The sequence below is a fragment of the Metopolophium dirhodum genome, chromosome 1, assembly GCF_019925205.1.
Source record: "Metopolophium dirhodum isolate CAU chromosome 1, ASM1992520v1, whole genome shotgun sequence".
NCBI lineage: Eukaryota > Metazoa > Arthropoda > Insecta > Hemiptera > Aphididae > Metopolophium > Metopolophium dirhodum.
Window position 1 is genome coordinate 3,219,261 of NC_083560.1, and position 72,089 is coordinate 3,291,349.

A 72,089-nucleotide genomic window follows, 5' to 3' on the forward strand; every position below is an offset into this window, starting at 1 on the left:
GCGACGCATTAATCATATATATTCGAAAGCCAGAAAAATTCTCCATAAGTCGTCCATAGTTCAAAATAGTACACGGCTTTCGGTGACATAGTAATATGCGTCAGACCAGGCCAGTGGACCGTTTTTTTGTAGAGCCGCTTGTACAGGCAAACGCGCTGTTTATAATTTTTCCGACCGTGTTCTGGAAGGTGGCGACGCACTAAGCCTATATATTTGGAAAACCAGGCGAGAGTTCACTATAAGTCGTCCATAGTTCGAAAGTGTACACGGCTTTCGGGGACATATTTATATGCGTTAGACCCGCAAGGAGGACCGTATTTTTGTAGAGCCGCGGAACAGGCAAACGTATCGTTTATAATTGTTGCGACCGTGTCCGGGAAAGTGGCGACGTATAAGGTGTATATATTCGGAAAGCCAGGAAAATTTGCTATAAGTCCTTTATAGTTCATAAGTGTACACAGCTTTCGGTGACATAGTGATATGCGTTAGACCAGGCCAGGGGATCGTTATTTTGTAGATCTGCTTGTACAGGCAAACGCGCCGTTTATAATTTTTCCGACCGTGTTCCGGAAGGTGGCGACGCATTAAGCCTATATATTCAGACAACCAGGCAAGTTCCCTATAAGTCGTCCACAGTTCAAAAGTGTACAAGGCTTCGGGGACATATTAATATGCGTTAGACCCGGCAAGGGGACCGTATTTTTGTAGAGCTGAGGGACAGGCAAACGTATCGTCCATAATTTTTGCCGATTGGAGCCGGAAGGTGGCGACGTATTAGGTCTATATATTCGCAAAGCCAGGCAAGTTCTCTATAAGTCGTCCATAGTTTGAAAGTGTACACGGCTTTCGGTGACAAAGTAATAACGTCAGACCAGGCCAGGGGAACTTTTTTTTGTAGAGCCACGGTACAGGCAAACATATCGTTTATAATTGTTCCGACCGTGTTCTGGAAGGTGGTGACGCATTAAGCCTATATATTTGGAAAACCAGGCAAGTTCTCTATAACGTCGTCCATAGTTCAAAAGTGTACACGGCTTTCGGGTACATATTAATATGCGTTAGACCCGGCAAGGGGACCGTATTTTTATAGAGCCGCGGAACAGGCAAACGTATCGTTTATAATTGTTGCGACCGTGTTCCGGAAGGTGGCGACGTAAAAGGTGTATATATTCGGAATGCCAGGAAAATGTTCTATAAGTCGATTATAGTTCATAAGTGTACGCGGCTTTCGGTGACATATTAATATTCGTTAGACCCGGCAAGGGGACCGTATTTTTGTAGAGCTGCTTGTACAGGCAAACGTGCAGTTTATAATTTTTCCGAACGTGTTCCGGAAGGTGGCGACGCAATAAGCTTATATATTTGGAAAACCAGGCAAGTTCTCTATAAGTCGTCCATAGTTCAAAAGTGTACACGGCTTTCGGGTACATATTAATATGCGTTAGACCCGGCAAGGGGACCGTATTTTTATAGAGCCGCGGAACAGGCAAACGTATCGTTTATAATTGTTGCGACCGTGTCCGGGAAAGTGGCGACGTATAAGGTGTATATATTCGGAAAGCTAGGAAAATTTGCTATAAGTCCTTTATAGTTCATAAGTGTACACGGCTTTCGGTGACTTAGTGATATGCGTTAGACCAGGCCAGGGGATCGTTATTTTGTAGATCTGCTTGTACAGGCAAACGCGCCGTTTATAATTTTTCCGACCGTGTTTCGGAAGGTGGCGACGCTTTAAGCCTTTATATTCGGAAAACCAGGCAAGTTCTCTATAAGTCGTCCAAAGTTCAAAAGTGTACACGGCTTTTGGGGACATAGTAATATGCGTCAGACGAGCCCAGGGGATCGTTATTTTGTAGATCTGATTGTACAAGCATACGTGCAGTTTATAATATTTCCGACCGTGTTCCGGAAGGTGGCGACGCATTAAGCATATATATTAGGAAAGCCAGGAAAATTCTCCATAAGTCGTCCATAGTTCAAAATAAGACACGTCTTTCGGTGACATAGTAATAACGTCAGACCAGGCCATGGGAACTTTTTTTTAATAGAACCGCAGTACAGGCAAACGTATCGTTAATAATTTTTCCGACCGTGTTCTGGAAGGTGGCGACGTATTAGGTCTATATATTCGGAAAGCCAGGAAATTGTTCTATACGTCGTTTATAGTTCAAAAGTGTACACGGCTTTCGGTGACATAGTAATATGCGTCAGACCAGGCCAGGGGACCTTTTTTTTTTTTGTAGAGCTGCTTGTACAGGCAAACGTATCGTCGATAATATTTGCCGATTGGAGCCGGAAGGTGGCGACGCATTAAGCCTATACATTCGGAAAACCAGGCAAGTTCTCTATAAGTCGTCCATAGTTCAAAAGTGTACAAGGCTTCGGGTACATAGTTATATGCGTCAGATCAGCCCAGTGGACCTTTTTTTTGTTGATCTGATTGTACAGGCAAACGTGCAGTTTATAATTTTTCCGAACGTGTTCCGGAAGGTGGCGACAAATTAAACATATATATTCGAAAGCCAGAAAAATTCTCCATAAGTCGTCCATAGTTCAAAATAGTACACGGTTTTCGGGGACATATTAATATGCGTTAGACCCGGCCAGGGGACCGTATTTTTGTAGAACCGCAGTACAGGCAAACGTATCGTTTATAATTTTTCCCACCGTGTTCTGGAAGGTGGTGACGTACTAGGTCTATATATTCGGAAAGCCAGGAAAATGTTCTATAAGTCGTTTATAGTTCAAAAGTGTACACGGCTTTCGGTGACATAGTAACATGCGTCAGACCAGGCCAGGGGACCGTTATTTTGTAGATCTGCTTCTACAGGCAAACGCGCCGATTATAATTTTTCCGACCGTGTTCTGGAAGGTGGCGACGCACTAAGCCTATATATTTGGAAAACCAGGCGAGTTCTCTATAAGTCGTCCATAGTTCGAAAGTGTACACGGCTTTCGGGGACATATTTATATGCGTTAGACCCGCAAGGGGAACGTATTTTTGTAGAGCCGTGGAACAGGCAAACGTATCGTTTATAATTGTTGCGACCGTGTCCGGGAAAGTGGCGACGTATAAGGTGTATATATTCGGAAAGCCAGGAAAATTTGCTATAAGTCCTTTATAGTTCATAAGTGTACACGGCTTTCGGTGACATAGTGATATGCGTTAGACCAGGCCAGGGGATCGTTATTTTGTAGATCTGCTTGTACAGGCAAACGCGCCGTTTATAATTTTTCCGACCGTGTTCCGGAAGGTGGCGACGCATTAAGCCTATATATTCAGACAACCAGGCAAGTTCCCTATAAGTCTTCCACAGTTCAAAAGTGTACAAGGCTTCGGGGACATATTAATATGCGTTAGACCCGGCAAGGGGACCGTATTTTTGTAGAGCTGAGGGACAGGCAAACGTATCGTCCATAATTTTTGCCGATTTGAGCCGGAAGGTGGCGACGTATTAGGTCTATATATTCGGAAAGCCAGGCAAGTTCTCTATAAGTCGTCCATAGTTCGAAAGTGTACACGGCTTTCGGTGACAAAGTAATAACGTCAGACCAGGCCAGGGGAACTTTTTTTTGTAGAGCCACGGTACAGGCAAACATATCGTTTATAATTGTTCCGACCGTGTTCTGGAAGGTGGTGACGCATTAAGCCTATATATTTGGAAAACCAGGCAAGTTCTCTATAAGTCGTCCATAGTTCGAAAGTGTACAAGGCTTTCGGTGACATAGTAATATGCGTCAGACGAGCCCAGGTGACCGTTTTTTTGTAGAGCTGCTTGTACAGGCATACGTGCAGTTTATAATTTGTCCGACCGTGTTCCGGAAGGTGTCGACGCATTAAGCCTATATATTCGAAAGCCAGAAACATTCTCCATAAGTCGTCCATAGTTCAAAAATGTACACAGCTTTCGGTGACATAGTAATATGCGTCAGACCAGGCCAGGGGACCTTTTTTTTTGTAGAGCCACGGGACAGGCAAACGTATCATCCATAATTTTTGCCGATTGGAGCCGGAAGGTGGCGACGTATTAGGTCTATATATTCGGAAAGCCAGGAAAGTTTGCTATAAGTCGTTTATAGTTCATAAGTGTACACGGCTTTCGGTGACATAGTAATATGCGTCAGACCAGGCCAGTGGACCTTTTTTTTGTAGATCTGCTTGTACAGGCAAAGGCGCTGTTTATAATTTTTCCGAACGTGTTCCGGAAGGTGGCGACGCATTAATCATATATATTCGAAAGCCAGAAAAATTCTCCATAAGTCGTCCATAGTTCAAAATAGTACACGGCTTTCGGTGACATAGTAATATGCGTCAGACCAGGCCAGTGGACCGTTTTTTTTGTAGAGTCGCTTGTACAGGCAAACGCGCTGTTTATAATTTTTCCGACCGTGTTCTGGAAGGTGGCGACGCACTAAGCCTATATATTTGGAAAACCAGGCGAGTTCTCTATAAGTCGTCCATAGTTCGAAAGTGTACACGGCTTTCGGGGACATATTTATATGCGTTAGACCCGCAAGAGGACCGTATTTTTGTAGAGCCGCGGAACAGGCAAACGTATCGTTTATAATTGTTGCGACCGTGTCCGGGAAAGTGGCGACGTATAAGGTGTATATATTCGGAATGCCAGGAAAATGTTCTATAAGTCCTTTATAGTTCATAAGTGTACACGGCTTTCGGTGACATAGTGATATGCGTTAGACCAGGCCAGGGGATCGTTATTTTGTAGATCTGCTTGTACAGGCAAACGCGCCGTTTATAATTTTTCCGACCGTGTTCCGGAAGGTGGCGACGCATTAAGCCTATATATTCAGACAACCAGGCAAGTTCCCTATAAGTCGTCCACAGTTCAAAAGTGTACAAGGCTTCGGGGACATATTAATATGCGTTAGACCCGGCAAGGGGACCGTATTTTTGTAGAGCTGAGGGACAGGCAAACGTATCGTCCATAATTTTTGCCGATTGGAGCCGGAAGGTGGCGACGTATTAGGTCTATATATTCGGAAAGCCAGGCAAGTTCTCTATAAGTCGTCCATAGTTTGAAAGTGTACACGGCTTTCGGTGACAAAGTAATAACGTCAGACCAGGCCAGGGGAACTTTTTTTTGTAGAGCCACGGTACAGGCAAACATATCGTTTATAATTGTTCCGGCCGTGTTCTGGAAGGTGGTGACGCATTAAGCCTATATATTTGGAAAACCAGGCAAGTTCTCTATAAGTCGTCCATAGTTCGAAAGTGTACAAGGCTTTCGGGGACATATTTATATGCGTTAGACCCGGCCAGGGGACCGTATTTTTGTAGAGCCGCGGTACAGGCAAACGTATCGTTTATAATTGTTCCGACCGTGTTCCGGAAGGTGGCGACGTAAAAGGTGTATATATTCGGAAAGCCAGGAAAATGTTCTATAAGTCGATTATAGTTCATAAGTGTACACGGCTTTCAGAGACATAGTAATATGCGTTAGACCCGGCAAGGGGACCGTATTTTTGTAGAGCTGCTTGTACAGGCAAACGTGCAGTTTATAATTTTTCCGAACGTGTTCCGGAAGGTGGCGACGCAATAAGCCTATATATTTGGAAAACCAGGCAAGTTCTCTATAAGTCGTCCATAGTTCAAAAGTGTACACGGCTTTCGGGTACATATTAATATGCGTTAGACCCAGCAAGGGGACCGTATTTTTGTAGAGCCGCGGAACAGGCAAACGTATCGTTTATAATTGTTGCGATCGTGTCCGGTAGGTGGCGACGCATTAAGCCTATATATTCAGACAACCAGGCAAGTTCCCTATAAGTAGTCCATAGTTCAAAAGTGTACAAGGCTTCGGGGACATATTAATATGCGTTAGACCCGGCAAGGGGACCGTATTTTTGTAGAGCTGAGGGACAGGCAAACGTATCGTCCATAATTTTTGCCGATTGGAGCCGGAAGGTGGCGACGTATTAGGTCTATATATTCGGAAAGCCAGGCAAGTTCTCTATAAGTCGTCCATAGTTCGAAAGTGTACACGGCTTTCGGTGACAAAGTAATAACGTCAGACCAGGCCAGGGGAACTTTTTTTTGTAGAGCCACGGTACAGGCAAACATATCGTTTATAATTGTTCCGACCGTTTTCTGGAAGGTGGCGACGCATTAAGCCTATATATTTGGAAAACCAGGCAAGTTCTCTATAAGTCGTCCATAGTTCAAAAGTGTACACGGCTTTCGGGTACATATTAATATGCGTTAGACCCGGCAAGGGGACCGTATTTTTATAGAGCCGCGGAACAGGCAAACGTATCGTTTATAATTGTTGCGACCGTGTTCCGGAAGGTGGCGACGTAAAAGGTGTATATATTCGGAATGCCAGGAAAATGTTCTATAAGTCGATTATAGTTCATAACTGTACGCGGCTTTCGGGGACATATTAATATTCGTTAGACCCGGCAAGGGGACCGTATTTTTGTAGAGCTGCTTGTACAGGCAAACGTGCAGTTTATAATTTTTCCGAACGTGTTCCGGAAGGTGGCGACGCAATAAGCTTATATATTTGGAAAACCAGGCAAGTTCTCTATAAGTCGTCCATAGTTCAAAAGTGTACACGGCTTTCGGGTACATATTAATATGCGTTAGACCCGGCAAGGGGACCGTATTTTTATAGAGCCGCGGAACAGGCAAACGTATCGTTTATAATTGTTGCGACCGTGTCCGGGAAAGTGGCGACGTATAAGGTGTATATATTCGGAAAGCTAGGAAAATTTGCTATAAGTCCTTTATAGTTCATAAGTGTAGACGGCTTTCGGTGACTTAGTGATATGCGTTAGACCAGGCCAGGGGATCGTTATTTTGTAGATCTGCTTGTACAGGCAAACGCGCCGTTTATAATTTTTCCGACCGTGTTCCGGAAGGTGGCGACGCTTTAAGCCTTTATATTCGGAAAACCAGGCAAGTTCTCTATAAGTCGTCCAAAGTTCAAAAGTGTACACGGCTTTGGGGACATAGTAATATGCGTCAGACGAGCCCAGGGGATCGTTATTTTGTAGATCTGATTGTACAGGCATACGTGCAGTTTATAATATTTCCGACCGTGTTCCGGAAGGTGGCGACGCATTAAGCATATATATTAGGAAAGCCAGGAAAATTCTCCATAAGTCGTCCATAGTTCAAAATAAGACACGTCTTTCAGTGACATAGTAATAACGTCAGACCAGGCCATGGGAACTTTTTTTTAATAGAACCGCAGTACAGGCAAACGTATCGTTAATAATTTTTCCGACCGTGTTCTGGAAGGTGGCGACGTATTAGGTCTATATATTCGGAAAGCCAGGAAATTGTTCTATACGTCGTTTATAGTTCAAAAGTGTACACGGCTTTCGGTGACATAGTAATATGCGTCAGACCAGGCCAGGGGACCTTTTTTTTTTTGTAGAGCTGCTTGTACAGGCAAACGTATCGTCGATAATATTTGCCGATTGGAGCCGGAAGGTGGCGACGCATTAAGCCTATACATTCGGAAAACCAGGCAAGTTCTCTATAAGTCGTCCATAGTTCAAAAGTGTACAAGGCTTCGGGTACATAGTTATATGCGTCAGATCAGCCCAGTGGACCTTTTTTTTGTTGATCTGATTGTACAGGCAAACGTGCAGTTTATAATTTTTCCGAACGTGTTCCGGAAGGTGGCGACAAATTAAACATATATATTCGAAAGCCAGAAAAATTCTCCATAAGTCGTCCATAGTTCAAAATAGTACACGGTTTTCGGGGACATATTAATATGCGTTAGACCCGGCCAGGGGACCGTATTTTTGTAGAACCGCAGTACAGGCAAACGTATCGTTTATAATTTTTCCCACCGTGTTCTGGAAGGTGGTGACGTACTAGGTCTATATATTCGGAAAGCCAGGAAAATGTTCTATAAGTCGTTTATAGTTCAAAAGTGTACACGGCTTTCTGTGACATAGTAACATGCGTCAGACCAGGCCAGGGGACCGTTATTTTGTAGATCTGCTTCTACAGGCAAACGCGCCGATTATAATTTTTCCGACCGTGTTCTGGAAGGTGGCGACGCACTAAGCCTATATATTTGGAAAACCAGGCGAGTTCTCTATAAGTCGTCCATAGTTCGAAAGTGTACACGGCTTTCGGGGACATATTTATATGCGTTAGACCCCTAAGGGGACCGTATTTTTGTAGAGCCGCGGAACAGGCAAACGTATCGTTTATAATTGTTGCGACCGTGTCCGGGAAAGTGGCGACGTATAAGGTGTATATATTCGGAAAGCCAGGAAAATTTGCTATAAGTCCTTTATAGTTCATAAGTGTACACGGCTTTCGGTGACATAGTGATATGCGTTAGACCAGGCCAGGGGATCGTTATTTTGTAGATCTGCTTGTACAGGCAAACGCGCCGTTTATAATTTTTCCGACCGTGTTCCGGAAGGTGGCGACGCATTAAGCCTATATATTCAGACAACCAGGCAAGTTCCCTATAAGTCTTCCACAGTTCAAAAGTGTACAAGGCTTCGGGGACATATTAATATGCGTTAGACCCGGCAAGGGGACCGTATTTTTGTAGAGCTGAGGGACAGGCAAACGTATCGTCCATAATTTTTGCCGATTGGAGCCGGAAGGTGGCGACGTATTAGGTCTATATATTCGGAAAGCCAGGCAAGTTCTCTATAAGTCGTCCATAGTTCGAAAGTGTACACGGCTTTCGGTGACAAAGTAATAACGTCAGACCAGGCCAGGGGAACTTTTTTTTGTAGAGCCACGGTACAGGCAAACATATCGTTTATAATTGTTCCGACCGTGTTCTGGAAGGTGGTGACGCATTAAGCCTATATATTTGGAAAACCAGGCAAGTTCTCTATAAGTCGTCCATAGTTCGAAAGTGTACAAGGCTTTCGGGGACATATTTATATGCGTTAGACCCGGCCAGGGGACCGTATTTTTGTAGAGCCGCGGTACAGGCAAACGTATCGTTTATAATTGTTCCGACCGTGTTCCGGAAGGTGGCGACGTAAAAGGTGTATATATTCGGAAAGCCAGGAAAATGTTCTATAAGTCGATTATAGTTCATAAGTGTACACGGCTTTCAGAGACATAGTAATATGCGTCAGACCCGGCAAGGGGACCGTATTTTTGTAGAGCTGCTTGTACAGGCAAACGTGCAGTTTATAATTTTTCCGAACGTGTTCCGGAAGGTGGCGACGCAATAAGCCTATAAATTTGGAAAACCAGGCAAGTTCTCTATAAGTCGTCCATAGTTCAAAAGTGTACACGGCTTTCGGGTACATATTAATATGCGTTAGACCCGGCAAGGGGACCGTATTTTTGTAGAGCCGCGGAACAGGCAAACGTATCGTTTATAATTGTTGCGACCGTGTCCGGGAAAGTAGCGACGTATAAAGTGTATATATTCGGAAAGCCAGGAAAATTTGCTATAAGTCCTTTATAGTTCATAAGTGTACACGGCTTTCGGTGACATAGTAATATGCGTTAGACCAGGCCAGAGGATCGTTATTTTGTAGATCTGCTTGTACGGGCAAACGCGCTGTTTATAATTTTTCCGACCGTGTTCCGGTAGGTGGCGACGCATTAAGCCTATATATTCAGACAACCAGGCAAGTTCCCTATAAGTAGTCCATAGTTCAAAAGTGTACAAGGCTTCGGGGACATATTAATATGCGTTAGACCCGGCAAGGGGACCGTATTTTTGTAGAGCTGAGGGACAGGCAAACGTATCGTCCATAATTTTTGCCGATTGGAGCCGGAAGGTGGCGACGTATTAGGTCTATATATTTGGAAAGCCAGGCAAGTTCTCTATAAGTCGTCCATAGTTCGAAAGTGTACACGGCTTTCGGTGACAAAGTAATAACGTCAGACCAGGCCAGGGGAACTTTTTTTTGTAGAGCCACGGTACAGGCAAACATATCGTTTATAATTGTTCCGACCGTGTTCTGGAAGGTGGCGACGCATTAAGCCTATATATTTGGAAAACCAGGCAAGTTCTCTATAAGTCGTCCATAGTTCAAAAGTGTACAAGGCTTCGGGAACATAGTTATATGCGTTAGACCCGGCCAGGGGACCGTATTTTTGTAGAGCCGTGGAACAGGCAAACGTATCGTCCATAATTTTGGCCAATTGGAGTCAGAAGGTGGCGACCCATTAAGCCTATACATTCGGAAAACCAGGCAAGTTCTCTATAAGTCGTCAATAGTTCAAAAGTGTACAAGGCTTCGGGAACATAGTTATATGCGTCAGATCAGGCCAGAGGACCTTTTTTTTTTGTAGAACTGCAATACAGGCAAACGTATCGTTTATAATTGTTCCGACCGTGTTCCGGAAGGTGGCGACGTAAAAGGTGTATATATTCGGAATGCCAGGAAAATGTTCTATAAGTCGATTATAGTTCATAAGTGTACGCGGCTTTCGGGGACATATTAATATTCGTTAGACCCGGCAAGGGGACCGTATTTTTGTAGAGCTGCTTGTACAGGCAAACGTGCAGTTTATAATTTTTCCGAACGTGTTCCGGAAGGTGGTGACGCAATAAGCTTATATATTTGGAAAACCAGGCAAGTTCTCTATAAGTCGTCCATAGTTCAAAAGTGTACACGGCTTTCGGGTACATATTAATATGCGGTAGACCCGGCAAGGGGACCGTATTTTTATAGAGCCGCGGAACAGGCAAACGTATCGTTTATAATTGTTGCGACCGTGTCCGGGAAAGTGGCGACGTATAAGGTGTATATATTCGGAAAGCCAGGAAAATTTGCTATAAGTCCTTTATAGTTCATAAGTGTACACGGCTTTCGGTGACTTAGTGATATGCGTTAGACCAGGCCAGGGGATCGTTATTTTGTAGATCTGCTTGTACAGGCAGACGCGCCGTTTATAATTTTTCCGACCGTGTTCCGGAAGGTGGCGACGCATTAAGCATATATATTTGGAAAACCAGGCAAGTTCTCTATAAGTCGTCCATAGTTCGAAAGTGTACACGGCTTTCGGTGACAAAGTAATAACGTCAGACCAGGCCAGGGGAACTTTTTTTTGTAGAGCTGAGGGACAGGCAAACGTATCGTCCATAATTTTTGCCGATTGGAGCCGGAAGGTGGCGACGTATTAGGTCTATATATTCGGAAAGCCAGGAAAGTTCTCTATAAGTCGTTTATAGTTCAAAAGTGTACACGGCTTTCGGGGACATATTAATATGCGTTAGCCCCGGCAAGGGGACCGTATTTTTGTAGAGCTGCTTGTACAGGCAAACGTGCAGTTTATAATTTTTCCGAACGTGTTCCGGAAGGTGTCGACGCATTAAGCCTATATATTCGGAGAACCAGGAAAGTTCTCTATAAGTCGTTTATAGTTCAAAAGTGTACACGGCTTTCGGGGACATATTAATATGCGTTAGACCCGGCAAGGGGACCGTATTTTTGTAGAGCTGCTTGTACAGGCAAACGTGCAGTTTATAATTTTTCCGAACGTGTTCCGGAAGGTGTCGACGCATTAAGCCTATATATTCAGAGAACCAGGCAAGTTCTCTATAAGTCGTCCATAGTTCATAAGTGTACACAACTTTCGGGGACATAGTGATATGTGTCAGACGAGCCCAGGGGATCGTTATTTTGTAGATCTGCGTGTACAGGCAAACGTATCGTTTATAATTGTTCCGACCGTGTTCCGGAAAGTGGCGACGTATAAGGTGTGTATATACGAAAAGCCAGGAAAACTTGCTATAAGTCGTTTATAGTTCATAAGTGTACACGGCTTTCGGTGACATAGTAATATGCGTCAGACCAGGCCAGTGGACCATTTTTTTATAGAGCCGCTTGTACAGGCAAACGCGCCGTTTATAATTTTTCCGACCGTGTTCCGGAAGGGGGCGACGCATTAAGCCTATACATTCGGAAAACCAGGCAAGTTCTCTATAAGTCGTCCATAGTTCAAAAGTGTACAAGGCTTCGGGAACGTAGTTATATGCGTCAGATCAGCCCAGGTGACCGTTTTTTTGTAGAGCTGCTTGTACAGGCATACGTGCAGTTTATAATTTGTCCGACCGTGTTCCGGAAGGTGTCGACGCATTAAGCCTATATATTCGAAAGCCAGAAAAATTCTCCATAAGTCGTCCATAGTTCAAAAATGTACACAGCTTTCGGTGACATAGTAATATGCGTCAGACCAGGCCAGGGGACCTTTTTTTTTGTAGAGCCGCGGGACAGGCCAACGTATCATCCACAATTTTTGCCGATTGGAGCCGGAAGGTGGCGACGTATTAGGTCTATATATTCGGAAAGCCAGGAAAGTTTGCTATAAGTCGTTTATAGTTCATAAGTGTAAACGGCTTTCGGTGACATAGTAATATGCGTCAGACCAGGCCAGTGGACCTTTTTTTTGTAGATCTGCTTGTACAGGCAAAGGCGCTGTTTATAATTTTTCCGAACGTGTTCCGGAAGGTGGCGACGCATTAAACATATTTATTCGAAAGCCAGAAATATTCTTCATAAGTCGTCCATAGTTCAAAATAGTACACGGCTTTCGGTGACATAGTTATATGCGTCAGACCAGGCCAGTGGACCGTTTTTTTGTAGAGCCGCTTGTACAGGCAAACGCGCTGTTTATAATTTTTCCGAACGTGTTCCGGAAGGTGGCGACGCATTAAACATATTTATTCGAAAGCCAGAAATATTCTTCATAAGTCGTCCATAGTTCAAAATAGTACACGGCTTTCGGTGACATAGTAATATGCGTCAGACCAGGCCAGTGGACCTTTTTTTTGTAGAGCCACGGTACAGGCAAACATATCGTTTATAATTGTTCCGACCGTGTTCTGGAAGGTGGTGACGCATTAAGCCTATATATTTGGAAAACCAGGCAAGTTCTCTATACGTCGTCCATAGTTCGAAAGTGTACAAGGCTTTCGGGGACATATTTATATGCGTTAGACCCGGCCAGGGGACCGTATTTTTGTAGAGCCGCGGTACAGGCAAACGTATCGTTTATAATTGTTCCGACCGTGTTCCGGAAGGTGGCGACGTAAAAGGTGTATATATTCGGAAAGCCAGGAAAATGTTCTATAAGTCGATTATAGTTCATAAGTGTACACGGCTTTCAGAGACATAGTAATATGCGTCAGACCCGGCAAGGGGACCGTATTTTTGTAGAGCTGCTTGTACAGGCAAACGTGCAGTTTATAATTTTTCCGAACGTGTTCCGGAAGGTGGCGACGCAATAAGCCTATAAATTTGGAAAACCAGGCAAGTTCTCTATAAGTCGTCCATAGTTCAAAAGTGTACACGGCTTTCGGGTACATATTAATATGCGTTAGACCCGGCAAGGGGACCGTATTTTTGTAGAGCCGCGGAACAGGCAAACGTATCGTTTATAATTGTTGCGACCGTGTCCGGGAAAGTAGCGACGTATAAAATGTATATATTCGGAAAGCCAGGAAAATTTGCTATAAGTCCTTTATAGTTCATAAGTGTACACGGCTTTCGGTGACATAGTAATATGCGTTAGACCAGGCCAGAGGATCGTTATTTTGTAGATCTGCTTGTACGGGCAAACGCGCTGTTTATAATTTTTCCGACCGTGTTCCGGTAGGTGGCGACGCATTAAGCCTATATATTCAGACAACCAGGCAAGTTCCCTATAAGTAGTCCATAGTTCAAAAGTGTACAAGGCTTCGGGGACATATTAATATGCGTTAGACCCGGCAAGGGGACCGTATTTTTGTAGAGCTGAGGGACAGGCAAACGTATCGTCCATAATTTTTGCCGATTGGAGCCGGAAGGTGGCGACGTATTAGGTCTATATATTTGGAAAGCCAGGCAAGTTCTCTATAAGTCGTCCATAGTTCGAAAGTGTACACGGCTTTCGGTGACAAAGTAATAACGTCAGACCAGGCCAGGGGAACTTTTTTTTGTAGAGCCACGGTACAGGCAAACATATCGTTTATAATTGTTCCGACCGTGTTCTGGAAGGTGGCGACGCATTAAGCCTATATATTTGGAAAACCAGGCAAGTTCTCTATAAGTCGTCCATAGTTCAAAAGTGTACAAGGCTTCGGGAACATAGTTATATGCGTTAGACCCGGCCAGGGGACCGTATTTTTGTAGAGCCGTGGAACAGGCAAACGTATCGTCCATAATTTTGGCCAATTGGAGTCAGAAGGTGGCGACCCATTAAGCCTATACATTCGGAAAACCAGGCAAGTTCTCTATAAGTCGTCAATAGTTCAAAAGTGTACAAGGCTTCGGGAACATAGTTATATGCGTCAGATCAGGCCAGAGGACCTTTTTTTTTGTAGAACTGCAATACAGGCAAACGTATCGTTTATAATTGTTCCGACCGTGTTCCGGAAGGTGGCGACGTAAAAAGTGTATATATTCGGAATGCCAGGAAAATGTTCTATAAGTCGATTATAGTCCATAAGTGTACGCGGCTTTCGGGGACATATTAATATTCGTTAGACCCGGCAAGGGGACCGTATTTTTGTAGAGCTGCTTGTACAGGCAAACGTGCAGTTTATAATTTTTCCGAACGTGTTCCGGAAGGTGGCGACGCAATAAGCTTATATATTTGGAAAACCAGGCAAGTTCTCTATAAGTCGTCCATAGTTCAAAAGTGTACACGGCTTTCGGGTACATATTAATATGCGTTAGACCCGGCAAGGGGACCGTATTTTTATAGAGCCGCGGAACAGGCAAACGTATCGTTTATAATTGTTGCGACCGTGTCCGGGAAAGTGGCGACGTATAAGGTGTATATATTCGGAAAGCCAGGAAAATTTGCTATAAGTCCTTTATAGTTCATAAGTGTACACGACTTTCGGTGACTTAGTGATATGCGTTAGACCAGGCCAGGGGATCGTTATTTTGTAGATCTGCTTGTACAGGCAGACGCGCCGTTTATAATTTTTCCGACCGTGTTCCGGAAGGTGGCGACGCATTAAGCATATATATTTGGAAAACCAGGCAAGTTCCTTATAAGTCGTCCATAGTTCGAAAGTGTACACGGCTTTCGGTGACAAAGTAATAACGTCAGACCAGGCCAGGGGAACTTTTTTTTGTAGAGCTGAGGGACAGGCAAACGTATCGTCCATAATTTTTGCCGATTGGAGCCGGAAGGTGGCGACGTATTAGGTCTATATATTCGGAAAGCCAGGAAAGTTCTCTATAAGTCGTTTATAGTTCAAAAGTGTACACGGCTTTCGGGGACATATTAATATGCGTTAGCCCCGGCAAGGGGACCGTATTTTTGTAGAGCTGCTTGTACAGGCAAACGTGCAGTTTATAATTTTTCCGAACGTGTTCCGGAAGGTGTCGACGCATTAAGCCTATATATTCGGAGAACCAGGAAAGTTCTCTATAAGTCGTTTATAGTTCGAAAGTGTACACGGCTGTCGGTGACAAAGTAATAACGTCAGACCAGGCCAGGGGAACTTTTTTTTGTAGAGCCACGGTACAGGCAAACATATCGTTTATAATTGTTCCGACCGTGTTCTGGAAGGTGGCGACGCATTAAGCCTATATATTTGGAAAACCAGGCAAGTTCTCTATAAGTCGTCCATAGTTCAAAAGTGTACAAGGCTTCGGGAACATAGTTATATGCGTTAGACCCGGCCAGGGGACCGTATTTTTGTAGAGCCGTGGAACAGGCAAACGTATCGTCCATAATTTTGGCCAATTGGAGTCAGAAGGTGGCGACCCATTAAGCCTATACATTCGGAAAACCAGGCAAGTTCTCTATAAGTCGTCAATAGTTCAAAAGTGTACAAGGCTTCGGGAACATAGTTATATGCGTCAGATCAGGCCAGAGGACCTTTTTTTTTGTAGAACTGCAATACAGGCAAACGTATCGTTTATAATTGTTCCGACCGTGTTCCGGAAGGTGGCGACGTAAAAAGTGTATATATTCGGAATGCCAGGAAAATGTTCTATAAGTCGATTATAGTCCATAAGTGTACGCGGCTTTCGGGGACATATTAATATTCGTTAGACCCGGCAAGGGGACCGTATTTTTGTAGAGCTGCTTGTACAGGCAAACGTGCAGTTTATAATTTTTCCGAACGTGTTCCGGAAGGTGGCGACGCAATAAGCTTATATATTTGGAAAACCAGGCAAGTTCTCTATAAGTCGTCCATAGTTCAAAAGTGTACACGGCTTTCGGGTACATATTAATATGCGTTAGACCCGGCAAGGGGACCGTATTTTTATAGAGCCGCGGAACAGGCAAACGTATCGTTTATAATTGTTGCGACCGTGTCCGGGAAAGTGGCGACGTATAAGGTGTATATATTCGGAAAGCCAGGAAAATTTGCTATAAGTCCTTTATAGTTCATAAGTGTACACGACTTTCGGTGACTTAGTGATATGCGTTAGACCAGGCCAGGGGATCGTTATTTTGTAGATCTGCTTGTACAGGCAGACGCGCCGTTTATAATTTTTCCGACCGTGTTCCGGAAGGTGGCGACGCATTAAGCATATATATTTGGAAAACCAGGCAAGTTCCTTATAAGTCGTCCATAGTTCGAAAGTGTACACGGCTTTCGGTGACAAAGTAATAACGTCAGACCAGGCCAGGGGAACTTTTTTTTGTAGAGCTGAGGGACAGGCAAACGTATCGTCCATAATTTTTGCCGATTGGAGCCGGAAGGTGGCGACGTATTAGGTCTATATATTCGGAAAGCCAGGAAAGTTCTCTATAAGTCGTTTATAGTTCAAAAGTGTACACGGCTTTCGGGGACATATTAATATGCGTTAGCCCCGGCAAGGGGACCGTATTTTTGTAGAGCTGCTTGTACAGGCAAACGTGCAGTTTATAATTTTTCCGAACGTGTTCCGGAAGGTGTCGACGCATTAAGCCTATATATTCGGAGAACCAGGAAAGTTCTCTATAAGTCGTTTATAGTTCAAAAGTGTACACGGCTTTCGGGGACATATTAATATGCGTTAGACCCGGCAAGGGGACCGTATTTTTGTAGAGCTGCTTGTACAGGCAAACGTGCAGTTTATAATTTTTCCGAACGTGTTCCGGAAGGTGTCGACGCATTAAGCCTATATATTCGGAGAACCAGGCAAGTTCTCTATAAGTCGTCCATAGTTCATAAGTGTACACAACTTTCGGGGACATAGTGATATGTGTCAGACGAGCCCAGGGGATCGTTATTTTGTAGATCTGCGTGTACAGGCAAACGTATCGTTTATAATTGTTCCGACCGTGTTCCGGAAAGTGGCGACGTATAAGGTGTGTATATACGAAAAGCCAGGAAAACTTGCTATAAGTCGTTTATAGTTCATAAGTGTACACGGCTTTCGGTGACATAGTAATATGCGTCAGACCAGGCCAGTGGACCATTTTTTTGTAGAGCCGCTTGTACAGGCAAAGGCGCTGTTTATAATTTTTCCGAACGTGTTCCGGAAGGTGGCGACGCATTAAACATATATATTCGAAAGCCAGAAAAATTCTCCATAAGTCGTCCATAGTTCAAAATAGTACACGGCTTTCGGGGACATATTAATATGCGTTAGACCCGGCCAGGGGACCGTATTTTTGTAGAACCGCAGTACAGGCAAACGTGCAGTTTATAATTTTTCCGACCGTGTTCTGGAAGATGGCGACGTATTAGGTCTATATATTCGGAGAACCAGGCAAGTTCTCTATAAGTCTTCCATAGTTCAAAAGTGAACAAGGCTTCGGGGACATAGTTATATGCGTCAGATCAGCCCAGGAGATCGTTATTTTGTAGATCTGCTTGTACAGGCAAACGCGCCGTTTAAAATTTGTCCGACCGTGTTCCGGAAGGTGTCGACGCATTAAGCCTATATATTCGGAGAACCAGGCAAGTTCTCTATAAGTCGTCCATAGTTCATAAGTGTACACAACTTTCGGGGACATAGTGATATGTGTCAGACGAGCCCAGGGGATCGTTATTTTGTAGATCTGCGTGTACAGGCAAACGTATCGTTTAAAATTGGTCTGACCGTGTTCCGGAAAGTGGCGACGTATAAGGTGTGTATATACGAAAAGCCAGGAAAACTTGCTATAAGTCGTTTATAGTTCATAAGTGTACACGGCTTTCGGTGACATAGTAATATGCGTCAGACCAGGCCAGTGGACCTTTTTTTTGTAGAGCCGCTTGTACAGGCAAAGGCGCTGTTTATAATTTTTCCGAACGTGTTACGGAAGGTGGCGACGCATTAAACATATATATTCGAAAGCCAGAAAAATTCTCCATAAGTCGTCCATAGTACAAAATAGTACACGGCTTTCGGGGACATGTTAATATGCGTTAGACCCGGCAAGGGGACCGTATTTTTGTAGAGCCGCGGGACAGGCAAACGTATCGTCCATAATTTTAGCCGATTGGAGCCGGAAGGTGGCGACGTATTAGGTCTATATATTCGGAAAGCCGGGAAAGTTCTCTATAAGTCGTTTTTAGTTCATAAGTGTACACAACTTTCGGGGACATAGTGATATGCGTAGTCAGACGAGCCCAGGGGATCGTTATTTTGTAGATCTGCTTGTACAGGCAACCGTATCGTTTATAATTGTGCCGACCGTGTTCCGGAAAGTGGCGACGTATAAGGTGTATATATACGGAAAGCCAGGAAAACTTGCTATAAGTCGTTTATAGTTCAAAAGTGTACACGGCTTTCGGTGACATAGTAATATGCGTCAGACCAGGCCAGGGGATCGTTATTTTGTAGATCTGCTTGTACAGGCAAACGCGCCGTTTATAATTTTTCCGACCGTGTTCCGGAAGGGGGCGACGCATTAAGCCTATACATTCGGAAAACCAGGCAAGTTCTCTATAAGTCGTCCATAGTTCAAAAGTGTACAAGGCTTCGGGAACGTAGTTATATGCGTCAGATCAGCCCAGGTGACCGTTTTTTTGTAGAGCTGCTTGTACAGGCATACGTGCAGTTTATAATTTGTCCGACCGTGTTCCGGAAGGTGTCGACGCATTAAGCCTATATATTCGAAAGCCAGAAAAATTCTCCATAAGTCGTCCATAGTTCAAAAATGTACACAGCTTTCGGTGACATAGTAATATGCGTCAGACCAGGCCAGGGGACCTTTTTTTTTGTAGAGCCGCGGGACAGGCCAACGTATCATCCACAATTTTTGCCGATTGGAGCCGGAAGGTGGCGACGTATTAGGTCTATATATTCGGAAAGCCAGGAAAGTTTGCTATAAGTCGTTTATAGTTCATAAGTGTAAACGGCTTTCGGTGACATAGTAATATGCGTCAGACCAGGCCAGTGGACCTTTTTTTTGTAGATCTGCTTGTACAGGCAAAGGCGCTGTTTATAATTTTTCCGAACGTGTTCCGGAAGGTGGCGACGCATTAAACATATTTATTCGAAAGCCAGAAATATTCTTCATAAGTCGTCCATAGTTCAAAATAGTACACGGCTTTCGGTGACATAGTTATATGCGTCAGACCAGGCCAGTGGACCGTTTTTTTGTAGAGCCGCTTGTACAGGCAAACGCGCTGTTTATAATTTTTCCGACCGTGTTCCGGAAGGTGGCGACGCTTTAAGCCTTTAAATTCGGAAAACAAGGCAAGTTCTCTATAAGTCGTCCAAAGTTCAAAAGTGTACACGGCTTTTGGGGACATAGTAATATGCGTCAGACGAGCCCAGGGGATCGTTATTTTGTTGATCTGATTGTACAGGCATACGTGCAGTTTATAATTTTTCCGACCGTGTTCCGGAAGGTGGCGACGCATTAAGCATATATATTAGGAAAGCCAGGAAAATTCTCCATAAGTCGTCCATAGTTCAAAATAAGACACGTCTTTCGGTGACATAGTTATAACGTCAGACCAGGCCGTAGGAACTTTTTTTTGTAGAACCGCAGTACATGCCTGTATCGTTAATAATTTTTCCGATCGTGTTTTGGAAGGTGGCGACGTATTAGGTCTATATATTCGGAAAGCCAGGAAAATGTTCTATAAGTCGTTTATAGTTCAAAAGTGTACACGGCTTTCGGTGACATAGTAACATGCGTCAGACCAGGGCAGGGCACCTTTTTTTTGTAGAGCCACGGTACAGGCAAACATATCGTTTATAATTGTTCCGACCGTGTTCTGGAAGGTGGCGACGCATTAAGCCTATATATTTGGAAAACCAGGCAGGTTCTCTATAAGTCGTCCATAGTTCGAAAGTGTACACGGCTTTCGGGGACATATTAATATGCGTTAGACCCGGCCAGGGGACCGTATTTTTGTAGAACCGCAGTACAGGCAAACGTGCAGTTTATAATTTTTCCGACCGTGTTCTGGAAGGTGGCGACGTATTAGGTCTATATATTCGGAAAGCCAGGAAAATGTTCTATAAGCCGTTTATAGTTCATAAGTGTACACAGCTTTCGGGGACATATTAATATGCGTTAGACCCGGCCAGGGGACCTTATTTTTGTAGAGCCGTGGAACAGGCAAACGTATCGTCCATAATTTATGCCGATTGGAGCCGGAAGGTGGCGATGTATAAGGTGTATATATACGGAAAGCCAGGAAAATTTGCTATAAGTCGTTTATAGTTCATAAGTGTACACGGCTTTCGGTGACATAGTAATATGCGTCAGACCAGGCCAGTGGACCTTTTTTTTGTAGAGCCGCTTGTACAGGCAAAGGCGCTGTTTATAATTTTTCCGAACGTGTTACGGAAGGTAACGACGCATTAAACATATATATTCGAAAGCCAGAAAAATTCTCCATAAGTCGTCCATAGTACAAAATAGTACACGGCTTTCGGGGACATATTAATATGCGTTAGACCCGGCCAGGGGACCGTATTTTTGTAGATTTGCTTGTACAGGCAAACGCGCCGTTTATAATTTTTCCGACCGCGTTCCGGAAGGTGGCGACGCATTAAGCCTATATATTCGGAAAACCAGGCAAGTTCTCTATAAGTCGTCCATAGTACAAAAGTGTACAAGGCTTCGGGGACATAGTTATATGCGTCAGATCAGCCCAGGTGACCGTTTTTTTGTAGAGCTGCTTGTACAGGCATACGGGCAGTTTATAATTTGTCCGACCGTGTTCCGGAAGGTGTCGACGCATTAAGCCTATATATTCGGAGAACCATGCAAGTTCTCTATAAGTCGTCCATAGTTCAAAAGTGTACAAGGCTTCGGGGACATATTTATATGCGTCAGATCAGCCCAGGTGACCGTTTTTTTGTAGAGCCTTGGAACAGGCAAACGTATCGTCCATAATTTATGCCGATTGGAGCCGGAAGGTGGCGACGCATTAAGCCTATACATTCGGAAAACCAGACAAGTTCTCTATAAGTCGTCCATAGTTCAAAAGTGTACAAGGCTTCGGGAACGTAGTTATATGCGTCAGATCAGCCCAGGTGACCGTTTTTTTGTAGAGCTGCTTGTACAGGCATACGTGCAGTTTATAATTTGTCCGACCGTGTTCCGGAAGGTGTCGACGCATTAAGCCTATATATTTGAAAGCCAGAAAAATTCTCCATAAGTCGTCCATAGTTCAAAAATGTACACAGCTTTCGGTGACATAGTAATATGCGTCAGACCAGGCCAGGGGACCTTTTTTTTTGTAGAGCCGCGGGACAGGCCAACGTATCATCCATAATTTTTGCCGATTGGAGCCGGAAGGTGGCGACGTATTAGGTCTATATATTCGGAAAGCTAGGAAAGTTTGCTATAAGTCGTTTATAGTTCATAAGTGTACACGGCTTTCGGTGACATAGTAATATGCGTCAGACCAGGCCAGTGGACCTTTTTTTTGTAGATCTGCTTGTACAGGCAAAGGCGCTGTTTATAATTTTTCCGAACGTGTTCCGGAAGGTGGCGACGCATTAAACATATTTATTCGAAAGCCAGAAATATTCTCCATAAGTCGTCCATAGTTCAAAATAGTACACGGCTTTCGGTGACATAGTAATATGCGTCAGACCAGGCCAGTGGACCGTTTTTTTGTAGAGCCGCTTGTACAGGCAAACGCGCTGTTTATAATTTTTCCGACCGTATTCCGGAAGGTGGCGACGCTTTAAGCCTTTAAATTCGGAAAACAAGGCAAGTTCTCTATAAGTCGTCCAAAGTTCAAAAGTGTACACGGCTTTTGGGGACATAGTAATATGCGTCAGACGAGCCCAGGGGATCGTTATTTTGTTGATCTGATTGTACAGGCATACGTGCAGTTTATAATTTTTCCGACCGTGTTCCGGAAGGTGGCGACGCATTAAGCATATATATTAGGAAAGCCAGGAAAATTCTCCATAAGTCGTCCATAGTTCAAAATAAGACACGTCTTTCGGTGACATAGTTATAACGTCAGACCAGGCCGTAGGAACTTTTTTTTGTAGAACTGCAGTACAGGTAAACGTATCGTTAATAATTTTTCCGATCGTGTTTTGGAAGGTGGCGACGTATTAGGTCTATATATTCGGAAAGCCAGGAAAATGTTCTATAAGTCGTTTATAGTTTAAAAGTGTACACGGCTTTCGGTGACATAGTAACATGCGTCAGACCAGGCCAGGGGACCGTTATTTTGTAGATCTGCTTGTACAGGCAAACGCGCCGATTATAATTTTTCCGACCGTGTTTCGGAAGGTGGCGACGCATTAAGCCTATATATTCGGAAAACAAGGCAAGTTCTCTATAAGTCATCCATAGTACAAAAGTGTACACGGCTTTCGGTGACATAGTAATATGCGTCAGACCAGGCCAGTGGACCTTTTTTTTGTAGAGCCGCTTGTACAGGCAAAGGCGCTGTTTATAATTTTTCCGAACGTGTTACGGAAGGTGGCGACGCATTAAACATATATATTCGAAAGCCAGAAAAATTCTCCATAAGTCGTCCATAGTACAAAATAGTACACGGCTTTCGGGGACATATTAATATGCATTAGACCCGGCCAGGGGACCGTATTTTTGTAGATCTGCTTGTACAGGCAAACGCGCCGTTTATAATTTTTCCGACCGTGTTCCGGAAGGTGGCGACGCATTAAGCCTATATATTCGGAAAACCAGGCAAGTTCTCTATAAGTCGTCCATAGTACAAAAGTGTACAAGGCTTCGGGGACATAGTTATATGCGTCAGATCAGCCCAGGTGACCGTTTTTTTGTAGAGCTGCTTGTACAGGCATACGGGCAGTTTATAATTTGTCCGACCGTGTTCCGGAAGGTGTCGACGCATTAAGCCTATATATTCGGAGAACCAGGCAAGTTCTCTATAAGTCGTCCATAGTTCAAAAGTGTACAAGGCTTCGGGGACATATTTATATGCGTCAGATCAGCCCAGGTGACCGTTTTTTTGTAGAGCCGTGGAACAGGCAAACGTATCGTCCATAATTTATGCCGATTGGAGCCGGAAGGTGGCGACGCATTAAGCCTTTACATTCGGAAAACCAGGCAAGTTCTCTATAAGTCGTCCATAGTTCAAAAGTGTACAAGGCTTCGGGAACGTAGTTATATGCGTCAGATCAGCCCAGGTGACCGTTTTTTTGTAGAGCTGCTTGTACAGGCATACGTGCAGTTTATAATTTGTCCGACCGTGTTCCGGAAGGTGTCGACGCATTAAGCCTATATATTCGAAAGCCAGAAAAATTCTCCATAAGTCGTCCATAGTTCAAAAATGTACACAGCTTTCGGTGACATAGTAATATGCGTCAGACCAGGCCAGGGGACCTTTTTTTTTGTAGAGCCGCGGGACAGGCCAACGTATCATCCATAATTTTTGCCGATTGGAGCCGGAAGGTGGCGACGTATTAGGTCTATATATTCGGAAAGCCAGGAAAGTTTGCTATAAGTCGTTTATAGTTCATAAGTGTACACGGCTTTCGGTGACATAGTAATATGCGTCAGACCAGGCCAGTGGACCTTTTTTTTGTAGATCTGCTTGTACAGGCAAAGGCGCTGTTTATAATTTTTCCGAACGTGTTCCGGAAGGTGGCGACGCATTAAACATATTTATTCGAAAGCCAGAAATATTCTCCATAAGTCTTCCATAGTTCAAAATAGTACACGGCTTTCGGTGACATAGTAATATGCGTCAGACCAGGCCAGTGGACCGTTTTTTTGTAGAGCCGCTTGTACAAGCAAACGCGCTGTTTATAATTTTTCCGACCGGGTTCCGGAAGGTGGCGACGCTTTAAGCCTTTAAATTCGGAAAACAAGGCAAGTTCTCTATAAGTCGTCCATAGTTCAAAAGTGTACAAGGCTTCGGGGACATAGTTATATGCGTCAGATCAGCCCAGGTGACCGTTTTTTTGTAGAGCTGCTTGTACAGGCAAACGCGTCGTTTAAAATTTGTCTGACCGTGTTCCGGAAGGTGTCGACGCATTAAGCCTATATATTCGGAGAACCAGGCAAGTTCTCTATAAGTCTTCCATAGTTCAAAAGTGTACAAGGCTTCGGGGACATAGTTATATGCGTCAGATCAGCCCAGGAGATCGTTATTTTGTAGATCTGCTTGTACAGGCAAACGCGCCGTTTAAAATTTGTCCGACCGTGTTCCGGAAGGTGTCGACGCATTGAGCCTATATATTTGGAGAACCAGGCAAGTTCTCTATAAGTCGTCCATAGTTCATAAGTGTACACAACTTTCGGGGACATAGTGATATGTGTCAGACGAGCCCAGGGGATCGTTATTTTGTAGATCTGCGTGTACAGGCAAACGTATCGTTTATAATTGTTCCGACCGTGTTCCGGAAGGTGGCGACGTATTAGGTCTATATATTCGGAAAGCCAGGAAAGTTTGCTATAAGTCGTTTATAGTTCAAAATAAGACACGTCTTTCAGTGACATAATTATAACGTCAGACCAGGCCGTAGGAACTTTTTTTTGTAGAACTGCAGTACAGGCAAACGTATCGTTAATAATTTTTTCGATCGTGTTTTGGAAGGTGGCGACGTATTAGGTCTATATATTCGGAAAGCCAGGAAAATGTTCTATAAGTCGTTTATAGTTCAAAAGTGTACACGGCTTTCGGTGACATAGTAACATGCGTCAGACCAGGCCAGGGGACCGTTATTTTGTAGATCTGCTTGTACAGGCAAACGCGCCGATTATAATTTTTCCGACCGTGTTTCGGAAGGTGGCGACGCTTTAAGCCTATATATTCGGAAAACAAGGCAAGTTCTCTATAAGTCATCCATAGTACAAAAGTGTACAAGGCTTCGGGAATATAATTATATGCGTCAGACCAGGGCAGGGCACCTTTTTTTTGTAGAGCCACGGTACAGGCAAACATATCGTTTATAATTGTTCCGACCGTGTTCTGGAAGGTGGCGACGCATTAAGCCTATATATTTGGAAAACCAGGCAAGTTCTCTATAAGTCGTCCATAGTTCGAAAGTGTACACGGCTTTCGGGGACATATTTATATGCGTTATACCCGGCCAGGGGACCGTATTTTTGTAGAGCTGCGGAACAGGCAAACGTATCGTTTATAATTGTTCCGACCGTTTTCCGGAAAGTGGCGACGTATAAGGTGTATCTATTCGAAAGCCAGAAAAATTCTCCATAAGTCGTCCATAGTTCAAAAGTGTACACGACTTTCGGTGACATATTAATATGCGTTAGACCCGGCCAGGGGACCGTATTTTTGTAGAGCCGTGGAACAGGCAAACGTATCGTCCATAATTTATGCCGATTGGAGCCGGAAGGTGGCGATGTATAAGGTGTATATATACGGAAAGCCAGGAAAATTTGCTATAAGTCGTTTATAGTTCTAAATAGTACACGGCTTTCGGGGACATATTAATATGCGTTAGACCCGGTCAGGGGACCGTATTTTTGTAGATCTGCTTGTACAGGCAAACGCGCCGTTTATAATGTTTCCGACCGTGTTCCGGAAGGTGGCGACGCATTAAGCCTATATATTCGGAAAACCAGGCAAGTTCTCTATAAGTCGTCCATAGTACAAAAGTGTACAAGGCTTCGGGGACATAGTTATATGCGTCAGATCAGCCCAGGTGACCGTTTTTTTGTAGAGCTGCTTGTACAGGCATACGTGCAGTTTATAATTTGTCCGACCGTGTTCCGGAAGGTGTCGACGCATTAAGCCTATATATTCGAAAGCCAGAAAAATTCTCCATAAGTCGTCCATAGTTCAAAAATGTACACAGCTTTCGGTGACATAGTAATATGCGTCAGACCAGGCCAGGGGACCTTTTTTTTTGTAGAGCCGCGGGACAGGCCAACGTATCATCCATAATTTTTGCCGATTGGAGCCGGAAGGTGGCGACGTATTAGGTCTATATATTCGGAAAGCCAGGAAAGTTTGCTATAAGTCGTTTATAGTTCATAAGTGTACACGGCTTTCGGTGACATAGTAATATGCGTCAGACCAGGCCAGTGGACCTTTTTTTTGTAGATCTGCTTGTACAGGCAAAGGCGCTGTTTATAATTTTTCCGAACGTGTTCCGGAAGGTGGCGACGCATTAAACATATTTATTCGAAAGCCAGAAATATTCTCCATAAGTCTTCCATAGTTCAAAATAGTACACGGCTTTCGGTGACATAGTAATATGCGTCAGACCAGGCCAGTGGACCGTTTTTTTGTAGAGCCGCTTGTACAAGCAAACGCGCTGTTTATAATTTTTCCGACCGGGTTCCGGAAGGTGGCGACGCTTTAAGCCTTTAAATTCGGAAAACAAGGCAAGTTCTCTATAAGTCGTCCATAGTTCAAAAGTGTACAAGGCTTCGGGGACATAGTTATATGCGTCAGATCAGCCCAGGTGACCGTTTTTTTGTAGAGCTGCTTGTACAGGCAAACGCGTCGTTTAAAATTTGTCTGACCGTGTTCCGGAAGGTGTCGACGCATTAAGCCTATATATTCGGAGAACCAGGCAAGTTCTCTATAAGTCTTCCATAGTTCAAAAGTGTACAAGGCTTCGGGGACATAGTTATATGCGTCAGATCAGCCCAGGAGATCGTTATTTTGTAGATCTGCTTGTACAGGCAAACGCGCCGTTTAAAATTTGTCCGACCGTGTTCCGGAAGGTGTCGACGCATTGAGCCTATATATTTGGAGAACCAGGCAAGTTCTCTATAAGTCGTCCATAGTTCATAAGTGTACACAACTTTCGGGGACATAGTGATATGTGTCAGACGAGCCCAGGGGATCGTTATTTTGTAGATCTGCGTGTACAGGCAAACGTATCGTTTATAATTGTTCCGACCGTGTTCCGGAAGGTGGCGACGTATTAGGTCTATATATTCGGAAAGCCAGGAAAGTTTGCTATAAGTCGTTTATAGTTCAAAATAAGACACGTCTTTCAGTGACATAATTATAACGTCAGACCAGGCCGTAGGAACTTTTTTTTGTAGAACTGCAGTACAGGCAAACGTATCGTTAATAATTTTTTCGATCGTGTTTTGGAAGGTGGCGACGTATTAGGTCTATATATTCGGAAAGCCAGGAAAATGTTCTATAAGTCGTTTATAGTTCAAAAGTGTACACGGCTTTCGGTGACATAGTAACATGCGTCAGACCAGGCCAGGGGACCGTTATTTTGTAGATCTGCTTGTACAGGCAAACGCGCCGATTATAATTTTTCCGACCGTGTTTCGGAAGGTGGCGACGCTTTAAGCCTATATATTCGGAAAACAAGGCAAGTTCTCTATAAGTCATCCATAGTACAAAAGTGTACAAGGCTTCGGGAATATAATTATATGCGTCAGACCAGGGCAGGGCACCTTTTTTTTGTAGAGCCACGGTACAGGCAAACATATCGTTTATAATTGTTCCGACCGTGTTCTGGAAGGTGGCGACGCATTAAGCCTATATATTTGGAAAACCAGGCAAGTTCTCTATAAGTCGTCCATAGTTCGAAAGTGTACACGGCTTTCGGGGACATATTTATATGCGTTATACCCGGCCAGGGGACCGTATTTTTGTAGAGCTGCGGAACAGGCAAACGTATCGTTTATAATTGTTCCGACCGTTTTCCGGAAAGTGGCGACGTATAAGGTGTATATATTCGAAAGCCAGAAAAATTCTCCATAAGTCGTCCATAGTTCAAAAGTGTACACGACTTTCGGTGACATATTAATATGCGTTAGACCCGGCCAGGGGACCGTATTTTTGTAGAGCCGTGGAACAGGCAAACGTATCGTCCATAATTTATGCCGATTGGAGCCGGAAGGTGGCGATGTATAAGGTGTATATATACGGAAAGCCAGGAAAATTTGCTATAAGTCGTTTATAGTTCTAAATAGTACACGGCTTTCGGGGACATATTAATATGCGTTAGACCCGGTCAGGGGACCGTATTTTTGTAGATCTGCTTGTACAGGCAAACGCGCCGTTTATAATGTTTCCGACCGTGTTCCGGAAGGTGGCGACGCATTAAGCCTATATATTCGGAAAACCAGGCAAGTTCTCTATAAGTCGTCCATAGTACAAAAGTGTACAAGGCTTCGGGGACATAGTTATATGCGTCAGATCAGCCCAGGTGACCGTTTTTTTGTAGAGCTGCTTGTACAGGCATACGGGCAGTTTATAATTTGTCCGACCGTGTTCCGGAAGGTGTCGACGCATTAAGCCTATATATTCGGAGAACCAGGCAAGTTCTCTATAAGTCGTCCATAGTTCAAAAGTGTACAAGGCTTCGGGGACATATTTATATGCGTCAGATCAGCCCATGTGACCGTATTTTTGTAGAGCCGCGGGACAGGCAAAAGTATCGTCCATAATTTTTGCCGATTGGAGCCTCAAGGTGGCGACGTATTAGGTCTATATATTCGGAAAGCCAGGAAAGTTTGCTATAAGTCGTTTATAGTTCATAAGTGTACACGGCTTTCGGTGACATAGTAATATGCGTCAGACCAGTACAGTGGACCTTTTTTTTGTAGATCCGCTTGTACAGGCAATGGCGCTGTTTATAATTTTTCCGACCGTGTTCCGGAAGGTGTCGACGCATTAAACCTATATATTCGGAGAACCAGGCAAGTTCTCTATAAGTCGTCCATAGTTCAAAAGTGTACAAGGCTTCGGGAATATAGTTATATGCGTCAGATCAGCCCAGGTGACCGTTTTTTTGTAGAGCTGCTTGTACAGGCAATGGCGCTGTTTATAATTTTTCCGAACGTGTTCCGGAAGGTGGCGACGCATTAAACATATATATTCGAAAGCCAGAAAAATTCTCCATAAGTCGTCCATAGTTCAAAAGTGTACACGGCTTTCGGTGACATAGTAATATGCGTCAGACCAGGCCAGGGCACCTTTTTTTTTGTAGAACTGCAATACAGGCAAACGTATCATTTATTATTTTTCCGACCTTGTTCCGGAAAGTGGCGACGTATTAGGTCTATATATTCGGTAAGCCAGGAAAGTTCTCTATAAGTCGTTTATAGTTCATAAGTGTACACGGCTTTCGGGGACATAGTTGAACGGGCCGGGAGCGTATAGTAATAATACGCGTGCCCGGTCACCAATTTATATTGTGCCCCACTAACACCTAGGTCTTAAAAGTGTGGAGAAGTAGCTGGGTGTGTAATGGGGTAATAGCTCAAACAATAGTGGTCGGAATTGCCGGGCAAATACTGTTGAGCTATGTAGTGCGTGTTGTGTTAAATGTGTATTTGTGTATTTGTATGTGGTGTGTTTACAATAATTAAAAACTCACAAGAAGGTAACTAAGTTGAAATAATGGTAACAAAAATGATTTGAATGGTAATAAAATATAATATAATGAATAACACGGCCCTTATGACCAAACAGAATAAACAATATTAATTAATATATATATGTACGTCTCTTATAGACGAATAAAATTACAATATTAATATATTAGGGTGTGGCCCTTTTGGCCCAACAAAAGTATAATTAATAATGTATGGCCCTTCTGGCACAATAATAAATATAATAATAATGTATGGCCCTTCTGGCACAATAATAAATATAATAATAATGTATGGCCCTTCTGGCACAATAATAAATATAATATGTAGCCCTTCTGGCTCAATAATAAATAATAACAAAAATAACAATAATAACTCACAGTTTTGTGGAGCTCAGACTGGCCAGCTGGTCCTACATCTAGTAATAATAATTAACGATAAAATATAATACAAAAGGATATCACGGTGACACGGTTGATAACCCGCGAGTATTGCACAGCAAAGTATAATATATTATGTATATGCAAAATATATATATATGTGATTTTAGGTACACGTAAAAAAGAACAATATAATAATAAAATAAATTAGACTTAGCCCTTATGGCTCACAAATAATAAATATAATTCACACTTAAGCACTTTTTGCTAATAAGTAATAATCACATACAAAAAAACTGTTTAATACTTCAATATAATTAATAATAATGGTCCTGACTCTACGGCTTACGGTACAGAACAACAATATAATCGGCGGCCGTGCTAATATATTCCAGCAGACGCACGGCGGCGGCGTACGATAACACGGTGTAATCTACATATTATATAACTCACACGATACATCTACAAATTCAATAATAACTAAAACAAAAATAAACAATACGAATAGTGATATGTGTGAGACCAGCTGTTCCTCCCGTGACCGATTTTTCTTAATTACCTAATCTATAAAACTGTTGCGGCGGCAACATTCTCCCCCCGTTGAAAATCCTGGTTTTCAACTGAGCTGTTGTCCTTTTCAGTCGGTAGTCGACATAATTTGATTACTGGCCGACGCATGAGCGTTCCGTTTGCTGTTCTTATGGTGACAACCCGGACTACACCATCAGAGCCAGGATGCAATTCCATAACCAATCCTAACTTCCATCTGGCTGGAGGCATACAATCATCTTTGATAATAACGACATCGTTCTTTGCTAGCTGTGCGCTCTTGCTTGTCCACTTGCCACGAATTTGAGTCTGTGGTAGATACTCTCTCGACCACCGCTTCCAAAAGGTCTGCATCAAATTTTGCACTAGTTGCCATCTACGTAGACCATTGGGCTCTTCCTTAGATATGTCTGGTTCATCTGGTAACAACATAGCTCCTCCAATCAAGAAGTGAGATGGAGTAAGGACTGCCAAGTCAGAAGGATCACTATTTAGTGGAGTCATCGGTCTGGAATTGAGACAAGCCTCGATTTGGCACAAGAGAGTTCGCATTTCTGTATTCGTAAGCTTGTGATCAGATATAACTCTCTTCATGTGGTGTTTCATACTCTTCACGGCACTCTCCCATATACCACCAAAATGTGGAGCAGAAGGCGGGTTGAAATGCCACTCAATACCTTCTTTCTCAAGATCAACACTGGCTTTTTTCATCATTGAAATTAACTCCTTTTGAGCCCCAACAAAGTTTGTGCCATTGTCACTAAAAACCTTAGCACATTTTCCTCTTCTAGCCATAAAACAACGAAATGTCGCCATGAAAGACTTACTTGAAAGATCGTCAGCCAACTCCAAATGTATGGCCTTCGTTGAGAAGCAAACAAATATAGCAATCCAAGCCTTCTTAGCAGCTACACGCCTCAAACCACTGCGAATATATATGGGTCCAGCAAAATCTACACCTGTGACAGTGAAAGGTCTAGTACACTGAACTCGGTCTCTTGGGAGTGGTGCCATAATTGGATGATTGAAACGTGGACGTGCCTTTGTACATTTGACACAATGCCATACCACTGATCTCGCGGTTACTCGACCTAGCAGTGGCCAGTAAAGACGTCTAACTTCAGATAACATGAGCTGAGGTCCTCCATGAAGTAGCTCGAGATGGTATGCTTCAAATATTAGCCTGGTTATTTTATGACTAGCAGGCAATACTATAGGGTGTTTTTGTCCATCGGCTATGTCTGAATTCTCGAGTCTTCCACCAACAAGTATTAACCCATCGCGCAGGAAGGGATTCAAACTACGCAACTTGCTATTTCTTGGTACTTCTAGTCCCCTTTCTAGTGACGAGATCTCTTTACTGAAACACTCAGCTTGGACCATTCTTAAAATTGATTTCCTCGCTTCGTCCAAATCTGATATTGTTAGGGATTGAGGCCCATTGATTTTCTTACGCATGTACTTCGAATAGACCGTTAACCAAGCAACTCCTCGTAGCATACAATTCCATTCAGAGTAGTGTTCTAATATACTATTCAACGGTTTGATCACTAATAGCACTAGCTTCACTTTGCGTACTTCGGGTAGCTCATCATCATGGGTTATCGGATTCAAGATCCAATCCTTCTCATCACTTTCCAACCAGGTAGGTCCGTTCCACCACAATCTTGCCGCTAACAGTTCCCGTGGTCTTAAACCTCTTGAAGGGATATCTGCTGGGTTTTCCTGCGTGCCTATATGGTTCCACTGGCTGACCTCTGTAATATCCATAATTTGAGCTACTCGATTGGCAACATAGATTTTTAGCCGGCTGCTTTGGCTATTCAACCACCCTAAAACTATAGTTGAATCCGTCCATAGTTTGAACTGATGAATATTGATTTGCCATGAATCAGCGACCCGTTGAGCCAATTCAGTTAATAACAAGGCACCATTCAATTCAAGTCGGGGTATTGTATTTCCTTTTAACGGGGCCACTCGAGTTTTTGCACAAAGAAGTCTGGAATGCCATTTTCCATCGCTGCTCTGAGAACGAATGTAGATACAGGCCGCATACGCTTCTTCGGATGCGTCACAAAACCCGTGTACATCTATGATATCAGTTCGTTCAGGTATAGCCTTTCTGGGAATGGATAAATATTTCAGTCGCTCCAGATCTTCGTAAAATTTACCCCATCTTTCCTGTATATTTAACGGAAGCCTTGCATCCCAATCTATCTTCATGGACCAGAGCTGTTGTAGAAATATTTTTCCCTTCACTAGAACCGGTGACAGGAAACCGAGTGGATCAAAAATTCTGTTTAGGTCTGAGAGTATAGCTCTTTTTGTCAATGTACCTTCCATGGATCTTGATACGATTTCAAATTGAAATAGGTCGGCAATTGGTTTCCACTGCAGTCCCAATGACTTGACAGTGTCATCGTCTCCGATATCCAACACGAACAAGGGATCGTTAACACACTTAGACATGTTTTGCAGTACAAACTCGGAATTGGAACACCATTTCCTTAACGGTAGCTTTGCTGAATCTAGCACTGTGCTTACTTCTCTTTGTAATTGACAGCAGTCATCCTCGGTGTCGGCTCCCGTCATTAAATCATCCATATAGAAATCTTCGGCAATCACTTTTGAAGCGCACGGGAATTGCTTTTCGGCACTTTTCGCGAGTTCTATTAGACAATAGGTAGATAGAAATGAAGCAGGAGTCATTCCGTATGTTACTGTAGTGAGTTGATATAAACGAAGTAATTCCTTAGGACTGGATCTCCAAACAATTCTTTGTAGGTCCCAGTCTTCTCTTGCGATTTTGATTTGCCGAAACATTTTCTCTATATCGGAAGTTAAGACGAATTGATGCTTACGGAAGCGAACAAGTATAGAAAATAAATCTTGCTGAACAGTAGGACCGCATTTCAGAACGTCGTTAAGAGAGACACCAGATGCGCTCTTGGCGGAAGCATCGAAAACCACTCGAACCTTTGTCGTTAAACTTGATGCCTTTATTACTGAATGGTGCGGCAGATAGAAGTGTTTCTGCGTTTGAACTGAATTTTCCAGTACTTCAACCATATGCCCCATCTTAATATATTCATTCATAAATCGTATGTATTTGTTCTTCAGGTGTTCGTCATGCTGCAATCTTTTCTCTACATTTAAGAATCGTGCGATCGCCATAGGTAAGGTTTCGCCTATTTCACTGATTGTCTCCTTGATGGGAAGTCGTACAACAAAACGCCCTTCCTCATCACGTATTGTGTATTGCTTAAAATGTTGCACTGTTTCTAGCTCTTCTTGACTTCTCTTATTCGCCCTTGATGTTCGACCATAGCTTGTATCCTCAACGATTCCGAGAACCTTCCAATCCTCCTCTATCGTCTGTCCAATTGACAAAAGTGTTGGTGTTTGACGTTTAGGCAGTTCTCCCGTTACAAGCCATCCAAAGTTACTCTCATAAAGCGTGACTGAACCTATATTCAATGGTATTTTTGTTGTTCCCAAAATGTTGAAGAACGAGCCACCTCCAATAAGTAGGTCAACACTTTGAGGACGGTGAAAGTCTGGATCAGCCAAGTTTGAAGACACAGTACCTGGTATTTTCCATCCATCTGCAGGCTCTGGACAGGACGCTAGATTCCCCACGATATTAGGCAATACATAACATGAAATCTTGATACTAAAATCACTAGTTCTGGATTCGATTTTTAACTCGCTGCACGACCTTGCCTTTAAACGATTGTCTCCAATACCACTTATTGGCAATGAAGACGTTTTACATGCTAGCTGCAGTAAGTTTGCATATCTCTTTGAAACAAAGTTGACTTGAGAGCCACTATCCAAGATGGCTCTGCACTGTCGATGTCCACCATTTTTGTCCTGAACCATGACTAATGCTGTAGCAAGAAATACGTGTGAATTTTCTGCGGTGGTATTCACTGGTACTGGTGCAGATACTACGACTCCGGAGGTAGATAGCTGCTGACTTATATCAGGTTGCTTATTTTCAAGCTGCTCCTTCTCTGGTATTTGTTGCTGCCTTTCTTGATGTAATAACGAATGATGTTTGCGGTTGCACGTCCGACAACTATAAGTGGATCTGCAAACATTTGCCATATGCCCAGGAGTCAAACAGTTGAAACACATTCGTTTTTCCTGAACAAATGAGAGACGTGTGTTTATAGTAGCGGCCTTGAACTTCTCGCAGTGATACAATTTATGAGCATCAGTGCAGTATTGACAGGAGACTGTATTGGATGATGCCACTAAAGATCGCCTTGTCTCAGGAAATACATTTTTGGCATTGCTCTTTTTTGCTGTTTCACCGGCCAATGTAGTTCTGATGTCTCTTATTGGTCCAGAAGTTGCTTCGGAAGACTCGAAAGCTATACATCGACTGGCTAAAAATTGCTCAAGGTCACAATACTTAGGAAGTTGGGTGTTGTGTTGTCTTAATTGCCAGCCATGACTAGTAGCAGAATCCAAACGACTGACGATTATCGTTACTAGCCACGCATCCCAGTGCTCCGTTGGCTGATCAAGCGCCTTTAAAGCTGCAACATGGGTGCTTACATGGGCATGTAGAGCTTGCAGGTCTTTAGCCCTCGGCTGTTCTACATATGGAGATTCCAGGAGAGATCGAATATGTGACTGAATGACAAGACTGCGATTATCATACCGTTGTTTCAGGCGTTCTATTGCCACCTCATAATTTGTATCTGTCATTGGAACCGACTTGATAAGGTCTAACGCCTGGCCACTAACACTTGACCGTAAATAGTAGAATTTTTGAGCTGGTGTAAATCCACCATCATCGTGTATCATTGCACGAAAACAATCGAAAAAAGATTCCCAATCTTGGATATCACCGGCAAATACTGGTAGCGTAATGATAGGCAATTGAGCACGACTGTGGCCTACTGACGTATTGAAAGTTGAGTTGTGAGAACTGCTGTTGTTAATCTTCCTAGCATTCACTATTTCCTGAATTCGAGAACGGATACTAAAATAGTCAAATTCAAACTTATTACGCTCCTCTTCTTTCTTTTCGCAATCATCAACAACAATCAATTCCAACTGTGTCTGTATGTCGTCAAACTTTTGATTTAGGCGTGGCAACTCTTCTTGACGGAATTCCAATAGCGATATAGCGTCAGTTGTTAGATCGAATCCCTCAAGAAAGTTTTTCATACGCGTTAGCGACGCCTTAATAATACCACGCTTTTTCCTAACCTCCTTAACCTGAGCTTGCATAATTTCATCTAACCCCATTATAAATGATTATTTTTTTTTTTTAAATTATTATTATAGAAATTACAAGTATAATTGATAATAATAATAAAATTCGATTGCAACTGATGTAACGTAGATCCGATAGCTAAACAAAATAATTAAAACAAACTAGTGCATGTTCGACTCTAACACTCACAAATAATAAAACACAACAAGAATAATAGCAAAAAATCACGTCGAGGTCACCAAAATGAACGGGCCGGGAGCGTATAGTAATAATACGCGTGCCCGGTCACCAATTTATATTGTGCCCCACTAACACCTAGGTCTTAAAAGTGTGGAGAAGTAGCTGGGTGTGTAATGGGGTAATAGCTCAAACAATAGTGGTCGGAATTGCCGGGCAAATACTGTTGAGCTATGTGGTGCGTGTTGTGTTAAATGTGTATTTGTGTATTTGTATGTGGTGTGTTTACAATAATTAAAAACTCACAAGAAGGTAACTAAGTTGAAATAATGGTAACAAAAATGATTTGAATGGTAATAAAATATAATATAATGAATAACACGGCCCTTATGACCAAACAGAATAAACAATATTAATTAATATATATATGTACGTCTCTTATAGACGAATAAAATTACAATATTAATATATTAGGGTGTGGCCCTTTTGGCCCAACAAAAGTATAATTAATAATGTATGGCCCTTCTGGCACAATAATAAATATAATAATAATGTATGGCCCTTCTGGCACAATAATAAATATAATAATAATGTATGGCCCTTCTGGCACAATAATAAATATAATATGTAGCCCTTCTGGCTCAATAATAAATAATAACAAAAATAACAATAATAACTCACAGTTTTGTGGAGCTCAGACTGGTCAGCTGGTCCTACATCTAGTAATAATAATTAACGATAAAATATAATACAAAAGGATATCACGGTGACACGGTTGATAACCCGCGAGTATTGCACAGCAAAGTATAATATATTATGTATATGCAAAATATATATATATGTGATTTTAGGTACACGTAAAAAAGAACAATATAATAATAAAATAAATTAGACTTAGCCCTTATGGCTCACAAATAATAAATATAATTCACACTTAAGCACTTTTTGCTAATAAGTAATAATCACATACAAAAAAACTGTTTAATACTTCAATATAATTAATAATAATGGTCCTGACTCTACGGCTTACGGTACAGAACAACAATATAATCGGCGGCCGTGCTAATATATTCCAGCAGACGCACGGCGGCGGCGTACGATAACACGGTGTAATCTACATATTATATAACTCACACGATACATCTACAAATTCAATAATAACTAAAACAAAAATAAACAATACGAATAGTGATATGTGTGAGACCAGCTGTTCCTCCCGTGACCGATTTTTCTTAATTACCTAATCTATAAAACTGTTGCGGCGGCAACAATAGTAATATGCGTCAGACGAGCCCAGGGGATCGTTATTTTGTAGATCTGCTTGTACAGGCAAACACGCCGTTTATAATTTTTCCGACCGTGTTCCGGAAGGTGGCGACGCATTAAGCCTATATATTCGGAAAACCAGGCAAGTTCTCTATAATTCGTCCATAGTACAAAAGTGTACACGGCTTTCGGTTACATAGTAATAACGTCAGACCAGGCCATGGGAACTTTTTTTTGTAGAACCGCAGTACAAGCAAAAGTATCGTTAATAATTTTTCCGACCGTGTTATGGAAGGTGGCGACGTATTAGGTCTATATATTCGGAAAGCCAGGATAATGTTTTATAAGTCGTTTATAGTTCAAAAGTGTACACGGCTTTCGGTGACATAGTAATATGCGTCAGACGAGCCCAGGGGATCGTTATTTTGTAGATCTGCTTGTACAGGCAAACGTGCAGTTTATAATTTTTCCGAACTTGTTCCGGAAGGTGGTGACGCATTAAACATATATATTCGTAAGCCAGAAAAATTCTCCATAAGTCGTCCATAGTTCAAAATAGTACACGGCTTTCCGGGACACATTAATATGCGTTAGACCCGGCCAGGGGACCGTATTTTTGTAGAGCCGTGGAACAGGTAAACGTATCGTCCATAATTTATGCCGATTGGAGCCGGAAGGTGGCGACGCATTAAGCCTATACATTCGGAAAACCAGGCAAGTTCTCTATAAGTCGTCCATAGTTCAAAAGTGTACAAGGCTTCGGGAACGTAGTTATATGCGTCAGATCAGCCCAGGTGACCGTTTTTTTGTAGAGCTGCTTGTACAGGCATACGTGCAGTTTATAATTTGTCCGACCGTGTTCCGGAAGGTGTCGACGCATTAAGCCTATATATTCGAAAGCAAGAAACATTCTCCATAAGTCGTCCATAGTTCAAAAATGTACACAGCTTTCGGTGACATAGTAATATGCGTCAGACCAGGCCAGGGGACCTTTTTTTTTGTAGAGCCGCGGGACAGGCAAACGTATCATCCATAATTTTTGCCGATTGGAGCCGGAAGGTGGCGACGTATTAGGTCTATATATTCGGAAAGCCAGGAAAGTTTGCTATAAGTCGTTTATAGTTCATAAGTGTACACGGCTTTCGGTGACATAGTAATATGCGTCAGACCAGGCCAGTGGACCTTTTTTTTGTAGATCTGCTTGTACAGGCAAAGGCGCTGTTTATAATTTTTCCGAACGTGTTCCGGAAGGTGGCGACGCATTAATCATATATATTCGAAAGCCAGAAAAATTTTCCATAAGTCGTCCATAGTTCAAAATAGTACACGGCTTTCGGTGACATAGTAATATGCGTCAGACCAGGCCAGTGGACCGTTTTTTTGTAGAGCCGCTTGTACAGGCAAACGCGCTGTTTATAATTTTTCCGACCGTGTTCCGGAAGGTGGCGACGCTTTAAGCCTTTATATTTGGAAAACAAGGCAAGTTCTCTATAAGTCGTCCAAAGTTCAAAAGTGTACACGGCTTTCGGGGACATAGTAATATGCGTCAGACGAGCCCAGGGGATCGTTATTTTGTTGATCTGATTGTACAGGCATACGTGCAGTTTATAATTTTTCCGACTGTGTTCCGGAAGGTGGCGACGCATTAAGCATACATATTAGGAAAGCCAGGAAAATTCTCCATAAGTCGTCCATAGTTCAAAATAAGACACGTCTTTCGGTGACATAGTTATAACGTCAGACCAGGCCATAGGAACTTTTTTTTGTAGAACCGCAGTACAGGCAAACGTATCGTTAATAATTTTTCCGATCGTGTTTTGGAAGGTGGCGATGTATTAGGTCTATATATTCGGAAAGCCAGGAAATTGTTCTATACGTCGTTTATAGTTCAAAAGTGTACACGGCTTTCGGTGACATAGTAATATGCGTCAGACCAGGCCAGGGGACCTTTTTTTTTGTAGAGCTGCTTGTACAGGCAAACGTATCGTCGATAATTTTTGCCGATTGGAGCCGGAAGGTGGCGACGCATTAAGCCTATACATTCGGAAATCCAGGCAAGTTCTCTATAAGTCGTCCATAGTTCAAAAGTGTACAAGGCTTCGGGTACATAGTTATATGCGTCAGATCAGCCCAGTGGACCTTTTTTTTGTAGAGCCGCTTGTATAGGCAAAGGCGCTGTTTAAAATTTTTCTGAACGTGTTCCGGAAATTGGCGACGCATTAAACATATATATTAGAAAGCCAGAAAAATTCTCCATAAGTCGTCCATAGTTCAAAATAGTACACGGCTTTCCGGGACATATTAATATGCGTCAGACCAGGCCATGGGAACTTTTTTTTGTAGAGCCGCGGTAGAGGCAAACGTATCGTTTATAATTGTTCCGACCGTTTTCCGGAAAGTGGCGACGTATAAGGTGTATATATACGGAATGCCAGGAAAATTTGCTATAAGTCGTTTATAGTTCATAAGTGTACACGGCTTTCGGTGACATAGTAATATGCGTCAGACCAGGCCAGTGGACCTTTTTTTTGTAGATCTGCTTGTACAGGCAAAGGCGCTGTTTATAATTTTTCCGAACGTGTTCCGGAAGGTGGCGACGCATTAATCATATATATTCGAAAGCCAGAAAAATTCTCCATAAGTCGTCCATAGTTCAAAATAGTACACGGCTTTCGGTGACATAGTAATATGCGTCAGACCAGGCCAGTGGACCGTTTTTTTGTAGAGCCGCTTGTACAGGCAAACGCGCTGTTTATAATTTTTCCGACCGTGTTCCGGAAGGTGGCGACGCTTTAAGCCTTTATATTTGGAAAACAAGGCAAGTTCTCTATAAGTCGTCCAAAGTTCAAAAGTGTACACGGCTTTCGGGGACATAGTAATATGCGTCAGACGAGCCCAGGGGATCGTTATTTTGTTGATCTGATTGTACAGGCATACGTGCAGTTTATAATTTTTCCGACCGTGTTCCGGAAGGTGGCGACGCATTAAGCATATATATTAGGAAAGCCAGGAAAATTCTCCATAAGTCGTCCATAGTTCAAAATAAGACACGTCTTTCGGTGACATAGTTATAACGTCAGACCAGGCCATAGGAACTTTTTTTTGTAGAACCGCAGTACAGGCAAACGTATCGTTAATAATTTTTCCGATCGTGTTTTGGAAGGTGGCGATGTATTAGGTCTATATATTCGGAAAGCCAGGAAATTGTTCTATACGTCGTTTATAGTTCAAAAGTGTACACGGCTTTCGGTGACATAGTAATATGCGTCAGACCAGGCCAGGGGACCTTTTTTTTTGTAGAGCTGCTTGTACAGGCAAACGTATCGTCGATAATTTTTGCCGATTGGAGCCGGAAGGTGGCGACGCATTAAGCCTATACATTCGGAAATCCAGGCAAGTTCTCTATAAATCGTCCATAGTTCAAAAGTGTACAAGGCTTCGGGTACATAGTTATATGCGTCAGATCAGCCCAGTGGACCTTTTTTTTGTAGAGCCGCTTGTACAGGCAAAGGCGCTGTTTAAAATTTTTCTGAACGTGTTCCGGAAATTGGCGACGCATTAAACATATATATTAGAAAGCCAGAAAAATTCTCCATAAGTCGTCCATAGTTCAAAATAGTACACGGCTTTCCGGGACATATTAATATGCGTCAGACCAGGCCATGGGAACTTTTTTTTGTAGAGCCGCGGTACAGGCAAACGTATCGTTTATAATTGTTCCGACCGTTTTCCGGAAAGTGGCGACGTATAAGGTGTATATATACGGAATGCCAGGAAAATTTGCTATAAGTCGTTTATAGTTCATAAGTGTACACGGCTTTCGGTGACATAGTAATATGCAACAGACCAGGCCAGTGGACCTTTTTTTTGTAGATCTGCTTGTACAGGCAAAGGCGCTGTTTATAATTTTTCCGAACGTGTTCCGGAAGGTGGCGACGCATTAATCATATATATTCGAAAGCCAGAAAAATTCTCCATAAGTCGTCCATAGTTCAAAATAGTACACGGCTTTCGGTGACATAGTAATATGCGTCAGACCAGGCCAGTGGACCGTTTTTTTGTAGAGCCGCTTGTACAGGCAAACGCGCTGTTTATAATTTTTCCGACCGTGTTCCGGAAGGTGGCGACGCTTTAAGCCTTTATATTTGGAAAACAAGGCAAGTTCTCTATAAGTCGTCCAAAGTTCAAAAGTGTACACGGCTTTCGGGGACATAGTAATATGCGTCAGACGAGCCCAGGGGATCGTTATTTTGTTGATCTGATTGTACAGGCATACGTGCAGTTTATAATTTTTCCGACCGTGTTCCGGAAGGTGGCGACGCATTAAGCATATATATTAGGAAAGCCAGGAAAATTCTCCATAAGTCGTCCATAGTTCAAAATAAGACACGTCTTTCGGTGACATAGTTATAACGTCAGACCAGGCCATAGGAACTTTTTTTTGTAGAACCGCAGTACAGGCAAACGTATCGTTAATAATTTTTCCGATCGTGTTTTGGAAGGTGGCGATGTATTAGGTCTATATATTCGGAAAGCCAGGAAATTGTTCTATACGTCGTTTATAGTTCAAAAGTGTACACGGCTTTCGGTGACATAGTAATATGCGTCAGACCAGGCCAGGGGACCTTTTTTTTTGTAGAGCTGCTTGTACAGGCAAACGTATCGTCGATAATTTTTGCCGATTGGAGCCGGAAGGTGGCGACGCATTAAGCCTATACATTCGGAAATCCAGGCAAGTTCTCTATAAGTCGTCCATAGTTCAAAAGTGTACAAGGCTTCGGGTACATAGTTATATGCGTCAGATCAGCCAAGTGGACCTTTTTTTTGTAGAACCGCTTGTACAGGCAAAGGCGCTGTTTAAAATTTTTCTGAACGTGTTCCGGAAATTGGCGACGCATTAAACATATATATTAGAAAGCCAGAAAAATTCTCCATAAGTCGTCCATAGTTCAAAATAGTACACGGCTTTCCGGGACATATTAATATGCGTCAGACCAGGCCATGGGAACTTTTTTTTGTAGAGCCGCGGTACAGGCAAACGTATCGTTTATAATTGTTCCGACCGTTTTCCGGAAAGTGGCGACGTATAAGGTGTATATATACGGAATGCCAGGAAAATTTGCTATAAGTCGTTTATAGTTCATAAGTGTACACGGCTTTCGGTGACATAGTTATATGCGTCAGACCGGTTCAGTGGACCTTTTTTTTGTTGAGCCGCTTGTACAGGCAAAGGCGCTGTTTATAATTTTTCCGAACGTGTTCCGGAAGGTGGCGACGCATTAAACATATATATTCGAAAGCCAGAAAAATTCTCCATACGTCGTCCATAGTTCAAAATAGTACACGGCTTTCTGGGACACATTAATATGCGTTAGACCCGGCCAGGGGACCGTATTTTTGTAGAGCCGTGGAACAGGCAAACGTATCGTCCATAATTTTTACCGGTTGGAGCCGGAAGGTGGCGACGCATTAAGCCTATACATTCGGAAAACCAGGCAAGTTCTCTATAAGTCGTCCATAGTTCAAAAGTGTACAAGGCTTCGGGTACATAGTTATATGCGTCAGATCAGCCCAGGTGACCGTTTTTTTGTAGAGCTGCTTGTACAGGCATACGTGCAGTTTATAATTTGTCCGACCGTGTTCCGGAAGGTGTCAACGCATTAAGCCTATCCCAGATAGCAATTGTGTAATGATAATAATATAATATTATTATTTTTACAGTACACAAATATTGTTATAAAAATAATATTATTATAATAACATAATTATCCAATTAACATAATATTTTTTCAGTCATTTAATAATTATATTATTTTAATATTTTTTTTATACGGTAATAAAAATATTATTTTATAGAAATTATAATAAAATTATTATAATATTTTTAGTAAAATTAGTTATTAATAATATTTTAATGTTTTCAACATACGGTATTATTAATATTATTTTAAAATATTATAATATTGAAATTATAATAGTATTATGATTATGTGTAATTCACTGGTTCTATAATATTATATATATATATATATATAGATAGCCATATAATAATGCTATACACAAAGTCGAAAGAGTATAATTGGTACCTATATGTACATTAATTTTCCTCGCACCTCTTGCCCAGTTTAGTATACATATTTTGTATTTTCACAGTATGTTTTTTTTTCACCGCGGTAATTTCACTACGTTCAAGGGAAGATATCCCGCTCGAACACACTGCAGATTTTACCGTAATACAAATCACGGGGAGATTTCACACTCGTTGTCCACCTATTTGCCACCCACACAAAAATATTTACTGTATAGCATTTTACAGGGAGATTTCGCATTTTTTGTCCACGAATTCTCCACTTAAACAAAATATTTACCGTATTTTAAAATTACAGGGAGTTTGCACACTCAAAATATATTACCATGATCATCATCTAAATAAATTATTTACAAACTAACAACAATATTGATAATGAGTTAAGTATATTATTATTATGCTAGTCCTAACTCCTAGGTAGGTATTATAGTAATTAGTAAATAGTAGTATATTAAAATGTATACATTATAATATTATACTGTGGAACTGTGTTTGAATACAAAAGGGTGGAGTACCTCTTCTTTTTTAAAAATATTTTTGTATTTTTGTAGTTCATATTATTATGTAGTATATTTGCCATGATATTTGTGTTGAGGTCTTACGATTATATATATATATTTTTACACCCACCCAGTTCAGACATGAAGCAATTACTTAAAATAATCATATATCCCGCCGCCACAGGTTTACTATACTCCGTTCACTTTAAGAATATACCACTTGGCCGACCAAAACTCATCTTGTTCGTGCCCATAAAACGGACACTACAGCGAGCGTTAATGTCGGCCGCCACGGAACTGCATCTGTATACGTAGGTAGTGAGTTGTATTATCAGTTATCACACTATTAATCGTTTGATTCCACTCGTGGCGTATACGTTTACTCTTGCGATTATCACACATGTATTTTATTTACATACAATAATATTCCTTTGCTAATTATTACCTTTTTTGTTTGTACATTTTGTTATTGTTTAACAATCGCCAAAGCTGCGATGTTTTTATGATTCTCTGATCAACGACGGTTTCCGATGTCTATCAGCCAATCACAGAACGCAAAGCGATTATCGGCAGCTCAGTCTTTGGGCGCGAAAGCGGTATATATTCTAACCATAGACGCGTATTAATAAATGGACTGCGCTTTCCTCACCCCCCCCCCCCCCATCTATCCGAATCTGAAATGTAAATTGTGTGAGTGAGATAGAAACTGTTGGGGGCATAGACCTATAATAGTTTAATGGACAGCGCATTCCACTCCACCCTGCCATCAATGCACGGGAATCATATAGAGAAAGAAAGAACAAAGAACGAAGAGATTAAAGAGAGAAAGAACATAAAGAGGGTAATCATTAACATAATATGAAACTAATACTATATTTCCCCCACGTTCTCTTTTCTCTTTTACTCTATATCGTACCCCTGACTTCTCTCTGAGCGCAGTCCACTTATTTATATGTCTATGATTCTAACCGTAAACGCAGTTATAACTTATAGTGTATACTTATTACTTATTACTTAAGTCTGTAATCAGTAACCACTAATCAGCATTTATAATTTATAATATTATGATGTTGGCACTTGGCGTACGTGCGAGTTCTTCGCTCGTTTCTCCAACTCGCAATACGTACCTATTGTTATTATTCTATAAATAAATGGATTCCCAGTAACGGGCTCATAATTCTTACAATAAATATTGTGTGCTTATATTTTTTGTGCCGCTGTGTTGTGACTTGTCGCACTTGATACTGTTTGCCATCGCACTATCCGACTATCGTAGTCGCATATCTCGCGTATATTGTTACTTATTTTAGTCCACGCGTACTGTAATAACTTTAAGTTTTAACCGTACAAATTGTTTTCAGCTATAGTGCTGTACCTATATTGTTATTGTTATATTGTTAAATTGTGTTGTGTTTCAACTTGATCGAGATCTATAAGGTAAGCTATAATATAAAATATTCGTTTTGCATGCTATACCTAACCATGCAAAGATAATACATAGTGTGCAAAGAGTTATTGTAATTTTACAAATTAAAATGTTTATATAACATGTATAAACAATATTGTGTATATTATTATGTATTAACTATAATAGGAATTAATATAAGTATAATATAATAATATACCTATATATGTACCTATTAGGTAACTGTGCTCATGATTTATGAGGCAAATTACACTGATACTGATCCAGCTTAGTATCTTACTGGTGTGACTTGCCCGACATTAAAACCATCGTTACCATCGTTATGTCGATATGGCACACCTTCCACAGCAATAGCTGTTTATATACCTTTAGGTACACATATTTATTACTTATTGACAACAGTTAATTAAAATGTATTAACCATTCACTTTGTAGCACCTTCACTACCAAATACCCCCCAAAACGTAGGCATTATTTAAATATTTTGTATACCTATACCTTAAGTGATTATAATATTAATAATAGGACTAATTACTATAATAGGTAGGTACATCATAGCGTTTTGTGTTATGATTAGCTTTTTTTGTTAGAAATATTTAGTTCACAATTTTGTGTGAGGCCTCTTTTGTATCTAAATTCCTGGACTTAAAATTTGTAGTAGTTTTTTAATTAAACTATTAGGTACCTATCTATTTGTAATAACTAATAACTATATTATTATTGTATTTCTTTGATGTTAAATGATAGTATAAGATACCTACCTATAAGTAATAATAAGTTGAAAAAAATTTGCAATTTAAAACCTTAGAATTTTATTATTAACTATTATTAAAAACATTGTTATAAAATAGGTTTATAAAAAAAATGTATAAATATCTAAGTGCTCGTTCCAAAAGGAGAAAAATTAAAGAGGAGGTAGAAGCTTTTATTCCAGATAGTGCTCCAGAACCCTACAGTTGTTTAAGTATAAAATTTAGGTTATCTTATTATAATTATAATAATATGTAGGTATTTTTGGATTCATTTTTGTTTATTTTTCACTATTTTTACTTAGATATATCATCATCAGATTTAGAATCTCAGCCAGTAGGTAGTAGTTTGGTTAGAGACATGCCAATAACAAACAGTTATAATCATGAAGTCGAATGTGGAAAAAAAAGACAACACACTTTTAGTTCAGATATTGAACAAAATACTATTAGGCCTGAGATACTTGATGAACAACGACAGTATTCAAATGTATCAAATGATGACATAGAGATAAATAGTTATTTATTTGAGTCAGAATTAGCACAGTGGGCTTTACATTACAAGATAACGCATACTGCACTCAATGGAATTTTAACCATTTTAAAAAAACATGAATGTTTTTCTTGTTTACCCAAAGACGCTAGAACATTGTTAAAAACAAAGTCTGTCGAATGCAATAGTATTAAAAAAGTCAATCCGGGTACATACTATCATTTTGGGATTGAAAACGGTATTATACGCCATTTTCTTGATAGTATTTCAAATGAAGAAATTAAATTAGTAGTAGGTATTGATGGATTACCTATTTCTAAAAGCAGTTCCACTCAATTTTGGCCTATATTGGCATACATACGTTCAACTTCCAATCATGTTTTTCCTATTGGAGTTTATTGTGGAACACAAAAACCTAATGACAGTAATGATTATCTAAAAGACTTTGTCATTGAAGCTGAACAATTAATTTTAAACGGTATTTTCATCAATGGAAAGTTTTACAAAGTTGTGCTGGATGTTGTTTGTTGTGATGTTCCAGCAAAATCATTTGTTTTAAAAATTAAAGGACATAATGGATTTTATTCGTGTACACGTTGCAAAATTGAAGGGGAATATATTGAAAACCGGTTGTGCTATCCTTATTCTGAACCATGTAACCGACCATCTGAAAGGACACACCATGATTATGTTCAACGAGCTCAAATTAGTCATCATGTGTTTTCTAATAATTCATGTTTGGTAGAAATACCCAGATTTGATATTGTTAAAGGTTTTTCGTTAGATTATATGCACTTGGTCTGTTTGGGTGTAGTCAAAAAACTTCTAATGTTATGGATGAAAGGCCCCTTAAGTGTTCGTTTGCCATCATGCAAAATTAATCAATTATCAGATTTAATAGTAAATTTAAAACCAGCTTTTGTATGCGAGTTTTCAAGAAAACCTAGAACATTAATTGAAGTAGCTCGTTGGAAAGCAACTGAGTTTAGATCTTTTTTATTATATATTGGACCAATAGTATTGGATAAAGTGTTGAGTGATCACTGTTTTAAAAACTTTAAAGCTTTAAGTGTAGCTATGACCATACTTTTAACACCAGGTCTTAGTGAATTTGTCCAATATGCACGAGATCTTTTGGAATATTTTGTAAAATCGTTTGAACAAATTTATGGACGACATTTGGTATCCAGTAATATTCATGGCTTAATCCATTTAGTTGACGATTATCGAAGATATGGACCATTAGATTTATGCAGTGCATTTCCATTTGAAAACTACATGAAGGTTCTAAAGACAATGCTGAGGAAGCCAGACAAGCCATTACAACAAATTGTAAACAGATATCATGAAGGAAGTAATTTAGTTATCCAACCTACTAAAACAAAACCAAAAACTTATATTATTTTAGGGTCTCATAATAGAGGGCCTTTGGTAGATAATATAACAATTAATCCACAATATAGTACTTTAGTAAAAGACAATTTCAAAATTAAAAGTAAAATTGATGCAGAGTCATATTTTTGTACCAATAATAATGATATTATCAAGTTAGTCAATATTGCTCATTTAAAAGAAACTGGAGAAGTTGTTTTAATAGGAAAGAAATTTATTCAAAAAAAAGATTTTTACAATCAACCAATTCGGTCATCGCTCCTAAATATATATGAAGTACAACAATTATCGGATGATTTTGATTACTGGCACATAAGTGATATTAAAAACAAGGTTATGATATTTCCGAGAAACAGCAACCTTATAGCTACCTATTCCTTTACTACACACAGTATTATAATAGTTTATTTATATTATATGTTAACTTGTATAATTATGTATGATATTTTGCAAATGACATTGGTATAACTTTATACCAATCGTTAAAGTAAAACTTAATTTAATAAATTGGACAATATAAACCTTATACAATAAAATAGATTCTCAAATCATTAATTTACCTTTAAAAATGTATTTTTATTAAATTAATTTTTTTTGTTTAATCACTTGAACTTAAAAGTTCAAACAATAGTAATTAAGTTTTAAAAATATTAACTATCAATATATTATAAACATTAGAAGTCATCTGCAATTAATTAATGTGTATTACGCGGAAAATGGTCATCCAAAATTAAATTACTCCAATTAGAAATAATAATGGTAATAAGCTATATTATATACAAACATAATATGTATGTACTATTAACATTTGTATACCATGTAAAAGAAAGAACTGAAAGATGATTATTTTATTGACTATAACAATGTAATAACTTTCATTCTTATCAATTTAAAAAAAAAAATACTGATTAGAACAAACTTTATTATATTAATTTTCAGTTATTTATGTAACACATGTACATATGCATATTAAAATTGTTTATTAATTAAAATTTTCTTTTAGTTCAATAAACCAGTATAAAATGTGGATCATAGTTAGTTTTGACGATGAAGATGCTGTAGAAGCTGTTCCTGCTCACTGGATTAAAAATAACATGTGTGCCTGGCCAAAAAAAGATACAAAAAAACATATACAACGTAGGACTATTCCAAATAAATTTGATTTTAATTATTTTAAATCAAGAATTTTGAAAAAAGGCATTGGTAAATATTTTATAAATAAGTAGATTATTTTATTTTATTACTACTTATTTACTTAATAGGAACATTACATGAAGCTCGAGAAATGGTTAAATTGGCAGAGGAGACAAGTGACCTATCTAATATAGAAAACACAAAAAGGAAAAAAAAAACTACAATCAAAAATGTAGAACCTCCTCAGTATATTGAAAAATTACAATTACATAAAAATAAACAAAATGGTAAATACCTATTGAATTTATACAAGTACTTAAGTAAGTATTATTATATTTATTTTAATAACTGGTTAATTGTCTTTTTTTAGATGATTTAGTTTCTAGGGAGGATTTTGATAGGTCAATAACATTTGAGACTTCACCCAAAAAGCAGAAAACAGTTACAAGTTATGGTATGTTTACCTTTTTTGTTTTAATAAATTGTTTATAACTATTAAGTTTTAATTTTTTAATTAATTTGCAGATTTTAACCAAAATTTAGAACATAACTATAAAGAGATCAGTACAATAGAGAATTGTAAGACACAATCATTAAAATCCAAACAAAATATGCTTGGTTCTAGATTTTCAAATGAACGTATATTATATTATAATTATTGACGCCCACATTTAAAGATTTTATTTATTCATCTCTAATTATGTCTTTTTAAGGTCATACTAATCATCAGATGTCAGATTGCTCTCCTTCAAAAGTAAAAAGAACTCTTTTTAAACCAATAAGTACATCAATTCAAGGTATTTTATTATTTATATTTCATACTTGAATTTAGTTAAAAATTATATTTTATTATATTATATTACCATGTTAAATATATATATATTATCAGAGAATAAGTCTTCATCAACAACTCCAGAAAGTAATCATGAAATATCATCCATCGTATATACATCATCTTCTCCATTTAAGGTCATATCACAAGACAACTATCAATCATTAATTCCTGATGTTCATGAAGAAATAGTGTTATCAGGTAAATACGTTACTTGTTTAACTATTTAATGGTCATGACTTATGACTGAGTATATATTATTACAAAATATTCATTGTTTTCCCTAGATTATAATACCAAACAGTTATCAAATCTTAGCCATAGACCATCCACATCAACTAAACACAATTGTAATGATGATTTAGAAATCAAAAACATGATGCCTAAGCCATATTCATCTACAAAATTCAATAATTATATTATTAAAGATCACAAAAGGATGAATGAAGTTTCACCGCAGAGTAATTTAGCCATCACACCAAGAGGCACCAATTCATCTGACCAACATTCTGGTAAGATTTTATTAGTTGTATTGATACTTATAGGAATTAATAAATCTTTTGATTTGTTTAAACATATTATTTTCCCATTACAGATATTTTGAACAGGATCTTAAATGTGGTATTAAAGATTAGGTATGATGTACAGTCCATTCAACAGAAGCAGATGGAAATGGAACAGGCTCTAACAGATGCAATAAATCAAGTAAATGAAACCAAAGGCTCCACTCACCAAAATATATCAACAGAAGCAGAAGATTTTTATTTAATGATTCCCATAATGGACGAAGAGCAATTATTTATATTTGAAGAAAAACTTTTGGAAAAGTCTTATAAATTATGTGTTGTAAGTGAAAATATTACATTTTATTTAACAATATAATTTATTGTACCTTTAATTTACATGAATTATTCTTTAATTAACCAGTTATAACTTATAACACTTAGGATATATTTAATGAAAATTATCTAACACATTTGTATAGGTAAATGAGCTCAAACGTCTTCAAAAAAAAGAACTTAATTCTACGGTAAGAGGCTTACTAAAAGCACTTTTCAACGATGATGTCTTAAAAGAATATAGTTATGTTGGGCAAAAAAAAAAAGAAAATTTTCTGTTCATTAAGATCATGTGCAATAGTTTTTGGTGAGTGTTTTCTTATAATATATTACGTTATATTTTTCTAATTCAACTACTATATAGTTAATAGTCCACATATTTTGTTACAGAAACGATTAGAAAAATGAAAAACTTCCAAAGTTCAACTAACGCAACTATTGAAGACCCAATTAAAAAATACATAGATGGTGCTGGTTTTAGAAAATCTTCTAAAAATATAGATTAACCAAAAATTTTAAATTTCAATTATTCTATTAAAACAAACATTTTAAAGATATAAAATACCTGTTTATTAAGTTCATATTTGTATTGTAATATTACAAAAGTTTGTTATTTTTATTTTATGATACTATAATAATATTATATATGCCTATAAATATTATTTTACAAGCTATTCATTATATTTTCCTTATTTTAAATAAAAATTAGAAATATTTTATTTTTTTGTTTACTGACTGCATTTTAATTTAAATATCCATACAGTCTTGAATGGTATATATAATAGCTTTATGTTAAACTGAAATGTACAGCAGACTAAGAATAGATGCTTTTTTTCTAACTGTTATTTCAACAGCCTAAGGTATGTTGGCTTATGGAAAAACTTTTTACAAAATTCATTAAATGTGTAAGTCAAAGTACATAGGTATCATTTTGTAAGCAAAAAATAAGAATTATAATATATTCAAACTTTTTAGCTGCTGATATTGTGTTTAAAAAACGTAAAAATAATATTATAAAAACCTTCTCACATTATTATTATAATGTTCAAATGAGAACATAAAACGATTGAAAAATTATTATTTTGAAATATTATAATTATATAAATCTTAAATTGTTTTTATAATATTCTTCTACAAATATTATAATAATGATGGTATTGTGGCCAAAAAATATTACTATAATATTATTATTACACTTTTTAAACTCAATTTATAATGAATTAATATTGATTAAATAATATTACTCGTTACAAATAAAATGTCATAATAACATTATTATATTATGATTTTGCTATCTGGGATATATTCGGAGAACCAGGCAAGTTCTCTATAAGTCGTCCATAATTCAAAAGTGTACAAGGCTTCGGGGACATAGTTATATGCGTCAGATCAGCCCAGGTGACCGTATTTTTGTAGAGCCGCGGGACAGGCAAACGTATCGTCGATAATTTTTGCCGATTGGAGCAAGGTGGCGACGCATTAAGCCAATACATTCGGAAAACCAGGCAAGTTCTCTATAAGTCGTCCATAGTTCAAAAGTGTACAAGGCTTCGGGTACATAGTTATATGCGTCAGATCAGCCCAGTAGACCTTTTATTTGTAGAGCCGCTTGTACAGGCAAAGGCGCTGTTTAAAATTTTTCTGAACGTGTTCCGGAAATTGGCGACGCATTAAACATATATATTAGAAAGCCAGAAAAATTCTCCATAAGTCGTCCATAGTTCAAAATAGTACACGGCTTTCCGGGACATATTAATATGCGTCAGACCAGGCCATGGGAACTTTTTTTTGTAGAGCCGCGGTACAGGCAAACGTATCGTTTATAAATGTTCCGACCGTTTTCCGGAAAGTGGCGACGTATAAGGTGTATATATACGGAAAGCCAGGAAAATTTGCTATAAGTCGTTTATAGTGCATAAGTGTACACGGCTTTCAGTGACATATTAATATGCGTTAGACCCGGCCAGGGGACCGTATTTTTGTAGGGCCGTGGAACAGGCAAACGTATCGTCCATAATTTATGCCCGATTGGAGCCGGAAGGTGGCGACGCATTAAGCCTATACATTCGGAAAACCAGGCAAGTTCTCTATAAGTCGTCCATAGTTCAAAAGTGTACAAGGCTTCGGGGACATAGTTATATGCGTCAGATCAGCCCAGGTGACCGTTTTTTTTGTAGAACTGCTTGTACAGGCATACGTGCAGTTTATAATTTGTCCGACCGTGTTCCGGAAGGTGTCGACTTATTAAGCCTATATATTCGGAGAACCAGGCAAGTTCTCTATAAGTCGTCCATAGTTCAAAAGTGTACAAGGCTTCGGGGACATAGTTATATGCGTCAGATCAGCCCAGGTGACCGTATTTTTGTAGAGCCGCGGGACAGGCAAAAGTATCGTCCATAATTTTTGCCGATTGGAGCCGAAAGGTGGCGACGTATTAGGTCAATATATTCGAAAGCCAGAAAAATTCTCCGTAAGTCGTCCATAGTTCAAAAATGTACACGGCTTTCAGTGACATAGTAATATGCGTCAGACCAGGCCAGGGGACCTTTTTTTTTTGTAGAGCCGCGGGACAGGCAAACGTATCATCCATAATTTTTGCCGATTGGAGCCGGAAGGTGGCGACGTATTAGGTCTATATATTCGGAAAGCCAGGAAAGTTTGCTATAAGTCGTTTATAGTTCATAAGTGTACACGGCTTTCGGTGACATAGTAATATGCGTTAGACCCGGCCAGGGGACCGTATTTTTGTAGAGCTGTGGAACAGGCAAACGTATCGTCCATAATTTTGGCCGATTGGAGCCGGAAGGTGGCGACGCATTAAGCCTATACATTCGGAAAACCAGGCAAGTTCTCTATTGGTCGACCATAGTTCAAAAGTGTACAAGGCTTCGGGGACATAGTTATATGCGTCAGATCAGCCCAGGTGACCGTTTTTTTGTAGAGCTGCTTGTACAGGCAAACGTGCAGTTTATAATTTTTCCGAACGTGTTCCGGAAGGTGGCGACAAATTAAACATATATATTCGAAAGCCAGAAAAATTCTCCATAAGTCGTCCATAGTTCAAAATAGTACACGGCTTTCGGGGACATATTAATATGCGTTAGACCCGGCCAGGGGACCGTATTTTTGTAGAATCGCAGTACAGGCAAACGTATCGTTTATAATTTTTCCCACCGTGTTCTGGAAGGTGGCGAAGTACTAGGTCTATATATTCGGAAAGCCAGGAAAATGTTCTATAAGTCGTTTATAGTTCAAAAGTGTACACAGCTTTCGGTTACATAGTAATATGCGTCAGACCAGGCCAGGGGATCGTTATTTTGTAGATCTGCTTGTACAGGCAAACGCGCCGTTTATAATTTTTCCGACCGTGTTCCGGAAGGTGGCGACGCATTAAGCCTATATATTCGGAAAACAAGGCAAGTTCTCTATAAGTCATCCATAGTACAAAATTGTACAAGGCTTCGGGAATATAGTTATATGCGTCAGATCAGCCCAGGTGACCGTTTTTTTTGTAGAGCTGCTTGTACAGGCAATATCGCTGTTTATAATTTTTCCGAACGTGTTCCGGAAGGTGGCGACGCATTAAACATATAAATTCGAAAGCCAGAAAAATTCTCCATAAGTCGTTCATAGTTCAAAATAGTACACGGCTTTCGGGGACATATTAATATGCGTTAGACCCGGCCAGGGGACCGTATTTTTGTAGAACCGCAGTACAGGCAAACGTGCAGTTTATAATTTTTCCGACCGTGTTCTGGAAGGTGGCGACGTATTAGGTCTATATATTCGGAAAGCCAGGAAAATGTTCTATAAGCCGTTTATAGTTCATAAGTGTACACAGCTTTCGGTGACATAGTAATATTCGTCAGAGCAGGCCAGGGGACCTTTTTTTTTGTAGAGCTGCTTGTACAGGCAAACGTATCGTCGATAATTTTTACCGGTTGGAGCCGGAAGGTGGCGACGCATTAAGCCTATACATTCGGAAAACCAGGCAAGTTCTCTATAAGTCGTTTATAGTTCATAAGTGTACACGGCTTTCGGTGACATAGTAATCTGCGTCAGACCAGGCCAGGGGACCTTTTTTTTTTGTAGAACTGCAATACAGGAAACGTATCGTTTATAATTTTCCCGACCGTGTTCCGGAAGGTGGCGATGCATTAAGCCTATATATTCGGAAAGCCAGGAAAATTCTCCATAAGTCGACCATAGTTCAAAAGTGTACACGGCTTTCGGGGACAAATTAATATGCGTAAGACCCGGCCAGGGGACCGTATTTTTGTAGAACCGCAGTACAGGCAAACATGCAGTTTATAATTTTTCCGACCGTGTTCTGGAAGGTGGCGACGTATTAGGTCTACATATTCGGAAAGCCAGGAAAGTTTGCTATAAGTCGTTTATAGTTCATAAGTGTACACAGCTTTCGGTGACATAGTAATATTCGTCAGAGCAGGCCAGGGGACCTTTTTTTTTGTAGAGCTGCTTGTACCGGCAAACGTGCAGTTTATAATTTTTCCGACCGTGTTCCGGAAGGTGGCGACGCGATAAGCATATATATTAGGAAAGCCAGGAAAATTCTCCATAAGTTGTCCATATTTCAAAATAGTACACGGCTTTCGGTGACATATTAATATGCGTCAGACTAGGCCAGGGGACCGTTTTTTTTGTAGAACCGCAGTACAGGCAAAAGTATCGTTAATAATTTTTTCGACCGTGTTATGGAAGCTGCTTGTACAGGCAAACGTGCAGTTTATAATTTTTCCCACCGTGTTCTGGAAGGTGGCGACGTATTAGGTCTATGTATTCGGAAAGCCAGGAAAATGTTCTAAAAGTCGTCCATAGTTCAAAATAGTACACGGCTTTCGGTGACATAGTAATAACGTCAGACCAGGCCATGGGAACTTTTTTTTGTAGAACCGCAGTACAGGCAAACGTATCGTTTATAATTTTTCCGACCGTTTTCTGGAAGGGAGCGACGTATTAGGTCTACAAATTCGGAAAGCCAGGAAAATGTTCTATAAGTCGTTTATAGTTCATAAGTGTACACGGCTTTCGGTGACATAGTAATCTGCGTCAAACCAGGCCAGGGGACCTTTTTTTTTTGTAGAACTGCAATGCAGGAAACGTATCGTTTATACTTTTACCGACCGTGTTCCGGAAGGTGGCGATGCATTAAGCCTATATATTCGGAAAGCCAGGAAAATTCTCCATAAGTCGACCATAGTTCAAAAGTGTACACGGCTTTCAGTGGCATAGTAATATGCGTCAGATCAGCCCAGGTGACCGTTTTTTTTGTAGAGCTGCTTGCACAGGCAAACGCGCAGTTTATAATTTTTCCGACCGTGTTCCGGAAGGTGGTGACGCATTAAACATATAAATTCGTAAGCCAGAAAAATTCTCCATAAGTCGTCCATAGTTCAAAATAGTACACGGCTTTCGGGGACATATTAATATGCGTAAGACCCGGCCAGGGGACCGTATTTTTGTAGAACCGCAGTACAGGCAAACATGCAGTTTATAATTTTTCCGGCCGTGTTCTGGAAGGTGGCGACGTATTAGGTCTACATATTCGGAAAGCCAGGAAAGTTTGCTATAAGTCGTTTATAGTTCATAAGTGTACACAGCTTTCGGTGACATAGTAATATTCGTCAGAGCAGGCCAGGGGACCTTTTTTTTTGTAGAGCTGCTTGTACAGGCAAACGTGCAGTTTATAATTTTCCCGACCGTGTTCCGGAAGGTGGTGACGCATTAAACATATATATTCGTAAGCCAGAAAAATTCTCCATAAGTCGTCCATAGTTCAAAATAGTACACGACTTTCGGGGACATATTAATATGCGTAAGACCCGGCCAGGGGACCGTATTTTTGTAGAACCGCAGTACAGGCAAACGTGCAGTTTATAATTTTTCCGACCGTGTTCTGGAAGGTGGCGACGTATTAGGTCTACATATTCGGAAAGCCAGGAAAGTTTGCTATAAGTCGTTTATAGTTCATAAGTGTACACAGCTTTCGGTGACATAGTAATATTCGTCAGAGCAGGCCAGGGGACCTTTTTTTTTGTAGAGCTGCTTGTACAGGCAAACGTATCGTCGATAATTTTTACCGGTTGGAGCCGGAAGGTGGCGACGCATTAAGCCTATACATTCGGAAAACCAGGCAAGTTCTCTATAAGTCGTTTATAGTTCATAAGTGTACACGGCTTTCGGTGACATAGTAATCTGCGTCAGACCAGGCCAGGGGACCTTTTTTTTTGTAGAACTGCATACAGGAAACGTATCGTTTATAATTTTTCCGACCGTGTTCCGGAAGGTGGCGACGCATTAAACATATATATTCGAAAGCCAGAAAAATTCTCCATAAGTCGTCCATAGTTCAAAATAGTACACGGCTTTCGGTGACATAGTAATAACGTCAGACCAGGCCATGGGAACTTTTTTTCGTAGAACCGCAGTACAGGCAAACGTATCGTTTACAATTTTTCCGACCGTTTTCTGGAAGGGAGCGACGTATTAGGTCTACAAATTCGGAAAGCCAGGAAAATGTTCTATAAGTCGTTTATAGTTCATAAGTGTACACGGCTTTCGGTGACATAGTAATCTGCGTCAGACCAGGCCAGGGGACCTTTTTTTTTGTAGAACTGCAATACAGGAAACGTATCGTTTATAATTTTCCCGACCGTGTTCCGGAAGGTGGCGATGCATTAAGCCTATATATTCGGAAAGCCAGGAAAATTCTCCATAAGTCGACCATAGTTCAAAAGTGTACACGGCTTTCGGGGACATATTAATATGCGTAAGACCCGGCCAGGGGACCGTATTTTTGTAGAACCGCAGTACAGGCAAACATGCAGTTTATAATTTTTCCGACCGTGTTCTGGAAGGTGGCGACGTATTAGGTCTACATATTCGGAAAGCCAGGAAAGTTTGCTATAAGTCGTTTATAGTTCATAAGTGTACACAGCTTTCGGTGACATAGTAATATTCGTCAGAGCAGGCCAGGGGACCTTTTTTTTTGTAGAGCTGCTTGTACAGGCAAACGTATCGTCGATAATTTTTACCGGTTGGAGCCGGAAGGTGGCGACCCATTAAGCCTATATATTCGGAAAACCAGGCAAGTTCTCTATAAGTCGTCCATAGTACAAAAGTTTATAAGGCTTCGGGAACATAGTTATATGTGCCAGATCAGCCCAGGCGACCGTTTTTTTGTAGAGCTGCTTGTACAGGCAAACGTGCAGTTTATAATTTTTCCGACCGTGTTCCGGAAGGTGGCGACGCATTAAGCATATATATTAGGAAAGCCAGGAAAATTCTCCATAAGTCGTCCATATTTCAAAATAGTACACGGCTTTCGGTGACATAGTAATAACGTCGGACCAGGCCATGGGAACTTTTTTTTGTTGAACCGCAGTACAGGCAAACGTATCGTAGGTTAGGTTAGGTTAACCTAATCTAACCTAACCTTCCGGTTTGGTGTTAGATTAGGTCAGATTGAAGTCCATTGTTGAGGAAACTTGTGATAAGAGCATGCCCAAGGGAAGCTACAGAGGCGGGAAAAAGCCGGTCTATTGGTGGACGGCGGAAATAGACGAGCTGCGGAAGAAATGCCACTCAACCCGCAGGCATATAAAAAGAGGCAGACTCAAAGGAGAGCCGTATAGGAACGAAGCGGAAAACACTGAATACAGGGAGACAAGGAGGGAGCTGAAACGCGCGATTAACAAGAGCAAGAAAAACTGCTGGAACAATCTATGCAAACAAGTAGACACGGACCCATGGGGACTACCGTACAAACTGGTAACTAAAAAACTGATAGGCAGGAAACCCATTCCAGGGATAAACATACCGGGCCGGCTAGAGAGCATAGTAGACACGCTGTTCCCGAACATCGCTGCTGTTGAGTGGCCAGCTGCGGCGGACAAATATGCATTCCCAGAGGTAACTGAGGCGGAGATCTTACAACAGGCCAAGAAAGTCCCGATAGGCAAGGCCCCAGGTCCGGATGGGGTACCTGATCTGGTCATCAAGAAGATTGCCGAAATCCGACCGGACATTTTCTGCAGGACGTTCAATTTGTGCTTGGGCGCTGGTCTATTCCCGGCGGTATGGAAGGAGGCAGCGCTAGTCTTGTTGCAAAAAGGCAATAGGCCACTGGATCAACCCTCTTCCTACCGACCAATATGTCTACTCAACACAACGGGAAAATTTTTCGAGCGGGTAATCAAGGGAAGAATAGAAACGCATTTGGAGGAACAAGGAGGTCTGAGTGATCGACAGTACGGGTTCCGAAAGGGAAGATCGACCATCGACGCGATCAAGAGATGCATTGACGTTGTAGACTCTAAATCCACGGGTCCTTTGTATCGCAGAGAGTTGTGTGTCTTGATTGCACTTGACGTGGCAAATGCATTCAATACTGCAAGATGGGACAGGATAAACGTCGCGCTAATTAAAAAACACTTCCCAAGCTATCTACAACAGATAATACGCAGCTACATGAGCGACAGGACGTTGGTTTACGGTGAAACGAAGAACAAAGCGGTGACCTGCGGAGTTCCGCAAGGGTCGGTAATTGGGCCTACTCTATGGAATGTCATGTACGACGATCTCCTGGACATCGACTTGAGAGTGAACAAGCCTGGATATAGCTCATCCTCGCTGGTCGCTTTCGCAGACGACGTCGCAATCATCGCGACGGGCCACACCAGAGAACTACTGGAGGAGGCGGCAGACGGAGCATTGTCCGCAGTATCGGAATGGATGAAGGCAAATGGACTGACGTTGGCGGCACAAAAAACCGAAGCAGTTATGCTAACTACAAAGAGAGGGTACGAAGCACCGACATTTACATTGGAGGGTGTCTCGATTCACCCCTCCGAAAGCTTGAAATACCTAGGTCTAACATTGTGCAAAAAGCTTGGATACAGGCATCACATTAAGACAGCCGCAGCAAAAGCCGGATCAACAGCAGCCGCGCTAGGAAGGATTTTGCCGAACATCGGTGGCGCCAGCCAGAGAAAGAGGAGACTATTAGCAACCGTGGTGACGAACCAGCTGCTGTACGCGTCGCCAATCTGGGCAGGCGCACTGGTCTTCAAGAATAATGTCGAAACATTAGAAGGGCCTCAAAGGAAAGTAGCTCTAAGATGTGTAAGGGCATATCGTACGGTGTCGACTGCAGCGGCACTGGTCGTCAGCGGGCTGATACCAGCACACCTGCTGGCAGAGGAGCAACAAAAACGCTACAGACACAGGTGCGAAGGCATAGTCTACGACGAATCGGAAGAGAGGAATGCTACCATCTGTAAATGGCAGGAAGAGTGGAGGAAGTCAGACAAGGGAAAATGGACCAGAAGACTAATACCGGAGATCAAAAACTGGCTACAGAGGAAATTTGGCAACTGCGATTTCCATCTGACACAGATGTTAACCGGCCACGGATGCTTTGGCCAATACCTAACAAAATACAAGAAAAGGCAGAACCCGGAATGCGTCGACTGCGGGGCAGTGGACGACACAGCGGAACATACATTATTCGTCTGCGACAGATGGTGGCGAACAAGGAGAGAATTAGAAGTGATCCTGGAGACAGAAATGGTGCCAGATACAATCGTGGGGAAAATGCTGGAATCCCGAGAAAAATGGGAAGCGGTTAAAAGGTTCGTGGAGAAAGTGCTGTCCACGAAAGAAGAAGAGGAAAGAGCGGTGCAGAGAGCAGCGGCACAGCGTAATTAAATAATTAGTTAAGTGTTTATACATTATACGCCGAAGGCGAACGTTGGAGGGATAGAGCCCTCCATTAATTTGTAAAGGCCAAGGCCTTAGTTAAGGAACTATTTGTAAATTCATTTGTTGCAATAAATGATACGGATACAGGGGGAAGGACGACCCATCCGGGCGAAGTGCCCCCCTGTAGCGCCGTGATACAACACAAAAAAAAAAAAAAAAAAATCTAACCTAACCTAACCTTACCTAACCTAACCTAACCTAACCTAACCTAACCTAACCTAATCTAACCTAACCTAACCTAACCTAACCTAACCGTGTTCCGGAAGGTGGCGACGCATTAAGCCTATATATTCGGAAAACAAGGCAAGTTCTCTATAAGTCATCCATAGTACAAAAGTGTACAAGGCTTCGGGAATATAGTGATATGCGTTAGACCCGGCCAGGGGACCGTATTTTTGTAAAACCGCAGTACAGGCAAACGTGCAGCTTATAATTTTTCCGACCGTGTTCTGGAAGGTGGCGACGTATTAGGTCTATATATTCGGAAAGCCAGGAAAATGTTCTATAAGTCGTTTATAGTTCATAAGTGTACACGGCTTTCGGTGACATATTAATATGCGTCAGACCAGGCCAGGGGACCGTTTTTTTGTAGAACCGCAGTACAGGCAAACGTGCAGTTTATAATTTTTCCGACCGTGTTCTGGAAGGTGGCGACGTATTAAGTCTACATATTCGGAAAGCCAGGAATATGTTCTAAAAGTCGTCCATAGTTCAAAATAGTACACGGCTTTCGGTGACATAGTAATAACGTCGGACCAGGCCATGGGAACTTTTTTTTGTAGAACCGCAGTACAGGCAAACGTATCGTTAATAATTTTTTCGACCGTGTTATGGAAGCTGCTTGTACAGACAAACGTGCAGTTTATAATTTTTCCGACCGTGTTCTGGAAGGTGGTGACGCATTAAGCCTATATATTCGGAAAGCCAGGAAAATTCTCCATAAGTCGACCATAGTTCAAAAGTGTACACGGCTTTCAGTGACATAGTAATATGCGTCAGACCAGGCCAGGGGACCGTTTTTTTGTAGAGCTCCTTGTACAGGCAAACGTATCGTCGATAATTTTTGCCGATTGGAACCGGAAGGAGTCGTCGCATTAAGCCTATACATTCGGACAACCAGGCAAGTTCTCTATATGTCGTCCATAGTTCAAAAGTGTTCAAGGCTTCGGGAACATAGTTATCTGCGTCAGATCAGCCCAGGTGACCGTTTTTTTTGTAGAGCTGCTTGTACAGGCATACGTATAGTTTATAATTTTTCCGACCGTTTTCCTGAAGGTGGCGACGCATTAAGCCTATAAATTCGGAAAACCACGCAAGTTCTCTATAAGTCGTCCATAGTTCAAAATAGTACACGGCTTTCGGTGACATAGTAATATGCGTCAGACCAGGCCAGGGGACCGTTTTTTTTGTAGAACCGCAGTACAGGCAAACGTGCAGTTTATAATTTTTCCGACCGTGTTCTGGAAGGTGGCGACGTATTAGGTCTATATATTCGGAAAGCCAGGAAAATGTTCTATAAGTCGTTTATAGTTCATAAGTGTACACGGCTTTCGGGGACATAGTAATATGCGTCAGACGAGCCCAGGGGATCGTTATTTTGTAGATCAGCTTGTACAGGCAAACGCGCCGTTTATAATTTTTCCGACCGTGTTCCGGAAGGGGGCGACGCATTAAACATATATATACGAAAGCCAGAAAAATTCTCCATAAGTCGTCCATAGTTCAAAATAGTACACGGCTTTCGGGGACATATTAATATGCGTTAGACTCGGCCAGGGGACCGTATTTTTGTAGAGCCGCAGAACAGGCAAGCATATCGTCAATAATTTTGACCGATTGGAGCCGGAAGGTGGCGTCGCATTAAGCCTATATATTCGGAAAACCAGGCAAGTTCTCTATAAGTCGTCCATAGTTGTAATGAAACGCAATTGGTTGGTAATTATTTTTGTTTATTTATTTTGAACCAATATGCTCATCATCTTATTTTGATACAAAATATATGTTTTATAACATTTTTTCTTTCATATCAATCTCAATTATACTCCGGAGAGTTTACAATAAAAATAGTTTATTATGGCTTTACATATAAGGGGTGGGAAGATAACAATTAAACTCACGGTTTTGTTGAAGCAATGGTGTGTATATGCTCGGCTCTGACGGCGGCGTATAACACAAAGGTCTCAGGGTGCGAATAGAGGTCCAGTGGTTCCGTTCAGGTAACCTAATGACATACGCGACTTATTTCCGTTGGTGGAAGTTGACTGCAAGTGACTCGTCTCGAATGGCGGGCTTGGCGGAAAACAACAACTTCTATTGACGTTCGGCTTGTGATGCTGGTCTGGTTACGACGACTGGCTCTGCTCTGGTGGCGGCGGCGTGTAACGTGGCGACAGGTTGTCCGCGGTGTTGTGTTAATACACACACTCTGACGGCGCGATGGTAAAAGGGAGGTGCCGGGCAAGACTATATACACATCCGTGTATAACGAGTATAAAACTCGTCCGGCTTGCGCAGTCTGGGGGCAAAATGCTGTTGGGCGTACAGCAAACAGTGTCCGTGTATAACGAGTGGTATGCTCGTCCGGCTCACTGATGTACTGTACTCAGCGGGGAGTATGATACTCAGACAGCGTTTTCTAGGTAGTATATATGCTACTTGGGTCCTTTTCGTGGTGGGTAAAATAGGTAAAACACTTTCATTAACTTAGTGTCTTTCCGCGTAACTTAAAACCAATGTAAAATATGCATCGTATTCTTTACGTTCTGCTGATTTTTATGGTGCTTTTGAAAGGGTTCTACGTTACGGGGTTTTGTCTGACAATGAGCTTTCCTTTGCGGGCGGCGTACCGGTGATATCGGAGTTGCGGGATGCACGCGTTCTGACGGACGTCGGGAACGGCTGTTGTGGTGTTTCGCGCATAATTACTGCGCGAGAGCGCGTCACGGTAGTGAATATATACTTGATGATGGTTGGTAACGAGAGTATGCTACGGGCTTAGAGTGTTCGAGTTTGTCTCGTTACATAGTTCAAAAGTGTACAAGGCTTCGGGGACATAGTTATATGCGCCAGATCAGCCCAGGTGACCGTCTTTTTGTAGAGCTGCTTTTACAGGTAAACGTGCAGTTTATAATTTTCCGAACGTGTTCCGGAAGGTGGCGATGCATTAAACATATATATTTGAAAGCCAGAAAAATTCTACATAAGTCGTCCATAGTTCAAAATAGTACACGGCTTTCGGTGACATAGTAATAACGTCAGACCCGGCCAGGTGACCGTCTTTTTGTAGAGCTGCTTTTACAGGTAAACGTGCAGTTTATAATTTTTCCGAACGTGTTCCGGAAGGTGGCGATGCATTAAACATATATATTTGAAAGCCAGAAAAATTCTACATAAGTCGTCCATAGTTCAAAATAGTACACGGCTTTCGGTGACATAGTAATAACGTCAGACCCGGCCAGTGGACCGTATTTTTGTAGAACCGCAGTACAGGCAAACGTGCAGATTATAATTTTTCCGACCGTGTTCTGGAAGGTGGCGACGTATTAGGTCTATATATTCGGAAAGCCAGGAAAATGTTCTATAAGTCGTTTATAGTTCATAAGTGTACACGGCTTTCGGGGACATAGTAATATGCGTCAGACGAGCCCAGGGGATCGTTATTTTGTAGATCTGCTTGTACAGGCAAACGCGCCGTTTATAATTTTTCCGACCGTGTTCCGGAAGGGGGCGACGCATTAAGCATATATATTAGGAAAGCCAGGAAAATTCTCCATAAGCCGTCCATATTTCAAAATAGTACACGGCTTTCGGTGACATATTAATATGCGTCAGACCAGGCCAGGGGACCGTTTTTTTTGTAGAACCGCAGTACAGGCAAACGTGCAGCTTATAATTTTTCCGACCGTGTTCTGGAAGGTGGCGACGTATTAGGTCTACATATTCGGAAAGCCAGGAAAATGTTCTAAAAGTCGTCCATAGTTCAAAATAGTACACGGCTTTCGGTGACATAGTAATAACGTCGGACCAGGCCATGGGAACTTTTTTTTGTAGAACCGCAGTACAGGCAAACGTATCGTTAATAATTTTTTCGACCGTGTTATGGAAGCTGCTTGTACAGGCAAACGTGCAGTTTATAATTTTTCCGACCGTGTTCCGGAAGGAGGTGACGCATTAAACATATATATTCGTAAGCAAGAAAAATTGTCCATAAGTCGTCCATATTTCAAAATAGTACACGGCTTTCGGGGACATATTAATATGCGTAAGACCCAGCCAGGGGACCGTGTTTTTGTAGAACCGCAGTACAGGCAAACGTGCAGTTTATAATTTTTCCGACCGTGTTCTGGAAGGTGGCGACGTATTAGGTCTACATATTCGGAAAGCCAGGAAAGTTTGCTATAAGTCGTTTATAGTTCATAAGTGTACACGGCTTTCGGGGACATAGTAATATGCGTCAGACGAGTCCAGGGGACCTTTTTTTTGGTAGAACCGCAGTACAGGCAAACGTGCAGTTTATAATTTTTCCGACCGTGTTCTGGAAGGTGGCGACGTATTAGGTCTACATATTCAGAAAACCAGGCAAGTTCTCTATAAGTCGTCCATAGTTCAAAAGTGTACACGGCTTTCGGTGACATAGTAATAATATGCGTCAGACAAGGCCAGTGGACCGTTTTTTTGTAGGGCCCCTTGTACAGGCAAACGTGCATTTTATAATTTTTCCGAACGTGTTCCGGAAGGTGGCGACGAATTAAACATATATATACGAAAGCCAGGAAAATTCTCCATAAGTCGTCCATAGTTCAAATTAGTACACGTCTTTCGGTGACATAGTAATATGCGTCAGACCAGGCCAGGGGACCTTTTTTTTTGTAGAACTGCTTGTACAGGCATACGGGCCGTTTATAATTTTTCTGACCGTGTTCCGGAAGGTGGCGACGCATTAAGCCTATATATTCGGAAAACAAGGCAAGTTCTCTATAAGTCATCCACAGTACAAAAGTGTACAAGGCTTCGGGAATATAGTTATATCCGTCAGATCAGCCCAGTTGACCGTTTTTTTGTAGAGCTGCAGTACAGGCAAACGTATCGTTTATAATTTTTCCCAACGTGTTCTGGAAGGTGGCGACGTACTAGGTCTATATATTGGGAAAGCCAGAAAAATTCTCCATAAGTCGTCCATAGTTCAAAATAGTACAAGGCTTTCGGGGACATATTAATATGCGTTAGACCCGGCCAGGGGACCGTTTTTTTTGTAGAGCCGCGGAACAGGCAAACGTATCGTCCATAATTTAGAACGATTGGAACCGGAAGGTGGCGACGCATTAAACATATATATTCGAAAGCCAGGAAAATTCTCCATAAGTCGTCCATAGTTTAAAATAGTACACGGCTTTCGGTGACATAGTAATAACGTCAGACCAGGCCAGGTGACCGTTTTTTTCGTAGAGCTGCTTGTACAGGCAAACGTGCAGTTTATAATTTTTCCGAACGTGTTCCGGAAGGTGGCGACGCATTAGGTCTATATATTCGGAAAGCCAGGAAAATGTTCTATAAGTCGTTTATAGTTCATAAGTGTACACGGCTTTCGGTGACATAGTAATCTGCGTCAGACCAGGCCAGGGGACCTTTTTTTTTGTAGAACTGCAATACAGGAAACGTATCGTTTATAATTTTTCCGACCGTGTTCCGGAAGGTGGCGATGCATTAAGCCTATATATTTGGAAAGCCAGGAAAATTCTCCATAAGTCGACCATAGTTCAAAAGTGTACACGGCTTTCGGTGACATATTAATATGCGTCAGACCAGGCCAGGGGACCGTTTTTTTGTAGAGCTCCTTATACAGGCAAACGTATCGTCGATAATTTTTGCCGATTGGAACCGGAAGGAGTCGTCGCATTAAGCCTATACATTCCGACAACCAGGCAAGTTCTCTATATGTCGTCCATAGTTCAAAAGTGTTCAAGGCTTCGGGAACATAGTTATCTGCGTCAGATCAGCCCAGGTGACCGTTTTTTTGTAGAGCCGCTTATACAGGCAAAGGTGCTGTTTATAATTTTTCCGACCGTGTTCCGGAAGTAGGCGACGCATTAAGCCTATATATTCAGAAAACCAGGCAAGTTCTCTATAAGTCGTCCATAGTTCAAAAGTGTACACAACTTTCGGTGACATAGTAATAATATGCGTCAGACAAGGCCAGTGGACCGTTTTTTTGTAGGGCCCCTTGTACAGGCAAACGTGCATTTTATAATTTTTCCGAACGTGTTCCGGAAGGTGGCGACGAATTAAACATATATATACGAAAGCCAGGAAAATTCTCCATAAGTCGTCCATAGTTCAAATTAGTACACGTCTTTCGGTGACATAGTAATATGCGTCAGACCAGACCAGGGGACCTTTTTTTTTGTAGAACTGCTTGTACAGGCATACGTGCCGTTTATAATTTTTCCGACCGTGTTCTGGAAGGTCGCGACGCATTAAACATATATATTCGAAATCCAGAAAAATTCTATATAAGTCGTCCATAGTTCAAAATATTACAAGGCTTTCGGGGACATATTAATATGCGTTAGACCCGGCCAGGGAACCGTATTTTTGTAGAGCTGCGGTACAGGCAAACGTATCGTTTATAATTTTTCCCACCGTGTTCTGGAAGGTGGCGACGTACTAGGTCTATATATTCGGAAAGCCAGAAAAATTCTCCGTAAGTCGTCCATAGTTCAAAATAGTACAAGGCTTTCGGGGACATATTAATATGCGTTAGACCCGGCCAGGGGACCGTATTTTTGTAGAGCCGCGGAACAGGCAAACGTATCGTCCATAATTTAGACCGATTGAAGCCGGAAGGTGGCGATGCATTAAACTTATATATTCGAAAGCCAGGAAAATTCTCCATAAGTCGTCCATAGTTTAAAATAGTACACGGCTTTCGGTGACATAGTAATAACGTCAGACCAGGCCAGGTGACCGTTTTTTTGTAGAGCTGCTTGTATTATAATTTTTCCCGAACGTGTTTCCGGAAGGTGCGACGCATTAAGCCTTTATATTCGGAAAGCCATGAAAATTTGCTATAAGTCGTTTAAAGTTCATAATTGTACACGGCTTTCGGTGACATAGTAATATGCGTCAGACCAGGCCAGTGGACCGTTTTTTTGTAGAAGTGCAATACAGGCAAACGTATCGTTTATAATTTTTCCGACCTTGGTCCGGATAGTGGCGACGCATTAAGCCTATATATTCGGAAAACCAGGCAAGTTCTCTATAAGTCGTCCATAGTTCAAAAGTGTACACGGCTTTCGGGGGACATATTAATATGCGTTAGACCCGGCCAGGGGACCGTATTTTTGTAGAGCCGCGGAACAGTCAAACGTATCGTCCATAATTTAGGTCGATTGGAGCCGGAAGGTGGCGACGCATTAAACATATATATTCGAAAGCCAGAAAAATTCTCCATAAGTCGTCCATAGTTCAAAAGTGTACACGGCTTTCGGTGACATAGTAATATGCGTCAGACCAGGCCAGGGGATCGTTATTTTGTAGATCTGCTTGTACAGGCAAACGCGCCGTTCATAATTTTTCCGACCGTGTTCCGGAAGGTGGCGACGCATTAAGCCTATATATTCGGAAAAACAAGGCAAGTTCTCTATAAGTCATCCACAGTACAAAAGTGTACAAGGCTTCGGGAATATAGTTATATCCGTCAGATCAGCCCAGTTGACCGTTTTTTTTGTAGAGCTGCGAGTACAGGCAAACGTATCGTTTATAATTTTTCCCAACGTGTTCTGGAAGGGTGGCGACCGTACTAGGTCTATATATTGGGAAAGCCAGAAGAAATTCTCCATAAGTCGTCCATAGTTCAAAATAGTACAAGGCTTTCGGGGACATATTAATATGCGTTAGACCCGGCCAGGGGGACCGTTTTTTTGTAGAGCCGCGGAACAGGCAAACGTATCGTCCATAATTTAGGAACGATTTGGAACCGGAAGGTGGCGACGCATTAAACATATATATTCGAAAGCCAGGAAAATTCTCCATAAGTCGTCCATAGTTTTAAAATAGTACACGGCTTTCGGTGGACATAGTAATAACGTCAGACCAGGCCAGGTGACCGTTTTTTTTCGTTAGAGCTGCTTGTACAGGCAAACGTGCATGTTTATAATTTTTCCGAACGTGTTCCGGAAGGTGGCGACGCATTAGGTCTATATATATTCGGAAAGCCAGGAAAATGTTTCTATAAGTCGTTTATAGTTCATAAGTGTACACGGCTTTCGGGTGACATAGGTAATCTGCGTCAGACCAGGCCAGGGGACCTTTTTTTTTGTAGAACTGCAATACAGAAACGTATCGTTTTATAATTTTTCCGACCGTGTTCCGGAAGGTTGGCGATGCATTAAGCCTATATATTTGGAAAGCCAGGAAAATTTCTCCATAAGTCGACCATAGTTCAAAAGTGTACACGGCTTTCGGTGACATATTAATATGCGTCAGACCAGGCCAGGGGACCGTTTTTTTTGTAGGGCTCCTTATACAGGCAAACGTATCGTCGATAATTTTTGCCGATTGGAACCGGAAGGAGTCGTCGCATTAAGCCTATACATTCCGACAACCAGGCAAGTTCTCTATATGTCGTCCATAGTTAAAAGTGTTCAAGGCTTCGGGAACATAGTTATCTGCGTCAGATCAGCCCAGGTGACCGTTTTTTTTGTAGAGCCGCTTATACAGGCAAAGGTGCTGTTTATAATTTTTCCGACCGTGTTCCGGAAGTAGGCGACGCATTAAGCCTATATATTCAGAAAACCAGGCAAGTTCTCTATAAGTCGTCCATAGTTCAAAAGTGTACACGGCTTTCGGTGACATAGTAATAATATGCGTCAGACAAGGCCAGTGGACCGTTTTTTTTGTAGGGCCCCTTGTACAGGCAAACGTGCATTTTATAATTTTTCCGAACGTGTTCCGGAAGGTGGCGACGAATTAAACATATATATACGAAAGCCAGGAAAATTCTCCATAAGTCGTCCATAGTTCAAATTAGTGCACGTCTTTCGGTGACATAGTAATATGCGTCAGACCAGGCCAGGGGACCTTTTTTTTTTTGTAGAACTGCTTGTACAGGCATACGTGCCGTTTATAATTTTTCCGACCGTGTTCCGGAAGGTGGCGACGCATTAAGCCTATATATTCGGAAAACCAGGCAAGTTCTCTATAAGACGTCCATAGTTCAAAATAGTACATGGCTTTCGGGGACATATTAATATGCGTTAGACCCGGCCAGGGGACCGTATTTTTGTAGAGCTGTGGAACAGGCAAACGTATCGTCCATAATTTTGGCCGATTGGAGCCGGAAGGTGGCGACGCATTAAGCCTATACATTCTGAAAACCAGGCAAGTTCTCTATAAGTCGTCCATAGTTCAAAAGTGTACACGGCTTTCGGGGACATATTAATATGCGTTAGACCCGGCCAGGGGACCGTATTTTTGTAGAGCTGTGGAACAGGCAAACGTATCGTCCATAATTTTGGCCGATTGGAGCCGGAAGGTGGTGACGCATCAAACCTATATATTTGGAAAGTCAGGAAAGTTCTCTATAAGTCGTCCATAGTTCAAAAGTGTACACGGCTTTCGGTGACATAGTAATAATATGCGTCAGACCAGGCCAGTGGACCGTTTTTTTGTAGGGCCCTTTGTACAGGCAAACGTGCAATTTATAATTTTTCCGAACGTGTTCCAGAAGGTGGCGACACATTAAGCCTATACATTCGGAAAACCAGGCAAGTTCTCTATAAGTCGTCCATAGTTCAAAAGTTTACAAGGCTTCGGGGACATAGTTATATGCGTCAGATCAGCCCAGGTGACCGTTATTTTGAAGATCTGATTGTACAGGTATACGTGCAGTTTATAATTTTTCCGACCGTGTTCCGGAAGGTGGCGACGCATTAAACATATATATTCGAAAGCCAGAAAAATTCTCCATAAGTCGTCCATAGTTCAAAATTGTACAAGGCTTTCGGGGACATATTAATATGCGTTGGACCAGGCCAGAGGACCTTTTTTTTGTAGAACCGCAGTACAGGCAAACGTATCGTTTATAATTTTTCCGACCGTGCCCTGGAAGGTGGCAACGTATTAGGTCTATATATTCGGAAAGCCAGGAGAATGTTCAATAAGTCGTTTATAGTACAAAAGTGTACACGGCTTTCGGTGACATAGTAATATGCGTCAGACCAGGCCAGGGGACCTTTTTTTTTGTAGAACTGCAAAACAGGCAAACGTATCGTTTATAATTTTTCCGACCTTGGTCCGGAAGTTGGCGACGCATTAAGCCTATATATCCGGAAAACCAGGCAAGTTCTCTATAAGTCGTCCATAGTTCAAAAGTGTACGTGGCTTTCGGGGACATATTAATATGCGTTAGACCCGGCCAGGGGACCGTATTTTTGTAGAGCTGCGGAACAGGCAAACGTATCGTCCATAATTTTGGCCGATTGGAGCCGGAAGGTGGTGACGCATCAAACCTATATATTTGGAAATCAGGAAAGCTCTCTATAAGTCGTCCATAGTTCAAAAGTGTACAAGGCTTTCGGTGACATAGTTATATGCGTCAGACCAGGCCAGTGGACCGTTTTTTTGTGGGCGCTTGTTCAGGCAAACGTGCAATTTATAATTTTTCCGAACGTGTTCCGGAAGGAGGTGACGCATTAAACATATATATTCGTAAGCAAGAAAAATTGTCCATAAGTCGTCCATATTTCAAAATAGTACACGGCTTTCGGTGACATAGTAATAACGTCGGACCAGGCCATGGGAACTTTTTTTTGTAGAACCGCAGTACAGGCAAACGTATCGTTAATAATTTTTTCGACCGTGTTATGGAAGCTGCTTGTACAGGCAAACGTGCAGTTTATAATTTTTCCGACCGTGTTCCGGAAGGAGGTGACGCATTAAACATATATATTCGTAAGCAAGAAAAATTGTCCATAAGTCGTCCATATTTCAAAATAGTACACGGCTTTCGGGGACATATTAATATGCGTAAGACCCAGCCAGGGGACCGTGTTTTTGTAGAACCGCAGTACAGGCAAACGTGCAGTTTATAATTTTTCCGACCGTGTTCTGGAAGGTGGCGACGTATTAGGTCTACATATTCGGAAAGCCAGGAAAGTTTGCTATAAGTCGTTTATAGTTCATAAGTGTACACGGCTTTCGGGGACATAGTAATATGCGTCAGACGAGTCCAGGGGACCTTTTTTTTGGTAGAACCGCAGTACAGGCAAACGTGCAGTTTATAATTTTTCCGACCGTGTTCTGGAAGGTGGCGACGTATTAGGTCTACATATTCAGAAAACCAGGCAAGTTCTCTATAAGTCGTCCATAGTTCAAAAGTGTACACGGCTTTCGGTGACATAGTAATAATATGCGTCAGACAAGGCCAGTGGACCGTTTTTTTGTAGGGCCCCTTGTACAGGCAAACGTGCATTTTATAATTTTTCCGAACGTGTTCCGGAAGGTGGCGACGAATTAAACATATATATACGAAAGCCAGGAAAATTCTCCATAAGTCGTCCATAGTTCAAATTAGTACACGTCTTTCGGTGACATAGTAATATGCGTCAGACCAGGCCAGGGGACCTTTTTTTTTGTAGAACTGCTTGTACAGGCATACGGGCCGTTTATAAT

At 41.3% G+C, this 72,089-nt stretch overlaps 2 protein-coding genes across 2 annotated transcripts; one reads left to right on the plus strand and one right to left on the minus strand.

Annotated features, from left to right (window-relative positions):
• Window positions 1-30,522: 30,522 nt before the first annotated feature.
• LOC132935520 (uncharacterized) lies at window positions 30,523-35,772 on the minus strand. Its single transcript, XM_061002139.1, has one exon. It carries the CDS (start codon window positions 35,770-35,772, stop codon window positions 30,523-30,525), a length of 5,250 nt encoding a protein of 1,749 aa, XP_060858122.1.
• A 9,313-nt stretch (window positions 35,773-45,085) lies between these two features.
• LOC132936405 (uncharacterized) lies at window positions 45,086-51,142 on the plus strand. The gene is given in 12 exon segments (XM_061003126.1): window positions 45,086-45,208; window positions 48,835-49,034; window positions 49,094-49,252; window positions 49,336-49,419; window positions 49,491-49,604; window positions 49,679-49,762; window positions 49,855-49,998; window positions 50,085-50,309; window positions 50,393-50,643; window positions 50,783-50,893; window positions 50,895-50,943; window positions 51,027-51,142. Coding segments are annotated over 11 exon segments (1,518 nt in total). The 5' UTR covers window positions 45,086-45,208; window positions 48,835-48,853.
• Window positions 51,143-72,089: the final 20,947 nt, after the last annotated feature.

What these genes read in the sequence shown, in the direction of transcription:
- LOC132935520 (XM_061002139.1), bottom strand. Translation starts at nt 35,772, where the DNA reads ATGGGGTTAGATGAAATTATGCAAGCTCAGGTTAAGGAGGTTAGGAAA.